The 68,645-nt window shown below is 54.0% G+C and overlaps 3 protein-coding genes across 6 annotated transcripts; 1 reads left to right on the top strand and 2 right to left on the bottom strand.

The window, feature by feature from the left end:
* Positions 1-1,510: 1,510 nt before the first annotated feature.
* COPE (COPI coat complex subunit epsilon) lies at positions 1,511-16,266 on the bottom strand. Its single transcript, XM_032316563.1, has 10 exons — positions 16,071-16,266; positions 11,780-11,842; positions 10,462-10,562; positions 7,804-7,956; positions 6,514-6,567; positions 5,982-6,063; positions 4,875-5,030; positions 2,975-3,043; positions 1,844-1,918; positions 1,511-1,719 (listed from the first exon to the last, which is right to left on the bottom strand). The coding sequence occupies exons 1-10, from the start codon at positions 16,194-16,196 to the stop codon at positions 1,672-1,674; spliced, it is 927 nt and encodes a 308-aa protein (XP_032172454.1). The 5' UTR covers positions 16,197-16,266; the 3' UTR covers positions 1,511-1,671.
* Positions 16,267-16,503: 237 nt separating this feature from the next.
* On the top strand, positions 16,504-24,115 carry DDX49 (DEAD-box helicase 49). 2 transcript variants are annotated; one of them, XM_032316493.1, is made up of 13 exons: positions 16,504-16,682; positions 17,952-18,075; positions 19,043-19,128; positions 19,217-19,338; positions 19,663-19,850; positions 20,012-20,152; positions 21,104-21,179; positions 21,449-21,525; positions 21,704-21,801; positions 22,487-22,561; positions 23,257-23,363; positions 23,444-23,515; positions 23,603-24,115. In XM_032316493.1, the coding sequence occupies exons 1-13, from the start codon at positions 16,568-16,570 to the stop codon at positions 23,789-23,791; spliced, it is 1,470 nt and encodes a 489-aa protein (XP_032172384.1). In that variant the 5' UTR covers positions 16,504-16,567; the 3' UTR covers positions 23,792-24,115. The 2 variants fall into 2 exon arrangements, with proteins under 2 accessions (XP_032172384.1, XP_032172388.1); XM_032316497.1 differs by having other exon boundaries at positions 16,505-16,682; positions 23,275-23,363.
* Positions 24,116-24,722: 607 nt separating this feature from the next.
* Positions 24,723-32,193, bottom strand: HOMER3 (homer scaffold protein 3). Of its 3 annotated transcripts, none has more exons than XM_032316520.1 (10): positions 32,091-32,193; positions 30,260-30,341; positions 30,024-30,180; positions 29,651-29,782; positions 28,402-28,509; positions 27,472-27,593; positions 26,842-26,998; positions 26,410-26,517; positions 26,230-26,316; positions 24,723-25,206 (listed from the first exon to the last, which is right to left on the bottom strand). In XM_032316520.1, the coding sequence occupies exons 2-10, from the start codon at positions 30,271-30,273 to the stop codon at positions 25,015-25,017; spliced, it is 1,077 nt and encodes a 358-aa protein (XP_032172411.1). In that variant the 5' UTR covers positions 30,274-30,341; positions 32,091-32,193; the 3' UTR covers positions 24,723-25,014. The 3 variants fall into 3 exon arrangements, with proteins under 3 accessions (XP_032172411.1, XP_032172419.1, XP_032172428.1); XM_032316528.1 differs by having other exon boundaries at positions 30,260-30,425; positions 32,091-32,179; XM_032316537.1 differs by lacking the exon at positions 32,091-32,193 and adding an exon at positions 31,407-31,566.
* Between the last annotated feature and the right edge of the window lie 36,452 nt (positions 32,194-68,645).

Consider the following 68,645-nt stretch of genomic DNA (forward strand, 5'->3'; position numbering starts at 1 on the left):
TTGCCCAGCAGGCAGAAGGGGCCTCGGGAATCCTCAATTAGCTAACTACCTGCACCCCCAGAGGTCTGACTGGGCCTGTGGTGTAGACCTGGGCCTTCCAGGTTCCCTACCTCCCCCGCCCTCCCACCCAGCACTATCTGTCCCTATCTGGTCACCATGGCAGCCATCAGTAATTCGAGAGGAGCCCCCACCCACCAGCCCAGCCCCAGCGCCTTGAGTTTCATCCTGGGGCGGCCAGCTGGGAGGCCACCAGCCCCTGGGTGCAGAGCAGAAATGGAAGGTGGCTCCCCATGCCGGCAGCTGGGACCTGACAAGGGGCTGCTAAGGTCCCCTTCCCTGTGCCACCTGAGGGCAGGCCTCTTCTCTCCGGAAAGCTCATCTCCAGGCCCCCCATCCCCACCCCTGCCGGATGCCTCTGTCACCTCTCTCCTCTCTCTCCCCTGAGCTCCTCAACAGGCAGGGAGGGCTGGGTGGGTCCTGCCCCTGGGAATCCTGAGCTCTGCATCCTGTCCTGGCCACCAAGCACCAGGTATCAAGCAGACACTGACCTAGGGACAAAGGGCACAAAGCGCTATCCCACTCGCGGAGCCCAGCACAGCCACAGGGGCTTTGCATGGGCTGTTCATGCTGCTTTGAATGAATGCTGGTCACCCCCATCCCTTGAACCTGGCCTCTGCAGATCCTTCTAGTTGTTTGGGTGGTGACCTCATCTAAGAGGCCCAACCAACAGCGCTCCCTTGCTCGCCTCTTGACAAGAGACGCCAGCTGGTGCCCTGGCTTTCTCTTTCTCTTTTTTTAAGATTTTATTTATTTATTTGACAGAGAGAGAGATCCCAAGCAGGCAGAGAAGGGGAAACAGGCTCCCTGCTGAGCAGAAAGTCTGATACGAGGCTCAATCCCGGGACCCTGAGATCATGACCCGAGCTGAAGGCAGAGGCTTAACCCACTGAGCCACACATGCGCCCCAACCCTGGCTTTCTCTTATGGAAGGGTGCTCGCCATGGGTTTCTCCCTCCAGGTAGACAGCACAGCACTGTGGCCCTCCTGCGCCCACAGCCCGACAGCAGCAGGTCTCCATCTGGGCCAAGGACCGCCCACAGGGCAGCAGCGAGGAGCAGGGACCATCTGGAGGGATGGGGGATGGAGAGCATTTGCACCCAGCGCACAGACACTGCGCATGCGACTAAACTGAAGCCTGAGTACTTCTACCTCCCTGGCCCCCTACAGGCCTCCCTGGGATACTGCCTTTGAGCTCTGATGCCCCTGGTGATGGCTGCCACCTCAGTTTCCCTGGGCGCCATGGGGGCTTGGGAGACAGGGCTGTGCTGCCCAGACCACCTTATGGTGGTTGTCTGAGGGGCGGGAGTCTGCACCTCTGCTGCTCAGAGGCCCTGGTCTCCAGGGGACCCCCTCCCAGCAAAAGCCCTGGGAGGACAGTGCCTAGAACCCTCCCTTCTGAGCCTTGGTTCCCACATGTCCCTCCCAAAGTGGCCACAGCAGACACAGATGGGGGGGGAGGTGGCTCCCATGGTGGATACATTTATTGACAAGAGTGGGGCTGGGCTGGGCTTCCAGCCTCTGCTTCTGGCCAGAACAGGTGAGAGAGCTTGAGGAGGGGTGCCCAGCAGGGAGGGCGGCACACCTTGCTGTCCCCTGGCTCGGGAACCGGTCTTATGCACTGGGAGCATACTGCAGCACCAGCCGGTCAAAGTCGTTCTCCTTCAACGTGGTGGGGGAAGGGGGAGACACAGAGAGAACATGAGTCAGGACCCCAGTCACCCTCCTTCCCTGGCCCTGCCCGGGGTGTCTGGGGACCAGGGACAGACAGTCCGCCTGGGCTCACCTTGGCCTGGTACTCCTTGATGAAAGGGTGGAACCGATGTGCATCCTTCAGCTGGGACAGGTAGCGGTTTGTCACCTGCAGGGGACAGGAGGCCAGGTGAGCTGAACAGGGGCGAGGGGAGCCAGGTGCTGCTCACATACAGGGCAAGGGGAGGGGTGGGGGGGTGGGGGAGCTTCCCAGCTTCCCACTGACCCCAAGCAAGAGCTTCCATCTCCCATCACCTCCATTACTCCATCCGGAAATCTGGCTGATGCTGGGTGGGACCCTCAGGGTTGGGGCAGAAAGAGGGGACAGGTGGCACAGAGCCTCTGCTCAGTGCACAGTGGAAGGATGTGCCGAGGGGCTCAGTGAGTGGGTTGGCAAGGACCCAGGCCCAAGGAGAGGGCGGAGGGCAGGTCAGGGGGAACAGGGCTGGGAGGGGAGGGGGGTTTGTTCTGGGCACACTGTGCAGAGAATCCCCAGGGATCCTGGTGCTAGAACCTGGACCTCAGACAGAGCCCTTGCTGCCAGCCTCGCCCCTCCTCCTCAGGCCCACACTGACTATATGGGGCGGGGGCAGCTGTCTCCCCAAGCCCAAGGGTCCAGTGCCATCTCTGGGGTGAGTGGGAGAGTTGCTCTATCTGCTATACTACGCTAGCCCCGAGGCCACCCGGGGGCCCTGCTACAGGGATGGGTACCAGACGGCCAGGAAGCCCTGGGGTGGGTCCCTGGTCAAGTGGGCCAGTCAGCCACCTCAACAGCCGGGCCCCAGAGTTCTCCCTCCCTCCCTGCCCTCACACAACATGGGATCACAGGGATGGCTCCCCTGGGCCCCTCTCCTCTGTTCTTCTGCCCAGTGACCTCCCAGAGGTGGCACAGGTGGGGGACCTGGCTCGGCTGGCCCTGGCTTGGGCATGCTCTGAGACACAGCCCACTAGTTCACACAGCCCACGGGAGCAGCCGACCTACAGCCTCAGCGCCCGCAACACCAACTTCATAGCGACCCTTGTGCTGATGGCAACCGCACCTGCCCCCCTGCCAAAGAAGTGGCTTTCTTTGAGACCCTGAGCTTCGTCCGGGGCTGGGGCCACACCGCAGAGACCTGCCCAAAGCAAGAAGGCCAGAAAACCTCCCTGAGCCAGGGGGCCCTACCTCGGGGGGCTTGCCCAGGTGCTGTGACAGGACGACGAGGTTGATCAGTGTCTCCGGGTGGCCACTGTCCTGGAAACACAGGAGACGCCAGGCGAGCAGGGTCAGCTCCCCCAGGCCCCCAACTTGGCCTGTCCACCCCCATCTCTGGTGGGAAACCGGCTCCCTTTGACCCAGGGTAAAGACAGGACCCACTCAAGGTCACACCCTCAGAGCTGTGGCAGGGGGCAGGGCTGGGGGACCCAAAGCATGTCCACTGGCCACTCCGCAAGGCCATGACCTCAGGGCCCCCCTTCTGCCTGGGAGGCAGCGTGGTGGCAAGGGGGGAGCCCCGGCCCTCACCCGTCTTCCCGCCTCCCCACAGCAGCAGCTTCCCCTCAGCCCAATGTCTCATCTGTGGGCCAGGATGAGACCAAGCCTCCTTGCTGGTGGCAGTCTTTGAGGAGTAATTTATCACACCAATGGCAAAGGAATAGAGCCCAGCCCCAAGTGGCCTGAACACCATCACAGACAAGGGGTCCCCCTCCCTGCAAAAATGAGATCTGAGACCTCAGGGCAGACCCCACCCACCCCTCCGGCTCTCTAGGGGCCTTGGCAAGAAGCTGCTGGGAAACTACCAGAACATCCAAGCGGGTGACCTCACCCTGCCCACCCACATGAGGCATTGAGGCACAGGGAATGCAGGGAACTGGCCCCAGACCCCCTGGAGCAGGAAGGCAAGACCGCTGCAGGGGGCCCTGACCGCGCACTCGAACAGAGACACAGCAACCTGGATGCGAGGTGTCATAGGTTCAAGGGACTGCATAGACCCCAGCCTCCTGCATGGACCCGGCTCTGCTCCACTGCTGCCCCTCTCCAGGGCGACTCAACTGCCCCCCACCTTAGTCTCCTCGCGGAGGTTGTCAAGAGGGACAATGGCACGTGCCCATGGAAGCAAAACGAGGGGAACGCCAGAGGAATGGAAAGGACAGTGGAAAGCAGGGGGTGGCCCAAGGCACCGGGACAAGAGAGGCCGTGGCATGGCAGGGAGAGGAGGGGGTCAGGGCCACTGGCAGCACCCTGCCCCAGGTGGGATCTCAGAGAATGAGGACAGATGGGTGTCATTTCACTGGGGACCCCGCTGCCTTCTCCTTCCGGGGCACAAACATCCCACCAGGCCAGACGTTCCTGACTGCACCCAGCAGTCCAGTTAAGGTCCAAGCCTGTCAGGGAGGCACAGCGGCCAGCACAGACACAGGCGCCCTGGCAGGCCAAAGCAGCTCCACGCGGGCAGCCCAAGGAGCACCCGACGGATGGCCCCTGGCCTGTTCGTGATCTGCAAACAATCTCCTGAGTGTGCACAGGTATGGGGGAGAAAGCTTCCTACTGGTGTCCTTTTCTCGTAACATCAAAAAACGTTTTCCAAAAACGGAAAAAACTTTGACATTTCCTCTGATTATAAAAATAACACACAAGACCTCATGCGTCAGTTGGGAGAAGGCAGCGGGGGTGCCCTGCCAGGGCCTCACTAGAGGTTCCTCTCCTAGACCCGAAAGGCCCAGGCAACACCTCCCATCGGCAGCCCGCTCTCCCCTTGGTAACGAACAGCAGGCATCTCTTCCAAGTACTGGCTCAGGGGAGAAGTCACATCAAGAGGCCGCCAGACCAGGCAGCCAAGACCTTTTTGCTCAGCTCAGCCCTGCTGAAGTCCAAGCCGATAGGAGCCTCCCATTTCTGAGAAAGGCCACAATCAACACTTCTATTTACAGTCCGAATCTTAGCTGATTTGCTATCAAAATAAATTCCCACATCACGTGCCAGGCCCGTGGGGTCTCCCTCTGCCCGGTCGGTATGCCTCTGCAGCAAGCCCTGCGTCCCCTGCCGCCCCCACCGGGAGCCGCCGTGTGGGCTGGGCCTGCCGTACCTTGTCCAGAGCCTCCTGCAGCACGCCTTCAGCAGCCTCCCATCGGCCCTGGGCCATGTGGCAGGCCGCCTGCCCATTGAGCAGCAGCAGGGTGGACGAGCACTTGTCAGCCATCTCCTGAAAGATGTAGTAGGCATCCTGCAGCTTCTCACCACCCTGCGGGCAGAGTTTCAACATCACCGGTTTGTCACCCTGCTCCCCAGCCCTGCCACCGCCTGCTCCCGCACACGGCAGGGTGACGCCAGCTGGCACTCCGCGGAAGTGATGCCAGCGTGGCCAGCGCGTGGCAGGCCGTCCCTGGACCCCTCTCTTCTGTCGCTGAAAGTCCGGGTTCAGAATGAAAGGCTCTGTCTGCGTGCTAGAGATGCAGCATCACTTACAGGGGAGCCTGAGACCAAGATGGGCTTGGGAAAAAACGCAGAGCTGGTGAACAGTGGGCAGGGCTCTCCCCCTAAGTCACAGGGACTAGAAAACAGTTTGGGTGAGGCCTCAGCCCCAAAGGCCAGTGCAGGCGCATGCGGATGGGGCACACATTTTAAGCAGCCATTAAAAAAAAAAAAAAAGAAAAGAAAACAAGAAAAAGAAAAGCTTAGAGAAAACCCAGTGCCAGAAGCCAGAAAAGGGGCCACTGCCGGTGGGCAGGAGGGGCAAGGCATGGAGGAGATGGTGGCTGGGTGCAAGGGAAGGTGCATGGGAGACACTGGCCACTACCCAGTGCCAGGAGCCCAGGCAGTGAGCTGAGTGGGAGCCAAGCCCAGGGTCAGGCCTGGGAGGCTGCCCCACCAGGCAGGCTCACTCGGTCCATCAAGTCTGGTCCCAGAGCCCCCCGGCTCATCTGCTCTGGCTCTGGCCAAGATGCTCGGCTATGAGGAGCCGGGTATGGGGCTGCAGCTGATCAAGGTGCGAAATGTGCCAGGACGCACTGCATTGGGGGTTCCCCTAGGGGACAGGCCCTTGACCCAAATGAAGGAGCAGGTCCAGTGCGTCCACAGAAGCCTGTATCAGCACTCTCCCCCAGGCAGCAGCCAGCGCTGGATCCAGGGGGCACCTCCCACCTCCTGGGTCTCTGATGTTCCCTCATTCCCCCAGCAAGGCCCAGGGGCTCACCACAGCCAGATTGACCCACGCGGTGGCCAGCTGGGTGAGGGTAGCGTCCTCATCCTGGTCCTGCATTTTCTTCAGTTCCTTCCTGGAGACAGAGGAGAAGGGTAGGAGGGAGTCCCCCGCATTCTGCTCATGGGACACATACTGGTGCCGGCTCACGGCCCTGACCCAGCTGCCCCCACTGCACACTTGGGAAGCCCACCCCAACTCTGCAGGGAGACAAGGACAGCACCATCCCTCATCCCAGACAACACCCTGCCCCAGGCAACACCCTGCAGGGAGGGGCAGGCAAACCAACAGTGTGTCACCCCCATGGGCTTGAATGAAGTGAATGGAGAAGCAATTGCACTCCTGATGTTCTGGGCCTTCAGAAAGGGCCCAGGGAGGGCCCCCAAGCTGAGTGCCCCCTAGCGGCCAGAGGCCTGGCTTCTGGGGAGCATGGCGTCCTGCTGCTCTGACAGCCGCTGCTCTGACAGTCCTGACGCCGGGGCCCCAGCCTGGGAGCTGCAGCTGGGGACGCGTGGGAGAGACATACCGGGCGAGGTCCAGGCGGTCCAACTTCAGCAGGATCTGCACGGTCATGGCCATGCTGTGGGACAGACAGGCAGTCAGCCTCACCACTCTGCGGCTCATCGGGGTTCACTCTGTGTGGGCACCACCTCCAGTACATTCCTAGGAGTCCCTCGGCCGCCAGCCCTGCCTGGCCGGGGGCGATGCTGAGCCGCACTGGACTGACCCAGGCTCTACAGGCTGGGCCAAGCCTCCCACAGCTTCCCGGGGCCCTGGCTTCCCCATTTCACCACTGAGCACGCGTGGGGCTGGAGTTTTCATCAAGTCCCAAGTCGTCCCACTCTGACTACCCTGAGACTGGGCACCATATCTGTGCCCCAATCCTGGTGCGAGGGAGACACTGGCCACCACCCAGTGGCAGGAGCCCAGGAAGCGAGCTGAGCAGCCAGACCCAGGGTCAGCCCCCAAGGAATGCTGTGGGTCCAGTCACAGCGCGGCTGTGAGGGGCACGTGCTCATGCCCTCCAGGGCCCACACCTATGGCTTCCCTCTCTGCCTGAGAGCTGTGGCCACTGCTCATGTATGAGTCACTCGCTCCCTCATCTCCCCGCCCAGAGCAACAGTGTAGGAGTCTGAGAAACAGTTATAGAGTCTGCTGCTTTGTAAGCTGCGTGCGAGACCTATTTCTAAGCTGCCACAAATCCCTTTCTGGATGGGGGGGGGGGGCCAGAAACAGATACAAAAATGAACCTGTGGGGACCAACTAACCAAGGGACAACAGGTACCCAGAGAGTTCATAGGGGAGGGCAGTCGCACCCTCCAGGCCAGAGCCTGGACACGGCGCCCTAGATGAAGCACTGGCCCAGAGTCACCTCCTAGGGCGGGGGGTGGCACCCGTGGCACGCTGCCAGCTCTGGAGTGCGCTGAATGGGGGCTGGCATCAGGGGAGGGCCTGGGGGGACACGGGGAGGACACAGAAAGGCCAGGGCCCAGGAACACAAGGCTCCGTAGTGGGGGTGGGGGTACAGAAACCACGGGCAGAACAAAGGTGCTTTCTCCTCTGCCATCGGGAACAGAGGGTTTCCAGCCCTGGGAGCCGTGTCCTTGGGAACAGCAGACCAGCCGTGCAGAAAGGAGTGTCTCCTGGACCAAGAATGGGAGCTGCAGCCTGAATGGGAAGCCTGGGCCCCACCAGTCTCTACCGACAGCCCCCCACTGTTCCCATGACAACGGCCAATGAGGCCTTGAGCAGCCTGGAGACCAGAGGGGCCGCTCAGGCCTCCAGGCCTTCCCGCCAGAACAGGGAGGATACTCACCACTCCAGGCTGTCCCCCTGATGCAGGGCACGCAGGGCCGCATCTGGGTTCTGGTCGTGGAAGTAGATGGAGGCAGCCATCAGCAGGAAGGTGGTGTTGGTCACGTCCACACTCCGACTCATCTCTCGGTCCAGCTCGGCCACAATGGAGTCCCTGCGAGACAAGGCTGCTGAAAGCCTGCAGCCAGAGGTGGGCGGCAGCCTTGCCTCTGTGGGAGCAGACAGGTCCAGAGAGGGTGGGCCAGGCCCCCAGGGGAACACAGCAGCTGCAGGCAGAACGGGCCCCTCGTGGGATGCCTGGGTGGCTCAGTTGGTTAAGTATATGCCTTAGGCTCTGGTCATGATCTCCAGGTCCTGGGATTGAGCCCCGTGTTGTGCTCCCAGCTCAGCAGGAGTCTGCTTCTCCCCCTGCTTGTGTTCTCTCTCTCAAATGAATAAATAAAATCTTAAAAAAAAAAAAAAAAAAAGAACAGGCCCAGCTGTTGCCATTGAGCCCCACTGGGCACCAACTTCACTGCCTTTCCACATGGTACTTCTTGCCCTTACACAGGGAGACTGAGGCTGGGTGCTTTCAGGCCCCATGAAGAGGTGGGGGGCAGGAGGGGACATGTCCACAGAGCAGCACAGACAACTGCTAGGCCTACAGACCTCCTGGCCCTCAGAGACAGGAGGCTGTAGTGTCCACATTACCCTAGATGTGGAGGGACAGACTGACTTGCCAGGGTCGCCTCTCTGGGGACAGGAAGCCACACAGATAACTCTCACTCTGGTGACATCGCCGCCTTCTGCAGTGGGCAGCTGCGATGGCCAGCTGCTCTGGGCAGGCGGGCCGCGTGCGGGCTGGTGACCGGGCTGGAGCCAGGTCTCCACCATCAGCCGGGTCCCCCACAGACCATAGGATACCCAAGCCATGATCTGCTTAACTAGAAAACAGAGCCCAAACCCCTTATTTCAAAAGGCTGCTGAGCAGTTGACAGAAGGGAAGAGGAGCCCGGCCCCAAGACGCCACCGGACCAAAACTGCTGTTCAGGGTCCACAGGATCCCCAGAAATGTGTGCATGTCACGTGGGCTGCTCGGGGGCCACTGGCCAGAATCTGCATCTAAGGCCCTGGAGGATGGAGACACACCTGTCACTGTCCTTGTGACCACCAAGGTGCTGGAAGGACAAATGACTTCAAACCCGAGACTATCTCCCACTCCGCACACCCAGAGCGCGTGCAGGGCGTGACACAGGGTTGGCACAGGAGCCCTTGCGGCCACCCCACGACGTTCCCTGCCTGGTTTGTGGCACCAGGACTAGACACGCCGCCTGCTGTTGTTGATGTGATGGGAGCATCATACGGTGTTACTTTAACATGACACGGGTCACCTGCAGGTTCTGGGACTTTCTCCACAGCCTGCTTGCCGCGCTGGCTGTGGGGATGCCAGGACGGACGCACCCTGAATCCCTCCGCCTTCCTGAGCTCCTGCCCCATGGCAGCCCCTGCTCCTACAAGGTCCCTGGGTCCCCTCCTCTTCCAAAAGGAGAACAGGGCTTGTCTTCTTGGCTCATGAAGAGTGGTGAGGGAGAAAGGACAGCCTCAGGAGCCTGCCTGCCTTGGCGTCCTGGGGCTGCTGTCACAAAGCCCCGCAGACCTGGAAGATGCAAACAACGGGGACAGACTCTCTCACAGAGAATTCTAGAAGGTAGAAGTCCGATATCCAAGTGTGGGCAGGGAAGGTTCCTTCTGAGGCCCCCGAAGATGAATCCATCCCAAGCCTCTCTCCTGGCTTCAACCAGCCGCCCACAGTCCTTGGCGCGCATTGGCTTCTGTGTCATCCCGATGATGCCTCCATCTTCACGCATGCCTCCCCTCTGTACCTTCTCTGTCTTCTCATCTGTCTCTAATCAGGACACCAGTCCCGGATTCAGGGTCCACCCTACATCCAAGATGATCTCAAGATCCTTACCTAATTATATTTGCAAAGACCTTACCTCCAATGACGCTGCGTTTATGGGTTCTGGGGATCAGAACCTGGGGGCCCCCATTCAGCTGTCACTGCTGACAAGTAAATTCCCCCCAGCCTCAAGCTTCGAGGGCCAAGGACCCCAATCAGGAGACAGGGCACAGAATGCTGCCCTTCATTAGGGCAGCGGCCGGGGGTCACAGCAGGCGGTCTCACCCACACCTGGGACCCAACGACAGCCTTGGTGGCCCATGAGAGTAGCATAGTATCAACAAGGTCATGATCAAGTCCTGGTATCTAAGAAGTTCCACTAGGCCTTTCTGTGAGGCTCCTTGCTACTAAGAGGGATGCTCCAGGGTGGTGGTGGGGTCTCAGGGCTGGGCAGGTGGGGGAGGGAAGGTGGGTGGGGGAAGACCTGTTGCCCTACCCCAGGCACCCTGTGGGGAGGATATTTGAATGTAAAACTTCCTAACCCCAGGGGGCCTCAGGACCAGCCATTCCTGGGCTGGGGAGGCAGCACAGAGGACCACCGAGCCTGCTGGGTCATGCTGGTGCTCCAGGCCTGGGCAGAGGCAGAGCCTGTAAGAACCGGGGCAAGTACCAGCCAGCAACACAATGAACGGCTCACACAACTGCCCAGGCAGGGCAGGAATGCCCTGAGGCTCAGGGAGACGAGAAGGTGGGGAGAGATGCAAACCCTCCCATCCTCACCTCTGGCTGTCGTTGGCCAGGTACTCAGCAAACATACGCACGGCCTGGAGCTCAGGGGCGGAGGAGGGCTTGATCTCATCCAGGACCACACCATACTTCCTCTGCAGTCAAGAGAAGCATGCTGTCAGCTGGGCCTGCTCTCCCCTGTGGGGCTCACACCTCAGCCCTCAGGAACACGAGAGCTTTTGGGGGCTCTAGGAGCACTCTGGCAGAGCCCTGACGCCTGGAACCAGTGGCTTCCCCCAGAACCCACTGCCCGCAGGGGCCCCTCGGCCTGCCAGGGCCAGCCCTGCCACAGGCCCTGCTGCGAGCCAGCACGGCGTCACCTGCCACCTGTCAGGCCACAATGCCCACCACTCTAGCAGGAGACCCCAGGGCTGAAGTGAAGGGCGAGGGCCCTGCCAGCTCCGGGTGGAAGGCATCTCCCAGGGGCAGGGGGTCTAGGCATCAGGACACACACCCCCTCCCGCTGATGCTCAGAACCAGTGGTGGTGCTCACTGCTGGGAGGGGAACTGGAGTCAGGGGCCCACTTCCACCACATTCCTTCTCAGGTGGTTTTGATGTTTTTGCTGCCACCTGCAGGTGTCCTTTTGTATGTATACATTCACAGGCATACATGGCAAGGAGACGCCAGGTACACCAGAGCATCCCCTCTGCTGGGGGCCGCATATACTGTTCACGGTAAGGGCAGGGCACGGAGGCCGGGTGAGGAGGATGGGTCAATGGGAGGGCTGGGGTCCCAGCAGGCTTCAGAACACTCCACAGAGGGAAAGATGTGAACAGAATCCAGGAAGCCACCCAGGGCCTGATGTGAGGTGGAGGCAGCCACGGAGCCATGTGCCCAGGACAGATCACGGTCCAAGGCTGAAGCTGGGGAGGAGAGGCAGGTGGGAGGCCAGCTGCCAGTGGGCCTTGGCGGGGGAGGCCAGGGCAGGGCACAGCTCGGTCTACACCATCTGGACTGCCGGCATGGCCAGTGCAAGAAGAAAAGCTGCCTGTGGACTACAGGGGGTTACACAGGATTCTGTTTACTATCTACTTGCTTATTCCAAAAACCTAAAGCTATACTAAGCAAAGAGAACCTACTGATTACATAAATAAAGAAAAAAAGGGGGAAGAAATCCCTATAATGGTCGTTTGGCCTCATGAGTCCACAAACTCAGGAAAACAGCCACCTACTTGTGGAGGCCACACTCGCTGCTCAAGGTCCTGGACTCTGCCCTCCTTTGTCTGTTGTCCCCACCCCAGTCGCCGCCCAGCACTCTGTTCTTTACTCTCCTGTCCCCTGGGCCTTGGAGGTCACAGGCCCACACTCACCTGTGCAAGGTATGCTCTGTAGAGGAAGACGTCCCTTTCTATATCTCTCTCCGGGCTTGAGGGCTGCAGAGAGACAGGGAGACCAGTCAGGATGCCTCGAGCTGTGTGTCAGACCTGTCCTCAGGGGAGGCCAGGTAGCTTCCCCAGTGGCTGCCGGGCCTACATCCCAGCCCTGATCTTGTCCCAGACCATCACCACCCCAGGAAGGGGGTTCGATCCTTACCCGCATCCACCCAAGTGAAGAAAGTGGGGCACCCACTCCAGCTGCATGGCCACGGGCCAAGCTGGAGCCCATGCCACACTGAACATGTGGCCACTAGTACTGACAGGTGCCCCCAGAGTGCGATGGGTCAAAACAGAAGCTGCTTAATGATGTGGGTGGTCCAGGAGGTTGGTCGGGAAATGCCTCAGTGCCTGGGTTTGTAAAAGTAGAGAAAACAGGGGCACCTGGGCGGCTCAATCAGTTAAGTGTCTGCCTTCAGCTCAGGTTGTGATCCCAGGGACCTGGGATTGAGCCCTGCATTGGCAGTCCCTGCTCAGTGGGTAGCCCCAATCTCCCTCTGCCCCTCCCCTTGGCTCATGCTCCCCCCAACCGAAATGAACAAAATCTTAAAAAAAAAAAAAAAAAAAAAGGTAGAAAAAAGAAGCCTGGGAGGATTCCCATCCAGAGGCCAATGGTTGATTCTGAAGAACCGATGGGACCCGGGAGACCTGCAAAAGGGACTTTACTTGTGGTAACAAATACTTCCATGTAACCTGTTATTGTCCTGTTTTTGTTCCAAAACACGTTTTAATCATGGAAAACAGAAGAGACAAAGGTCTGTCTCACTCAGAGGAGAGCTCAGCGGGGCTGCCCGGGAACAATGACATCTGCATCCAGCCTGGGCCACGCCGCTCGGCCCCGGTGCCTTGGAGCCGGGAAGCCCTGCGGAGGGGATTTCACTCGGGGAAAGAACAGAAAATTATCCTCTCACTCGGGGCCTGTGGGAAGAAGCCCCCTGAGCCCTGGCCAGGCCATGAGGCTATGGGGGATACGGACAAGAGCCAGGAAAAGAGGAAGGCTCGTAAAAACTTGGGCAGAAGCTGCGTGGTGAGTGCTGGGCCGATCTCCAGATCCGAGAAAACAGGGATGGCATCTTTCTGAGCAAACGTTTCCCTGCCATGTGTGGCTTGGGGAGGAGAGCTCACCAGAATTACCTGAGAACAAAGCCAGGAGGCCCACACCCACCAAAGCCGGCAGACCCCTGAGTGGCCCCCAACTGACCTCAGACGGCTCCAAGGTGCAGCCAGTCCTGAAGACAGTAAGTACCATGGTGGGGTTGGGTAGTGATGGGATAAGGACCGCCGTCAGGATGGCCCCACTAGACCTGCAGCTCCTTGAGGCTTCCTGCACTGCTTCGTCCCCAATGCCAGGCAGCACCTACGATCTTGTGGGCACTTAAGAAATGTCTGACAAATGACGATATGTCACGATGGTGACACAGCACTACATCCGATCAAGGGCAATGACTCCCCAGGTGTCCCACGTGGGGTCACCTCAGCTTGGGTCTGTCAGAGATTGCTGGGGCCACCGTAATCAACTACCATCAACTGGGTGGTGGGAAAGAACAGAAAATTATCCTCTCACAGTCCCGGAAGCTAGCAGTTCGAATCAAGGTGTCAGCAGGACCACACTCCCACCAAAGGCTCCATGGAGGATCCTTTCCGGCCTCTTCCAGCTTCTGGGGGCTCCAAGTATTCATAGGGTTGTAGTCCCCTCCCCCCAATCTCTACCTCCATCTTCTCTGTCTGCCTCAAACCTCTCTTTGCCTTTCTCTTAGAAAGCATTTTTCTTTTTATTTTATTTTATTTTTTTTTAAAGATTTTATTTATTTATTTGACAGTAGATGGAGAGGCAGGCAGAGAGAGAGAGAGAGGGAAGCAGGCTCCTTGCTGAGCAGAAAGCCCGATGCGGGACTCGATCCCAGGACCCTGAGATCATGACCTGAGCCGAAGGCAGCGGCTTAAACCACTGAGCCACCCAGGCGCCCGGCATTTTTCTTTTTAAAGATTTTATTTATTTATTTGTCAGAAAGAGTGAGAGATCACAACTAGGCAGAGCAGCAGGCAGAGAGGGGGAAGCAGGCTCCCCCCTGAGCAGAGAGCACGATGCAGGGCTCAATCTCAGGACCCTGAGATCATGTGACCTGAACCGAACCCAGAGGCTTAACCCATTGAGCCAGCCAGGCGCCCCACTTAGAAGGCATTTCTCATTGGATTTAGGGCCTATATGAAATCCTGGCTGATTGCATCCAAATAGCCTTTACTGAATTCTATCTGCAATCATCCTCTTGCCAAATAAGTCATGTTCCCAGGTTCCGGGTGAACATATCTTTCAGGGGACACCGTAAAACCCAGTACAGGCTGCCCAAGAGGGTTCAGGTAGCCCGTGGACCAAAATTAAATCACACTGAATGGCTCAGTGGGGACAGTATGCTCATTCTGGATGCATCAGGGTCAATGACATGGTTTTGCAGCAGTGCATGTTTCCTATGTCACCAAAGAGGGAACAGTTCCCCAGCTCAGAGGCTGGGTTGCAGTGTGCCTCCACCCACGGCAACTGCCAGTCTGGTTTCTGTGACTGCTTCCAGTCCCTGAGTACAGCAGGGCACACTGGTTCTCCCTTTCAGCAGTGACGGAAAGTCTGAAAAATACGACAGAAGACTTGCCCGCTTAAGCACTCAAGCTATTACACATTCACTCACTTCTTTTCTCATCTGATATCCCCAGAACACAAGGCTATGTGAAAATTAATAAAAACAAAACTCGTTTGGGGCACCTGGGTGGCTCAGTGGGTTGAGGCCTCTGCCTTTGGCTCAGGTCATGATCCCAGGGTCCTGGGATGGAGCCCTGCATCAGGCTCTCTGCTCAGCAGGGAGCCTACTTCCCTACCTCTCTCTCTGCCTGCTTCTCTGCCTACTTGTGATCTCTCTCTGTCAAATAATTCAATAAAAATCTTAAAAAAAACAAAACAAAACAAAAAAACCAAAACCAAACCAAAACAAAAAACTCCTTGAAAATAGAATCAGGCGGCCAGAAGGGGGAGCTCTCAAGCCATGACACTCCAGGTCCGTGACAGACCCCAACAGAAGAGAGGTACCATGAATTCCCCACAGGAGGATGAGATTTTCTCCTTGCCTGGCAACTGGCTAGCCAAGGAGACTGTCACAACTCAGGCAATGAGAAGCCACCGGACTCTGAGCTCCCAGTTTACTCCAATGGGTTTTTGTCTGTAACAACTCCTCTCGATTTCCTTTCCCCTGTGAAAGAGGAGTCCTCTCTGTTCTCTGGACTTGCCCATGGTTTTGCCATAGGTTACACATCCCAAGATGCAATTATCCGTTAATCCCCAATGAACCCATTTTCCTAATAAAATAACTGACTTTTCTTTTTAAGGTTAACAAGGAGGGTGAGCAAGATCCTGTCAATTTCACAGCTCTAAAGCACGGCCAATAGTTCACTCTCAAAGTGTCAGTAACATCCATGTCCCTCCCTAAAAGTTCCTGCAGAAGGACCTGCTGTCCCCTCTTGTCATCCATTAGCTGGGCCCTGCCTAGCAGGGCTATTTTCTAGCTCTCAAATGACCAACCTCATTCCCATCACTGTCCATCACACCACCCCCCTGACTTCTTGTTTATGTACTTGTTTACTGTCTCCCTGAGGAGCTTAAGGTTTCCAAGAGACCTCAGAGTTTTATCTATTTTATCACTGCTTTGACCCAGCACAAATACACTGCCTGGTCCACAAAGAAGCTCAATGAACGAATGAAGGAAGGAAAGAAAGAAAGAAAAAAAGAAAGAAAGAAACGAATGGGAAAATTCGAGGAGAAACAACCTGGATGGTGGCGCAGGGTAATGTCGAGGAAGCCATTTCTCTCCCAAACAGCAGTGTCAGCATCATAAAATGAGAACAAACAACAGTTCCTACTTCACGGGGATTGAGGGTATGGTGGCATAAGCGGGCTCTCCCCAAGTGACAAATACTACTATTATTACTACAGAGGTATAAACACCTTCCTTACTCAAATACCTTCCACGGGGCAGAACGACCTCTGAGTGAGAAGTATCAAAATATGTCACAGCTTTGAGTTTTGTCAAAGGTCAGGGTAACTAACTCCTCACAGTGCTCTGAAAAGATACACTGGTGGGCAGACGTCGCGAGAAGAAGAAGATTTTAAAAATAAGAGAGCGACCCGTGGCCGCCTGGAAGCGTCTTTCTCCACCACAATCCCCTCGCCCCCGAACGGCCGCACCTTCACCCGCTGCGCCTCGTTAATGCACTGCTGGTAGCTGCCAATGTAGAAGGCATTCTTCACGTCGAACAGCTCGTCCACTTCTCCGGAGCCGCCGGTGGCCGGGCTGGGAGCCGGAGGCGCCATACCGCTGTGGTCCCCGTCGCTCCTCTTCCGGAGGGACACGTCGACCGGAAGCAGAGAGTCACCGCAAGGCACGCTGGGAATTGTAGTTTACTCGTTTCTACCTGATGATGAACCAAAGGGAGTTAAAGGACGGGAGTCGCAAGGACGACTGGCAGGGCATTCGGGAACTGTAGTTTGATTTTATCGCGCGAGCCAACGGAAATCGGGAAAAGATGGTAAGCATGTGGTCGAGGCTGGGAATGGTCAAGTGAGCTAGAGGTGGGTGGGACCACGCAGCTAGCGATCCAGTAAACGGGAGCGGTTCGTGACGTCATCTGTACGCGCCGGAAAGCACGGCTCACACGAGTGCTCGCACGAAGCTGGTGAGGGGGATGGCCGGTTTCGCGGAGCTCGGACTGTCATCGTGGCTTGTGGAACAATGTCGGCAGCTGGGTTTGAAGCAGCCTACGCCTGTACAGCTCGGCTGCATCCCTGCCATCCTAGAGGGTAAGTGTGTCTCGGCCTCTTCCCCAGGAAGCCTACCTCCTCTTATCGGCTCCCTTTCCTTCCGCAGCTTTTGCGCACCCCACTTCTGCGAGGCGAGGGAATATGCGTGGGCGTTATTGGCGAGCCTGGATCCCAGAGGTAGACTGGGCAGTGTTGGCGTTTGTAACGCACAGTTGATTTCCTGTGTGTCCGCACACAAGTGATGTAATCCCAGAAACTGGGGACCTCAGAGCACAGGGATGAATGACTAATGGCCACTACTGAGAAACTTTGGTAGTTTGCACTACCATCTTAATTTTACAAACGGGAACTGAGTTTGTCGAGATTACTAGTAAATGCAGGACTCTGGTCCCGTGAATACTCCCCACTCCCCACTCTGGTAGTGCAATCCCGTTTGCCATTAAAGAGATGCTGTTAGGGGCACCTGGATGGCTTAGTTGATTGAGCGTCCCACTCTTGATTTCCACTCAGGTCATGATTTCAGGGTGGAGATCAAGGCTGGCTCCATGCTGGACGTAGAGCCTGCTTGGGATTCTCTCTCCCCCTCTCTCCCACGCTTCTCTCCCTTCCCCGCGTTTTCTCTTTCTTTCTCTGTAGAAAGAGAGAAAGAAAGCCAGCCTAGGATATAATAAGCTGAGGGTTGAGATATTAAATAGACAAAGATGGAAAAATTGATAGCCAGCCTAGAATATAAGATTGGGAGAAGGTTTTCAGGTTTCCCCGAGCTGGGATGCTCTGTGAGGGAGTCAGATGAGATAGTGAGTCGTAGTGGGGCACCTGGGTAGCTCAGTTGGTTAAGCATCTGCCTTCAGCTTAGGTCATGATTCCAGGGTCCTGGGATCGAGCCCCGTGTCTGGCTCAAGCAGGGAGCCTGCTTCTCCATCCTCTCCCTCTGCCACTCGACCTGCTTGTGCTCTCTCGCACACAAGCTTGCTCTCTCTCTCTCTGTCAAATGAATAAATAAAGTCTTGAAAAAAGAAAAAAAGATAGTAGTGGCATCTTGGGTCAGATGGATGTGGGTTCCAGTCCAGCCTGCTACTCACTGGCTGTGTGTTCTGAGCACGTCTCTGAGACTCTGTTTCCCTTTCTGTTCAATGGAGATAATAATGGTCACACTCTCCTAGAATTTGTCCATATGCCCAGAACACAAATGACATAGGACACATTGGACACATGGTAACCGCTCATTAAACGTTAGCTATTGTGAACTGCCCAGTAGAACCTTGTCTGCACCTGGTGTATGTTGATGCCTCTTTGCCCTCTGCCCAGGTCGGGACTGCTTGGGCTGTGCCAAGACAGGCAGTGGCAAGACAGCAGCATTTGTCCTGCCCATCTTGCAGAAGCTGTCTGAGGATCCCTATGGCATCTTCTGCCTCGTCCTGACACCCACCAGGTGAGCCCCCCATAGGCCTTCTGGGTGAGTTAACCATCTGTGTTTTCTTGGGCAAGCACCTTTACCTCTCCGAGTGCCCTTCCCCTATGTTTAAAACGGGGATGGAAATCATTCCTGCCTCTTAAGGGAAGCACAGAATTTACCGGGATAGTGCGTGAGAAGTGCTGAGCATAGGTCTTGTCTCGTGGTAAGCTGTCAGTTGTCTTGTAGCCCGAGACAGAGACACATTTCTTGTTCTTGGGCAGATATAAATATGGCAGTTGGCGTGGTAAGCCCTCTAACAGCAGTAGGAGAGGTAGGCACTGTATGTTGTAAGAGTGTGGCCTGGGGAGGGGAAGTCGAGGAACACGTCATTCCAGATATTCCTTAAAGGGTGACAAGTATGTCTCAAAGGGACAAGTTTGGAGAAGGATACGCCAGGCAGAGGAAGCTACTAGAGCATTCGAGCAGAGGTGGGAGAAATGCAGGGAACAGATTAGGTACTTGGGGCTGGGCAGGTTAGAGCCAACTGGAGAAAAGCCTAGAATGCCAGGAAGAGAATTAGAACCAATTCTGTGGGCATCTGAGCAGGGGAGGGCAAGACAGAGGACAGTAAGTGGGCACATGAGCCAAGGGCAGGCCTGGGCAGAGCTGGGGCTGAGGGGTAGGGAAGAAGGGACTTGGACACTGACCAGCCTCAGGGGAGAGGGGACTGATGCTTAGGTTTCGGGCTTTGGTGACTGTGGTGTCAAGGCCCCTGCCGAGGAAGAGAGGCCAGGTTGGGTGGAACTGGTGGGAAAGGGGCCATGGGATGTGGTCAGAGGGGCTCCAGCGCTCCATATCAGAGCCTTTATCCAGAGGGAACTGGGAGCTTTGATGCGTGTGTAAGTAGGAGAGGGACAGTCAGGAAGTCTGAGGGTTGGATATGGGAATGGGAGGCAGGCACAGAACCCCTATCTAACCCAGCCTGACCCCTTTACACCCACAGGGAGCTGGCCTACCAGATTGCAGAGCAATTCCGGGTGCTGGGGAAGCCTCTGGGCCTGAAAGACTGCATCATTGTTGGCGGCATGGGTACAAGGGGCCTGGGGAGGCTCTGGGTAGGGAACCCCCTCGGCCTCAGGCCACCTACCCAGACCCACTTCTCGCTCTCCACCTGCAGATATGGTGGCCCAGGCCCTGGAGCTCTCCCGGAAACCACACGTGGTCATCGCCACACCAGGGCGCCTGGCTGACCACCTACGTAGCTCCAACACTTTTAGCATAAAGAAGATCCGTTTCCTGGTGAGTCGGCCCAAGGCCCGGATTCATCCATTTGGGATACGTGTCCCATAGGCCATCCAGTAGAGCCGTAGGAGGGGTGACAAGGACAGCAGAGAAGCAATATGAGGTAGCCCAGACTAGCCAGGGTGGTCGGGGGCAGGGCCTCTCTGAAGTGCTGAGATGGTTGAGGGAGCAGATGTCTGAAACCTTGAGGGAGAACACTCCAGGGCCCATCTCCAGGGCTGGGAAGGAGGCATGGGCGGGGGAGAAGCAGGCTGGGCACGTGAGCGGGCCCTGGACAGCGCTATCACTCCAGATCCCCTACCCCTGGCTACTGGTTCTCAGGTGATGGACGAGGCAGACCGGCTGTTGGAGCAGGGCTGCACCGACTTCACCGTGGACCTGGAGGCCATCCTGGCGGCCGTGCCTGCTCGCCGGCAGACCCTCCTCTTCAGCGCCACACTGACTGACACACTCAGAGAGCTTCAGGGCCTAGCCACCAACCAGCCCTTCTTCTGGGAGGCTCAGGCCCCGTGAGTCCATAGCCAGGTCCCGAGGGGCAGGGCAGGGCAGGCAAGGGGTCGGGTGGGGGGGCCACACCCAACAGAGGTTCTTGCCCATGGACCGTGCAGGACATTGGCTCCCTTCAGCAGTAGGGGAAACTGAGTCCGGTCCCCCACCTCCCCATCCCCAGGGTACGTACAGTGGAACAGCTGGACCAGCGCTACCTGTTGGTGCCTGAGAAGGTCAAAGATGCCTATCTGGTCCATCTGATTCAGAACTTCCAGGATGAGCATGAGGACTGGTCCATCATCATCTTTACCAACACGTGCAAGTGAGCACGGGCTGCCTCTCTTCTCCTCAGACCCCTTCCCGTAGCCTTAATGAGGCCTGAGGTGCGAGGCACATGGCCAGTGTTGGCACTCTGGGCCTCTGCTGAGACCAGAGATTTCAGAGGATTCACTCAGGGAAGCTCAGATCAAGCAGTTTGCTGAGGCCACACCTCCTGAAGAGGGAGCCAGGACTTGGGGTTCCTCAGACTCCCCCTTTTTTTTCTTTTTCTTTCTTTTTTTCTTTTTTAAGATTTTTCTTTATTTGTCAGAGAGAGAGAGCATGCGGCCCATGTGTGTGCATACAAGCCGGGGATAGGGGGGCAGCAGGCAGAGGGAGAAGCAGGCTTCTCACTGAGCAGGGAGCCTGATGTGGGGCTCGATCCCAGGACCCTGCTACCATGACCTGAGCCGAAAACAGACAGACACTTAACCGACTCAACCACCCAGGCTCCCCAAGACCCGCTCTTAACCAGAAGGCATGGGGGCCTCTGGGTGTCCCCTAGAAACGCCCTGCTGCAGCCAGGAAGGCCTCGAAGCAGCAGCTTTTTACTGTGTCTCGGGCTGTCGCTAAGGCCCAGCACATTGGCTCCAACAGCCAGGCCCTCCTCTCTGCAGTCCTGGAGGCCTTCAGAATCCTTTGAAGCTCTTGGGGAGGTCCTTAGGAAGCTGTAGCATGATCCGGAGTGGAAACGCAACCTACGTCACATGGAGGAGACCTCCTGAGTGGCTGCTGCCCCCTAAGAATGTATCAGCTACCAGAAGAGGAAAGTCTGGGTTTAGGGCTGACTCTCATTGGCTTAGGCCAGGGTCGGCAGGCAGGATACCCTGCACCTCTGCTTCTCCTTCACCAGCTGTGCAGAGCCCCCTACTTGCCATCTTGGGGTGTGCCGGGGTGGGAGTGCCTTCCCTGACCGGGGCCCTGGAGAGGCTGCCAGCATGTCCTTTCCCCCCAGGACCTGCCAGATTCTGTGCATGATGCTGCGGAAATTCAACTTCCCCACTGTGGCTCTGCATTCCATGATGAAACAGGTGTGGGGTCAGACTGCCCCAGAGACACACCCCTCCCCATCCCTAGCCTTGGCCTCTCTGCTCCTCCCAGCCTCAGGGCCTTTGCCCACTCCTCTTCCCTCTGCCTGAAACACTTCCTCCATGCGTTAACCTTGGTCTGTCCTCATGGGGGCGCCCGTGAGGGTGGGAAGCCTGGACTCCCATGTTCCCAGGCCTCACACGGTAAATGCTCAAACATTTGCTAACCCTGACCCCCAGTCTTCCCAATTCTCTTCCTGACCTGGCAACAGAAAGAACGCTTTGCTGCCCTGGCCAAATTCAAGTCCAGCATCTACAGGATCCTGATTGCGACAGATGTAGCTTCCCGGTGAGCAGCCCCACCGTACTCCCTCCTGTGGGCTGGCCAGTGGCACCCCCACAGAGGGATCAGAGGGCTCCCCTGGTGAGGGGTGGGGCCGCCCCAACTTCTGGCTGAGTGACCTGGGGTGGGTCCCCGCCTTGGTTTCTGCATGTGGATGGCACCATTGACTGGCCTCTGCCTCCAGGGGCCTGGACATTCCCACAGTGCAGGTGGTCATCAACCACAACACCCCCGGGCTCCCCAAGATCTACATACACCGAGTTGGCCGGACAGCTCGGGCAGGTAAGCAGACAGGGCCGGGTGGCCTTCGGACCTATTTCCTCCACCCTGCCCACCCCTCGAGGAGCCCAAGTCAGGAGCCAGTGGGAGAAGACGGGGTGGAGCCCGCAGGCAAGAAGCAGGGTCAAAAGTTGGGGGAATCATCCTTTCGAAAGCAAAGGCAGGGAATGTTTTGGTTTCTGAGATTCTCAGCCCGGGGTGGGCAGAGACAGGGTTTCTGGGGTGGCCAGCCGAGGCCTGGCGCTTCTCCCCTGTCCTGTGGCCCTGGGGCAGGGCATATCAGCTCTCTAGGTTCGTCTCGTCATCAAAGGACAGGTAGCAGGAATGATGCATGTTTGTGCTGCTCCAAGGGTTGTGAACCTCACCAGCTGTGAGTGCTGAGGGAGATACCGTCACCCTCACAGAAATGGGGGACAGAGAGACTAGTGGGCACAGCTCTGCACTGAGGCATGTCAAGGCTTCTCACTGACAAAACTCCCTGACAGCCGTGCCCTGGAGGGAAATCAGCCACGTCCCCAGCCCCTGTGGACGGCTGGCCCGCCAGGAGAGCCGCCTCTCCCAGGGCCCTGTGTCTCCTCTGGGAGGGACCTGCCCTCACTCCGTTCCCACCAAGAGAGCTGCCTGGTGGTCGCAGCCTGTCTCTGTTGGCCCCTAGCTCACAGCAGGTAACTGTGGCATGTCCTCGCAGGGCGGCAAGGACAGGCCATCACACTGGTGACGCAGTACGACATCCACCTTGTCCATGCCATCGAGGAGCAGATCAGTGAGTGGAGGGACAGGAGAGGGGCCGGGGGGAGACGGGTGCGTCTGGGTGAGACACCTGCCAGGCTGCTCGCGGAGCAGAGCTTGGACTGCACTTCCCGCCCTGTGCAACCCCAAGTGATGGCTTTTAGCCCGCTTATCAAAACCGGCTTCCCACAGTGGCCCTCAGCCGCTGAAAGCTACATCCGGTGGGAAGGGACTTCAGTTTCTCAGCCTGGGATGTATCGGTGGTCCCTGTGGATGAGTCAGAGCCCCAGGGCCAGTGCCTGGGTGTGTTTAACAACCCCCTTGGGTGTTTTAATGTGCAGCCCAGACCAACCAGCATTGGAAAATCTGTAATCACTGCACAGACTGCCCTAAAATTCAGAAATCTCTGGACTGCAAAGGGCAGTGTTTGAGTAATCCTTACACCCAGCGTGAGGCTCAAACTCATGATCCCAAGATCAAGAGTCGCACATTGTTCTGACGGAGCCATCCAGGCACCCCTAAAGGACAGTGTTTAAAAAAAATATTTCCCGTCAAATTCATAGTATTGCTAACAGTGACAAATAAAAGGACAGCCTCTTCAGGTCTGCGATCCCAGATCTTGCTTATCTGACCCTAATCTGCTCTGACGCCAGTCTTGCATGCCCTACTGCATGGGAAGCTCACTCCCAAGCCAGAATCTCTCCCTTGTCTGCTCTCTCCCACACGCTGGGACCCCTGCCCCTGCAGAGAAGAAGCTGGAGGAGTTCTCTGTGGAGGAGGCCAGTGTGCTGCAGATCCTCACGCAGGTCAACGTGGTGCGGAGGGAGTGTGAAATTGTGAGTATTAGAAGCTGTGAGACCCCCGGTGCCCCCTTGGAGATGAGGGCCCCCGTGACGGCCTCTCCTTCCCTCCCCAGAAACTGGAGGCGGCCAACTTTGACGAAAAGAAGGAGATCAATAAGCGGAAGCAGCTGATCCTGGAGGGGAAGGTGAGGGGTGAGGGGCACGTGGATGGTGGGGAGGGCTTACAGGAGGCAGACTGGCAGCTCGGTCACCTGCGGGTCCTCCCATGCCAGGATCCCGACCTGGAGGCCAAGCGCAAGGCTGAGCTGGCCAAGATCAAGCAGAAGAACCGGCGCTTCAAGGACAAGGTGGAGCAGGTGCTCCAGTGGCAGAAGGCCAGGGGGGCTGGCCGCAGGGGGCGTCCACCCAGGGCCCCCCCTGGAGCACGCTCGGCCCCGGCACCCAGCCAGGGCCCGTCCTGAGCACCACTGTGGCCCCTACCGGCCCTGCCTGGGATTCCTTCCTGGAACTAACGGTCAGACGGCTCCTCCCCTCCCCCCAGACCTACTCAGTCCCTGTCAGTGGGACCCAGGGACACCCATGTTGTGCTCCACACAGCTTTCCACCTTGCCGCCCCTGGCTGGCCCCTTCTTGGAGCCCCTGCCTGCAGATGAGAAGGAACACTGGCTACGAGGTTGGGCCCAGCTCCACACACAGTGACCCTGGGGGGTGGATGCTGCAGGGCCCCAGAGCAAAGGTGTGTTGTTTGCAGGAGTCACCTAATAAATGGGTCTCTTGACTTTTTCCCATCGAACTCTGCGGGAGTGGGGGCAGGAGAGGAGGGTTCAGCTGCTGGTGCTTCCCAAGGCCCCCAGAATATCATGTCACCCCCCACCCCACCCCAGTCCTCCATTCCCATCAGGCCAAGTCAAAGGTTTCAACTACAGTGCTGGCCATTCTGGCCAGGTGACCTTGGGTTTGAGAAGCCCCCTGTGGACCTCAGTTTCCTCATCTAGAAAATGGGCACTGCAAGGACACCATTCTCCAAATGTGGCTATCAGGTTCAGTCACATGACGCCTGTGTGTAGTGAACACTACCATGTTCTAGAAGCTTCCCAACCTGCCCACCAGAATCTGGGGTTTGTAGCCAGAGTAAAGGGAGGGGTACTTAACCAGGGGACACCTAAAGGCAAACTGGTCCAGACAAGAGGATTTGAGCCCAAGGGAGTGGGGACAGCTGTGCTGGGCAGAGCTGGACTCCTGGCCCTGTGGCATGATGTGCTTCTTGGACTCTGAAACTTACTCTTCTCACGGGCAAGTGGGTTGCTGAGGTGCCTCCAAGAGGAAGCAGGTAGAGGGTGCAGTGACGGCGGTTAGATGCCCGGGTGTCCACACAACACACACACACGCACCGCCGCTCTTAGAAATGTAATCTGGGCGCCAGCGCACGCCCTGGGGATTCTAGAAATTCTACACAATGAAAAGCCCCCTAAACAGCCCCTGAGCTGTGAGTGGCCAAGGCCAGCTGGGGCACTGTGGCCGGGTCCTCCCCAGGCCGAGTTGGGCCCCCCGGTCCCTGCCAGGGTGAATGGCCCACTGTGCCGCCCGCGGCCCGCCTCGTGCTCCAGGCGGGAATCATGCGTCTGAAACCAGCTCCCGCAGGCCCCCAGCTCCCACGGCTCCCACACAGACCCTGCAGCCAGGCTCAGGGGGTGCCCTCAGCCAGGCGGGCAAGGCCCTCTCGCAGCTCGCTCAGCTCAAACAGCCTGACGTCCAGCAGCTGTGCGGCCCGGCCCACCTCAGCCCGTGCTCGTTCCCGCTCGGCCCGCGCCTCCTCCAGGCTGCGCTCCGTTGCCCGCAGCTGGTGTTCCAGCTCAGCATTGCGGGTCTCCAGGTCCTGCAGGGACACGGTAGACAAGATTTAGGGCCCAACAAGTTTAGGGTCACCAGCCCTGCTTGGGGCATCCAGCATCTGAGTGCTAGCCCATCAGACCCCACTTTGGACCATGCCCCCTCTGTCTCTTACCCTCCCTGCAGCTTCTCCCAAGACACTCCCTGAGCCCTTGGCCAATATAAAGGTCATAGAACTGATCACATTCCTCTTCTGCTCAAGACCCTTCTGTGACTCATCAGGCTAGGAACAAAATCCACATCCCTCCCTCCTTGCTCATTCCAGCTCAGACTTGCTGGCTTCCTTGTGGTTCCTTGAACATGTTGAGTTTCTCCCCACCTCAGGGCCTTTGCACAGGCTGAGTACTCTGCCCAGAAGACAAGAGGAAGCATTTCCCCAACTTGTCTCTTCTGGGTCCCCAGATCCTTTAACATCTTCACCTGCTGGACTTGGGACATTCCCCATGAACATTTCTCAGAAAAAGTCTTCAGTGAAAGCCAGACCAGTCAGACCTGGGTTCAAATGCAGGCTGCTGACCCTGAGGGCTTGATGGGGTCAAGCACGGCAATTCAGCAGGGACTCAAAAATTGCTTGTTGAGGGGTACCTGGGTAGCTCAATTGGTTAAGCATGTGCCTTCCGCTTGGGTCGTGATCTCAGGGTCCTGGGATTAAGCCCCATGTTGGGCTCCCTGCTCAGCAGGGAGCATGCTTCTCCCAACCCCCTCTGCCCTCCTCCCCGCACTGCCATACTCTATGTCAAAAAAATGAATAAACTCTTTAAAAATTTCTTGCCTAGTCAAAGAATGAACCATTGTACTAATAACTATCACAAAACACTGGCTGCAACGTAGGGTCCTCCTAATCCTTTACAACCTTGGGTAAATCTCTTCCTGACCCCACTTACAGGTGAAGAAACTGAGGCTTGGAGAGGCATACAGCAGCCCAGAACCCATCAGGAAGGAAAGACCCCAGATCTGTCCCACAGAGGGGGCGGGCTGGGACACCCTGTCCCGTGATAGCAACACACACCTGCACTTTATGCTGTGTCTCCTCCCGCTCCGTGGCATCCACGGCCTCACGTGGTCCACCGGTCTGGTTCTTCAGCGTCTGGATCTCCTAGAGAAGAGTTCCCAGGGTCTATTCTGGGGGTCCTGGCTCCCCTTTAGGAGGTCAGGGAAGATGAAGCCCAGGGACACTCCCTCTGCTCACCTGGTCCTTTGTCTGCACTAATGCCTCCAGCTGCTCCAGTGCCTGGCTCCCTTCCTTCTCGCTGGCTGAGGGTTGCTCGGCGGCTGCCTGGGCCTCCAGCTCAGCTACCTGTGTGGACAGGAAAGTCAGACCCTGACACCTCAGCCTGCACTCTCCTGACCCGTGGGGAATCTGTCCTTTGCTCAATCACACCCCAGACACTCAGCCCCCTCTGATTGGGGGTACCACCTCCAAGCGGGGAGGACTTTAGGGGGTTTGGCAAAGGTTGGCATTCTCTCAGACCCATAATACAGAACAAGAAACTGAGGCTCAGGGAAAGGACCTGCAGAGATCACACGGCCAGGCAGTGAACCCAGGACGGATAGGACATGCGGAGGCAGGGGCTCCCCAGCTACCTGGGCCACCTGGGGTCTCTCCAAGGGGTCCCCTCACCCGCTGCCGCAGCCTCTCGGCCTCCGCGCGCTGGGCCTCCAGCTGCTGCCTCCACTGGGCGGCCGCGGCGTTGGCTTCTCGCAGGGCGCCCGCCAACTTGTTGTTGCTGTCCTGCAGCGCGAAGAACTCGGCCTCCCACTGCACCTCGCCCACCGAGCTGCAGGGACGCAAGGGTTGGCGGGGGCGAGGCCAGGCCGCACAGGTAGGGGGCAGGGGCGGGCTGGGGGAGGGGGGAACAGGGCGGGGCGGCGCGAGGGATGGGGCCGTGCTGGGGGCGGGGCCACAGGGGGACGTCCCGGGGGAGCGCGGTCTAGTCGGGGGCGGGGTCAGTCCATCCGGGCGTGCTCAGAACCGGGTGCGGGTCGGGGAGGCGTGGCTGAGGCAGGGTTAGTCCCCAGGGGCTGACGAGGTAGGGATAGGGTCAGCCCCGAAAAGGCGTGGTCAAAGGAGGAGCGTGTTCGAGGGGCGCGGTCCGCTCCAGAAGCCGCAGGACCGGAGTCAGCCCCCTCCCCTCCCCGGGCCTTGGGTACACAGTGAGATCCCGCGGCCGGTCGCGCCCCCCGGCTTCAAGGAAGCTCCTCTCCGCGCCTTCCGTCCCGCCACGCACTATGCCCGCCCCACCCGCCTCACCCCTCCGACAGCATCTTCTTGAGCCGCTCGCGCTCCGCGGGGCCGGGGACGTCCGCGCTCTGGCTACGGAACAGTTTCTCATCGCCGGGGCCGTTGGCGCTGACGAGGGGACTTGGGGGCACCTAAGGGTATGGGCAGAAGCGCGGTCACACTGGGGTCCGGCTTCGGTAAAGGACAGGTTGGTTAGGTCATGGCTGGGATCAGGGCTGATGTTACTGGGGTTGTGACGGAAGACAGGAGTCCTTTCTGAAGCTCTGGGATGCAAGTACGCCCTTCCTCTCCTCATCCCCCCTCTATGGCTCCCCATGACCCCTGGGCCAGAGCTCCTCGAGCTGTACCCCCACCTTGCCTGCCTAGGCTCTCATCAAGTCCCAGGAGCACACCTGAGGCAGGCTAGTCTAAATAAACCCACTGAGATATTCAAAATCTGCAAAGGTCGGGGGAGTGAAGTGAAACCTCCGTGCTATCCTCTGATGGCACTACCCTTCCCTGGGGCCAAATTTCAACAGGAGTTGAAGATTCAGACGGGAAGCTCTCTTCCACGCTGAATTCACTGCCTGGACCAGGAGCCTGCTTTTTCATCTCTGTAACTCTCTTTCCCTGGCACACAGTTGGTGGTCGGCAAATTCTGCTGAATAAATCAATGGGGGAAGGCTCCCAGGACAGTTTTTCACTCTGCCACCTTGCTGCTACTTAGCTATTTCAACCTCCAGGTTTCTACTCTGCCATCTGAGCTGGTTTCCAGGCCTTCAGGGATCCAAGCCTAGCCAGACCCCCAGGTCGTTCGTGCTCCTGACACTTTCCCCCCAAGGCTCCTGCTGTAGGTCTAGTTGGACCCGATTTGTGAGCACTGGTCTCGGGTACCTGCACAGCACCCGGGCGCTCAGTAGCAGCTGAGGGACTAGGAGGCATGGGACAGGGAGTACTGACCTGGTGGGCAGCGAGCCCCAGGGCTGGACTGGTGAGCTCCCCCCCATCCTGAGATTTCTCCCTGGCGAGCCTCGCTGCTTCCTTTACTTCCTGGAACTTCTCAGCAAACTGGGGCGGGGTGGGGGGGGGAGTGGTGGTGGAGAAGCAGAACAAACAATCAAAGAAAGCCCAGCCCCCTCTCCCAGGGCCCCACTTGGTCACCCCCACCCAGCGCCAGCCCTGTCACTCTGGAAGGGACTTTAGGAGCCGCGCATATCCTCTCATCTCATGAACTGGAAGAAGGCTTGGAAAATGTCCCAGCGAGCAGACTGAGTATGGTGGCGGGGGTGGGATGTTCACGGAAGTGGAGTACACCGAGCCACCTTGAGAAAGGGCTCCCCTTTTCCTCTCAGTCTGGCTTATTTCAGCAAGGAGAGCCTCAGGTAGGTGCTCTCTTTAGTGCCCGGGACACTTGTGAATATATCGTTTTATAACAAAGAAAAAGCAAGTCTTGGGCTCAGAGCCTCCGAGAGGGCACCTGTGCCCAGGGAGAATGTAAATTGCCCTGTTCTCCTACTGTATTACCTTTACCACGCTACCAGTTTTCCAAGTAGGGTGGGTAGGATACGCTGTTTTTCATTTTAAAATAAATTTCTTTCATTGAATAATAAATTTTTAAAGAAATTTTTTAAAAGAAATTTTAAAGAAAATTTTAAAGAAAAACAGTCACTTGATTGGGGCAAAGGGGCCAGTGCCGTTCACTGGTGGGGCGGGTGCGGGGGAGGGAGGAAGTTATTTCCAAAAACAGTCCAACAGCCACTGAATACTCAGTGGGAAAAAAAAAAATACTCCTGCCTTATATCACCCACAGAAATTAATTCAAGACCTAAATTTGAAAGGAAAATGAAAGCTTCTAGAAGCGAGAGAATCCTCACGATCTCATTAGGAATCAGAATGCACTATCCATCCAGGGAAATGGGATGAGACAATACTGAAGTCTGGAGACAGCACAGGGAGGAGGGAGGCGATGATGAAGGGAGTGAGTGCTGGGGTGTGTGAGGGAACTCTCAGCCCGTCCCAGGCACCCAGAAAAGGTCAGGGTGTGTCCCAAATTGGAGTAGGTGGCCCGCCGAGACATGATCCAGGGAACCAGGAAGGGCTGTCTAACTCGGAGGCCCATCCTGCAACACCTGCCCAGGGGCCCCAGTGAACCTGGGAGAAGACCCAGGCCCAGCCCTGTCCGTCCCACCACGGAACCCTGCAAGCCCACCTGGGTCAGATGCTGCTCAGAAGCAAAGCCAAGGCCATAAACAGTGTTGGCGCGACTGTCTGCCCACTGCCCGAACTTCTGGGAGGTTTTGGTAAAGGTCATGTTGGGGGTGACAGTGCTGTTGATGATGGCCTGGGTGGGAGGGACACACAAAATTCAAGGTTGATGAGACTGATAATGAACATGAAACCCCCCAGGGTATTATTTTATATTAGCTCCTGGGAGATCCTTGGTGTGAGCCATTGCAGGAGGGAGACTGATTCTGGGCTCTTCCCAACCCCAATCCCCCAGGCACACAGCAAGGCAATGACCAGACCCAGGCCTGTGCCTGAAACTCCAGGAGCCTGCCACCCCACCCAAGCCCTGCCAGGACCTTGGCACCCCCAATGCTGATGATTCGGTAGACATTGCGGGTGGCATCGTAGAAGTAGGAGACAGTGAGTGCGTGCTTGCCCGCGGGGATCCAGTTCCGCTTGGTGGCTGGGTCAATCTGGAACACATGCGCCCGTGTGCTGAAGATGGGCTGCTCCCTGTAGGGGGAGAGCATTCTCAGAGGGGCTGGGCAGCACCCAGGGGACTCAGGGCCAAGCTGGGGAGGTGGAGGCTCACCTGGCTGTGGACATTGGTCAGGCTGGGCTGGGTGGGCTCCAAGAAGCAGCCAGAGGGATGGCAGGAGCTGCGGGCTCAGTCTCTGGGGGTGGGGGGGGGAGGGGGCTTGTGAGTGTCTCTCCAGGACAGGCTTAAGGAAACCAAGCGGGTCCAACCTCAGGATCCACTGCCAAGGTACACCATTCATAGAACGTCAGTCAAAAAGGTAAGGGCATCCGCAGATCACTCAGAGCAAAAAGACCCTGTCCCTCTCCATCGAGGAAGCCCCCACATATGCCGAGCAGGAGATGGCTCTCTGAGAGGAGACAGGTGGCCTTCGATATTCCAGCATAAACTTCTCAGCATGCTGTTTACTGAACCCCCAGTGACACCCCCTCAATCTTGGGGTAGGTAGAGAAGGCCAAGGTGAACTCCTGCTTGGTATTTTCTGCCACATTCACTCATCACTCCCCAAACTAGGATCTCCATCCATATGTGGGGCAGGACCAGGCGCCTACTGGGAGACTAGTCCCCCATCCCCAGAATCCACAGGGGGACCCCTCAACTTCCACTGTAGGGCAGAAGCACACCTTGGAGTCAAGAGTCCAAATCCCCAGGGAGCTCCCAGCCTAGTTAAAAAGATAAGATGTAGCCAAACAAGTTTATCTCGGTGCCCAGTTCCTGGTCACCCATACCCACTCAATCCCAATAGGGCTGGGCTGGGTGGCATCAAGGATTAGGAGAAGGGGCCCCCCAGCTCCTCTTGGTGCCTTTAGTCACAACCCCACAGACACCAGGAATGGCTGTCCTAGAGAATTCCTGACCCTCATCTCTGTGCCCCCAAAATCTGCACCCGGGGCATCTGTAGAGGACCAGCAGGGGCCAGGGGGAAGGGAGGTGGCAAAGTGGGGGAAGGGAGGCCCCCCGCGGAGGGGCCTCCTCGGGTCAGAGGAGGGATGCCCCCCCACCCTGTCCTGGGCAGCTGCTGCCCCGGTCACAGGGTCTGAAACCGGAGTCCCTGTGTGGGGGAGGGGCGGCAGCTCTGGCCTGGGTTGGGAGCAGGTCCTGGAGCGAAGCAGGGTTCCAGGGTGCAGGGGTCCCAGAAACACAGGCCCTTCCGGCCCTGAAGGTCCTGCCGCGACTTGCAGCTTTGGGGAAAGTTACTCACCAACTAGTCATGTGCCTCGGACGCCGCCGGCCCGCGGGGCTCCCGGAGGAGGCCCCGACCCCGCCCGGTGCCCAGGATCCCCAATTGCGTGTGGGGGCGAAGCCCCACCCCATGCGCCCCAGTCCGGGGGGCCTGATATTCAGTAAGGAAGGAGTTCCCATCCGCGTCAGAAGCGGGGCGCCCAATACGCGCCCCGACTTCGGGAAGTGCCACCCTCGACCCGGGAACTTCCGAGATCCGCGCGACGCCCCCCAACTCCGGGCCCAGAACTTCGGGGACACATTCTCCGCCTCCTCCAACCCCAGGTCCAGAACTTCGGGGATCCCTCGCGCCACCTCCGACTCCTAAATTTCGGGGACTCCCTGCCACCTCTCCAACCCCGGGTCCGGAATTTCGGGATCTCCTCGCGCCGCCTCCCTACCCCAGGCCGGGAACGTCGGGGACACCGCAGCCTCTTCCAACGACCGGTCCGGAACTTTGGGAACCCCTCGCCCTATGCCCTCTCCGACCCCGACTCCGGAACTTCGAGGCCCCCGCGCCCTCTCAAGCCCCGGAATTTCGGGGCTCCCCGAGCCGCCCCCAGCGTCCCCGTGCGGAACTTCGGGGACCCGCCGCGCCCTCCCCCTGGTCCTGGAACCTCGGGCCCCCCGCGTCCCCGGCGCAGGCTCGGACAGCCGGGCTCACCCTGCGGGCTCGGCGCCCCGCGAGTGTCCGGGCGCGAGTCGGGTGCTGCCCCGCGCCGCCGACTCCCCGCAGCCGGGCGCCCCGCTCGCTTGCTGGCTCCGGGGCCCGCGCCCTCCGCGCCGCCCTCCGCACCGCCCTCCGCACCGCCCGCGCCTTTGTCTGCGCCTCCGCCGCCGCCCGCGCCGCCTCCGGTCCCATCGCGGCCGGTCCCGACGCGGCCGCCGCCCGCCCCGCCTCCCCGGGCTGCCGAGGCCGCCCCGCAGCGCCCCCTGCCGGCCCTCCGCAGTGGGGGGGAGGGGGAGAGGGAGGGGCGGAAGCCGGGAGGAAGGCGGGACAGGACCGGCCTTGGGAAGGAGTCCCAGGGAAGAGGGACTGGGGGTGAGGATGGGGACAGAGACCCAGACCCAGAAGCAGAGATATCAGAGAGAGACACTGGAGACAGACGGGTGGAGAACGTGACTTCATCGTGCTATCAGGGGTGGCCCTGACCCTCCAGGTCACTGCTGCCCATTCTCTAGCTGCCTGAGGTCATCACCTTCTGCTTTTCATGGGAATCCCTCTCCACGGGACAGGGATTTGGGGCAGGGCAGCTCTACAGCACAGAGGGCGGTGTCTGCACACAGTAGGTGCTCTGTGGGTGTTACCAGGAAATAAAAGAGACAGGCTGGGAGAGAGGTAGAGAGGCAAACAGTAGGCACTTCATGAGGCTTGATCAGGGATGTCCCATCAGAGTCCTTCCTGCCTGACTTCTACCTAGCTCTGATCCCCGGTTGGGGAGGGGCTTCTGCCCACCGTGTCTCCCAGGAGAGGAAGGAATGGATACCAACCATGGTGGAATTATCAGTATTGCTCTGTTGCAGGGCCCCAAGAACTTAGGGCAGATGGAATGTTGAGACCCCGTTCCCACTAAATGAGTGAATCCCCTGGAGGTCCTCAGGTCTGGGTTTGCCATCTCTGATCAGAGGGAGCCTTTTGTACAGTTGCCAAGAGAGGGTCCTTCTCAAGATGAGCCGCCAGGATCATCTTCCCCAGACCTGAGTCTACCTGTGGGACCCACTTGTCTATCCTGCGGCTGCCCTTTCTCTGGGCTCTTCCAAAGTCATGCAGGGCCATCGGAATCATGGATAGAGGGGCTGCAGTTCCCCCAAACCAAGGCCCACAGACCCCCAAACCTCATGTTTGAACTTTCTGATGACCTCGGAGATTTTGCTTTTCGTCTTCTCTGTCCTGTCTCCTTTCCCTGTTCTTTTCTTTCCGCTTCCCCCGCTGACAAGAATCGTACATCTGGGCTGGTAGCTATCTTCAAGTTACCTTTAGGCGAATTCTAGGTCACGTGGTTTCTGGAGCCTTATCCCTGGGCCAAGATGGAGTTATCTTTGCCCAAGCTCTTCCCTCCACCTGGAAAGCCTTTCCTGCAGGTGTATATTCTGCCTTGTCCTTCCAGGCTCAGCTCCACTGGCCCCTCTCCTCTTGGAAGCTTTTCTGACTCTCTGGGGCTTGGAAGGGATCCTGCCATGTTTTGCACTGGGCCCCCATCACTTTCTCTAGGATCCCTGATCTGTATTATCTGTGATCACTTCCGTTGCAGCCAAGTCTGGGCACTCTTTGGAGGGCTAGCCCATCCTGGAGCCCCAGCCTCACCCAGTATGAGAAGAACTGCTCACCCCTGCTAGGGAAACTGAGGCTCAGGCTCAGTTTCCCCAACTGCTTTCAACTGCGCCAGGCATCTGCACAAGGAAAGGTTTTGGCTTGGCTTTCAGGCCTGAAGCCACAAAACGCTTTGAACATTGTGGGGAACAAAGAAAATACCGTCTGTTCTGTGCAAAGAGTGACTTTTCCTTATTACCAAAAAAATGATTAAAAAAAAAATTAACTGGGAAAGGTGCCAACAGGGCTTAGGCTTCTGGAAGCCACTCAGGGTGTGCTGAGTGCTGGCCGGTGGCAGACCCAGGGCCAGGTGGCCATTCCGTGGGGGCAGCCAAGAAAGGGGCCCAGGCAGACTTTACTCCTTGTTCAGGCAGAAGGCAACAACATGAGAGAGAGTGGGGAGTTGAATTCTTTCCCTGGGCCCCACTCAAAGGCCTCCGGGAGGAGTTAGGATGGGGCTTGCCTTGAGCAGCCCTGACCTGAAGTTGTGTTACTCAAGTACAAATTGAGGGAGTGGCTTTGTCAGTGTGAACCTCACTTTTTTCACCTGGAGAATGGGCTGATGCTTACAGGGCTGGGGGTACAGGGAGGAGGCAGGAGAATCCAGGTAACACAAGCAGCTCCTCACCTTCCTCTGGGTAGACAGGTAGGGAGGGGGCTGCCCTAAGCTACCACCTCCACCCCAGGCTGAGCCCTCTTCTGCCTGGGGATGTCCTTACAGACTGGGCCACCACCCCAGGGTGGCTGATAAGAAGTGATAGCTTTCCTTTGGGCCTGAGAGAAGATATAAGAAAATGAACTTCCTGTCACAGGAGGGACCAAGCAGAGACTTGAACAGTTTATCTGGCTCTAGGGATGCTGCATTTGCAGAGTGGCTCTTGTGGGTTAGACTCTGGCCTCCGCCTAGTTAAAGCTGACCCACCTGTGGACTGAGCTAAATTGTCTCTCTTACCTAGAGGGTTCCTATCACACCAGATCAAAGGGAGTTTATCACCTTTTCTCAAAGCCACATGGCCAGGTGTGGATGACAGTGGCCACTTAGATCTGTTAATGACACGATTTGGTTACTGTCCACCTCTTCCATGGGTCTGCACCTAGAACAAGCCTGACTTGCAGCGGGAACTCTTTAAATGCTTCAAGAAGGAGAGGATCTCTAATCCCTGGTCTTGGTCCTTGGTGGTCTCCAGAATCACATGCCCAGGGACTGACTTCCGGGACTGACTTCCAGCCCTGCCTCTTACTAGCAGTGTGACCTTAAAGAAGCCATTTTCCCTTTCTGTGCCTTAGTTACCCCATCTATAAAATGGACATAAAAATGGTGCCCATTTCTGAAGTTTCCTTTAAGGATCCAACAAGTCCTTGTGTGAAAAGGGCATGACCCTGAGAGCTTAATAAATGCTGGTTGTCGTAGCATTACACTTACTCTTGGCTCTCTGGACATACGGTTTTGATCCTGAGCCAAATTCTTCAGATTTTCTTTTATGGGTTGAAGGATCCCAACTTTCAAGGGCAGAAATAGGTCCAACTTGGCATGATAACCTCTAAATCTTTAGCTAGGGGGACCTTATGTGCTCTTCTAGCCACATCCCTCTTCTTTCTCCACGTTCCCCTGAACATGGGCAATAGGGCCAGTCACCAGACCTTAGCATCCTGAGAAGCTCCTATTCATCCCTCAAAGTCCCACCTCCAATGCCCTCTTCTTTGAGAAGCCCTCCTATGTCTCCCTCTAGACCTTCCCCAACATCCTCCCTCCTTCCAACCCAACCCTGATCTTAGGTACTAGGGGCATCTTTGTCTAGCTGTCACTTCCTGAGCCTGAAGGCCTCTCAGGGCTGAGCTGAGGCCACTCTTGGGCTTGATATCTCCCAGCATGGAGTGGTTGAATGGGGGTCCTAGCACAGGTGAATTTGATGACTTGATATTGATGATTCTTCATCACTAGAAAGAGACCCCCCTTAAATTCAAATCCAATTCAACTTCTGCACAAGGCCAAGGTTAATTCATTAAATAACTAGCCCCCAGGAAGACATGAATGGGCTTGCGTGGGGGAGGATATCTGACACTGGGTTATGGACTTAAGCTCCCAGGAGCAGGATTGGGTGAGGGGTGGGGGTAAGTAGCACTTGAGCCCCCTCCGAACTCCGAACCTGGATCTGTGGCTTGATTCCCACAGACCTAATTACCCTCATTTGCCACATGCACTAATTACCTCTGCGGTGCCAGGTGGCTGGGCGGGGCTGCCCCACTTTTGGGAGGTAGGTCGGGGCCCGATTATTTTTGGCTGTATCGTCCTTGAAGGCTCCGCCATCCTTCTGCATGAAGGGCAGAAAGTGGGGCGGGATAATTGCGGCCACATCAGGAGGGACAGTGGGAAATTTAGGGGTCAGGTTGGCCCAGAAGTTCCCTGAGCGGTGGGGGGGGGGGTGGTTTGGGCCCCAGGCCTCAGGGTCTTTGGCACTCAGCTGGAGGTTGCAAGATCTGGAGGGAATGAGAATCATCCAGCTCTAAGGTACGTGGCTCTGGAGGCCTGTTTTAAATGTGACACCACTGTGGGAAGAAGGCTGGGGTAGCTGGTTGGATGGGCCTGGGTGCAAGTCCCGACTCCCACCGGTTTGATGAATGTTACTGAACATGTGAGCTCCTCTCTTTGCACCTTTCCTGAGGGATCATATGGGGATAACAATTCACAAAGAGTACTCTGGGCAGAGGGCACTGCATATGCAAAGGCCCTGAGGTGGGATGGACTAAGTGTGTTGGAGGAACAGTGGGGGCCCAGGATAGCCAGAGAGGAGTGAATGTGAAGAGAGTAGTGATCACTGAGGGCTAAGAAGGTCACAGGTGAGATCTCTGTGAGATAAGTGGTGGTGTAATGTATGAGTTTTGTCCCAAGGGTACTGGGGAGCCATGGGAGAGTTTGGAGACAGAGAGGGACATCATCAGATTTACATAGCAAGTTCCGGGGCAGCTCTTGAGAGAGAATCAGGTATCTGTACATGTGCAGAATGGGGGCAGACCCTCCCTCTATTCGAGCCTCCATTTTCCCATCTGAGACAGATCCTGAGGCCCAGACAGCCCCAGGACACACTGGACCCTGAGCCAGGGAAGCTCCCTTCCCCCCACGCTCCCAAATTCCTACATGGCCTCCTCTCTGCCTGCCCTCTCCTCCTACTCTCCTTCTGTGGCCTTGAGGAACAGCTGTGGGAACAGAGAGCGGGAAGCCGTGGGGAAAGCAACACGGAGGGGCTCCGGGGGCCGTGTTCCCGCTTGGTGACAGCCCACATGGGGCCGCTGGGTGCCGAATGTTCTTACAGGAACCGGGTGACTCAGATGCTGCAGCCTCCTCCCTCGGTCTGCCAGGGGAGGCCAATCCCGGTCCCGAGGCACAGGCGAGAATCAGCATGTGCCCCTCTGCGTGGCCCCCAAACCAGCTCTGTGGATCCCCGTAACTGGATGCATTGCTCACTTTCCTGCTCTGGTAGCTTCCATGGCTCTGCTGGAGACTTCAGAGGGAGAGAATCTGGCTCCTTGTTGCTATTGTTCTAGCAACTGAAGCCCAGCTCTGAATGCTTGCCCTTAGCCCCACCACTGAGCCTTTGTACTCAGCCCCACCAATGGCCTGAAATGCCAGCTCTGACACTGGTCTCCTCCAGGAAGCCTTCTCAGACTCCCTCCACCGCCGCAACCCCTGCAGATGGGGTATAAGGGGGTAGGAGGGCGCTCCTTGGAGTCCCAGCTCAGGGAAAGGCCTCTCAGGGGTCCTATTGTTGCCCAGCATGGGTAGGAGCAAAGGGACCCTAGAGGAGGAGGAATCTCCTTGGCCCTATCTTTAATTCCTTTCTTCTTAAGAGAGAGAGAATGGGGGAGGGGCAGAGGGCTAGCCGAGAGGGAGAATCTTAATAGGGCTCCACGCCCAGCGCAGCGCCTGAGGCAGGACTCAATCTTAGGACCCTGAGATTGACCTGAGCCAAAATTAGAGACAGACACTTAACCGGTTGAGCCACCCAGGCGCCCCCAACTCCATTTTTATAGAAAAGGAAACTGAGGCTCCAGAGGCTCAAGCCAATTTCCCAATTTAAAAGCTGGCTAAGTGGAAAAGCTTGGCCTTAAACCCAGGTCTGAGAGACCAGACCCTGTTCTTTGCAGCTTTTGGAGGCTTATTTACCCATAGGAGGGAGAAGGGAGCATTCACTTTCCTGTGGGCGGATTAGGTACAATCCAGGCTCAGCTTCCAGGGGTCTGACAGCCTGTCTCCATGGATGCAGTGGGGGCCTTTCAGGAGGCTTCCTTCTCTGTAAGGTGGGGGTTAATCCGTTAATACATGTTTATTGAGCACCTACTATGTGTCAGCACGGCAGAAGGCTCTGACCTCAGGGCGCTTCAGCTACCTGGTGAGCAAGACAAGTGGACCACGAGGTAGAATGATTCTGACAGCAATTTACCAAGGAAAGAAAACCAGGCAAAGCAATAAGCAAAGATGGGTGTTCAGTGAAGGCTGCTCTGATGAGGTTGTGATTCAGTGGACAGTATGTGCAAAGGTCCTGGGGTGGGAATGTGCTCAGCTCCTTGGAGCAGCAACATCAAGGAGGTGGGTGTGGCCAGAACAGGGGCAGTTGTGGGGAAGGACTAGGGGTGGGCAGACCCATAGGCTGGGTCACAAGGGGCCCCATAGTCCCCAGGAAAGAGTATGGGCTTTATACTCTGAGCACTGGAGAACCATGGGAGGCTTTTGACAGATGGCCTGATTTTAATACTTTCCTCCTCCATTGTCACGATGCAGAAGGTATCCTGGGGCTGTGCTTGACAAACAAATGACATTGTTGTGAGCACTATCATTATTTCTTTGGGGATGTCCACAGGCTCTGAGTTTATACCCCTCCCAGGGCCTCAGGGAGGAAGTCCATCTTAACAACCCTCTTTCTGCCTTGTCCAGCCTTCCTTTCTCTCCCACACATTAGCCCTGATCTTGGCCCTGGACTTATCGCGGAGATCCCAGGCCTCCGACTGGACGGAAGCACCTGCTTCCCTGAGCGGCCCCAAAGGAGGTCACAGAGGAGCCTGCTGTCCCCTGGGCTGGGGGAGGGAGGCCACTGTGGGGAAGAGAAAAGATCACACACTGGGCACCAACTACATACACGGGGGAGACCCTATGTCTAGGCTGCAATTGGCGGCCTTCCCAGGCACCCCTTCCTCAAGGTCCTGGGGTGACTGGGCGCACATGACACCTCCCACCACCACTGCTGTGAGGATCCAGGTGAGGAGGGTGAGAGACAGGAAGGCAAATGTGCACTACAGACCTGGGAGAGTGGCCACTCCCAGGGATTTCCCCAGCAGGCTGACCCGTCTCCTAGGGGTGCCTCTGAGCCCAGCTAGAAACTGCATCATGGGGCCTGCATCCAAGACAGGGTGGCCAATGGACCTGCAGGGGACACCAGCCAGCACTCTCCACCAGCCGGCAGTCACAGTGCCCAGCCTGGGTCTCCGTGGTATTGAACAACATCAGACAGGTTCAAGGTCAGGTGTCCAGGAGTCAGATGAGTAAAGGAGCTGGCCCTTCAAGAACCCCCTGTCAGGGGCAGGTGGGAGAAGGGGCCACAAGGCAGGCGGTGCTGTGGGGTGCCACCACTGTGACATTCTACATTGGGGTTGCTGGGAGGTGGGTGGGGGCGGTGCTTACAGAGTGTAGAGGCCCAAGGCCAAGTGCCTCCTCTCCACTCCCGTACCTCTTTGTCCACCCACCCACCCACCCATTCACCCATTCACCACCCACCCATTCACCCAGCAACACCCCCCTATCTGCCCACCGTCCCACAGATGCAGGCATCATTCATGATTCCCTATCCGTGCATCTGTGCAGCTCTTCTCAGTCTAACACTCTCCTTCTTCAAGCCCCAGTTCTGTGTCCCCTCCTCCATGCAGCCCTCCAGGCTCTTCAGACAGAGCACCTGGCTCAAACCTGACCCAAGGGAGCTGAGAATGAAGGTGTCTGACTTGGCCTCCCCAGACTGGGGGCTCTTTGAGGTCCTGGGGCTGAGGCTCCTCGGGGGCCCAGCAACCCCAGTAGGAGGTGAGTACTGAGGAGAAGCCCAGTGATCTCTGCCCAAAGTTCATGGAAGAATCAGCCAGGCTTCCATGGAGGAGGGTGCCATCTTCCCCCTCAGCAATAAAACCACTGTCATAGAAGCCCAATAAAAAGGCCACAGGGAAGAAAGGAAACTGGGCTTGACCTGTGTCCAATTTAAGGAACAGTAAGGAGTTCTGGGAGGAGACAGCTTCCCCTGACAATTCTACACTGTGTGACATTGGAGAGCTTACTTTACCTCTCTGAGCCTCCTTCCTCCACCTGGAAATCTCTCTGTCTCATCTTAATTGCTCCTTAATTGTTCCAGGAGCCCAGACCTGCCCCAAGCCCCTACTCTTGATGAGAAGCCAGGAGGAGCCAGGCTAGAGAAAAAGAGGGGTGGCTGCGACAGCAGAGGGCTGTTGGGGGGCGGGCAGAGAGGGCACGGGACTCGTACATTTTCTAACACGTCCCGCTTGTAACACACGTACATCTTCTAACAGAAGCATCTTTACATGTTTTCTTTTCTGATTGCCAAAGTAATATGGACTCAGTGTAAAAACAGCTTCAGAAAACACAAATGTAATGTAAATAACCAAAATAGCTCCCTTGTCATAGCATTTAATTTCCTGAATGAATCTTTATGATACACTTGATGACGTGCTTGGGGCTCACTGGTAAGTTTGCAAACCACTGGCAAAAGAAACTCAACCCAGACGTGGTCTCTGACCTGGGCACGGGCTGGCACGCACCACGTGCTCCCAAAATATCCGTTTAGTACGTGAAATTTTTACAATAAAATCAACACCCAGAAGTCCTTGTTATGAACAGGATGGCTAATTTCATTCTAGATTTTTTGCTTTTTTACATTTTCCAGCCACAACTGTCTCCTGCTATACATGATTTATTTATCTATTTAATTTTAAAGATTTGATTGATTGATTTGTCAGAGAGAAAGAGAAAGAGCACAAGCAGAGGGCAGGGTGGAGGGGGAGGAAGAAGCAGACCCCCCACTGATGCAGGCAGCTCCATGCGGGACCCTGGGATCATGACCTGAGCCTAAGGTAGACGCTTAATGGACTGAGCCACCCAGGCGTCCCGTGTACACATGATTTACCAGTCAAGGACCACGTTCCGCATGGAGGGACACCCATCTACCCTCTTGTGTTGATGGACTTTACTGCGCTCCATCTGGGGCTCTTTGTGATTTCTTAAATGGATCCCCTATGGTTGGGCATCTAGGTCGTTTCCTGCAGGGATGCCTTTTGAGGACAGCCTTAAAAGTGGAATCGGTGGGGGGGGGGGCGGGGGGCGCCTGGGTGGCTCAGTGGGTTAAAGCCTCTGCCTTCAGCTCAGGTCATGATTCCTGGGTCCTGGGATTGAGCCCCGCGTCGGGCTCTCTGCTCAGCAGGGAGCCTGCTTCCTCCCCCCTCTCTCTCTCTGCCTGCTTCTCTGCCTACTTGTGATTTCTCTCTGTCAAATAAATAAAATCTTTAAAAAAAAAAAAAAAAGTGGAATCGGGGCACCTAGGTGGCACCGTCAGGGAAGCACCCAACTCTTGGTTTCAGCTCAGGTTATGATGGATCTTGGGGTCATGAGATTGAGCCCCCAAGTAGGGCTCCGCTCTGAGAGGGAGCATCTGCATTGGAATCTCTCCCTCTTCCTCCCCCTCTTCCTCTCTTCCCACTCACTGGTGTGTGCACACACACACTCCCCCTCAAATAAATAAATAAAATCCTTTTAAAAAAGGGGGGTGCGCCTGGGTGGCTCAATGGGTTAAAACCTCTGCCTTCGGCTCAGGTCATGATCCCAGGTCCTGGGATCGAGCCCTGCATTGGGCTCTCTACTTAGTGGGGAGAGCTGCTTCCCTCTCTCTCTGCCTGCTTCTCTGCCTACTTGTGATCTCTCTCTGTCAAATAAATAAATAAAATCTTAAAAAAAAAAAAAGTGGAGGGGCACCTGGGTGGCTCAGTTGATTGAACTTCTGCTTTCTGCTCAGGTCATAGTCTCAGGGTCCTGGGATCAAGTCCTGCATTGGACTCTCTGCTCAGCAAGGAAACTGCTTCTCCCTGCCTCTCTGCCTACTTGTGATTTCTCTCTCTGTTGAATAAATGAATAAAATCTTAAAAAAAATTTTTTAAAGTGGAATTATATTTTCAAGGCTTTTGGTGGGTACCTAGGGCCATGCTACCTTCCATATTGGTACCCCATGTCTCAATTTGTTGCCAACAGCTGAGTGTGTCCATTTCCTTGGACATCTGACATTTGCAAATAAATATTAGAGACAGTTGATTTGCAAGATGTGATGTGGATTAAAATCAGAGACCCCCAACCTGACATCTCTGGTTTCCAGAAAGTCCCGAAAACTCTGCTCAAATGCCACCTCTTCCAGAAGCTTCCCCTTGCCACACCCAACCACCTCCCCCCATACATCTTCTAGCACTTTTCATGGGTCCTCTAAGTGTCTTCATAACTCCCATCTCTCCCTGACTTTGTTTCATTCACGTATTGGTTCACTCATCCACTAACCTGGGCGCACAGTAGGTCCTCAGTAAAAATTTGTTGAATACATGAATGTTCCTGAAACAACCATCAGAATCCAGGGATCGCTGTCATGTCCCGCAAAAGGGCTGGGCACGATATACCACGAGAGTGGGATCAGGGCCCAGCGAGAAAAAGCAAAATCTACCCCCTGGAAAAGGCATTCTGGCAAGGTGAGGTGGGGGGCAGAGACAGTCACACAGTTCCTGGCCTCTCTTGGCTTGTGAGCATTTCCCTCGATGTCTAGTTTTATGAACAGCCGGAGGGCAAATGAATGGTGTGCCTTTAACCACACAGAGCGTGGGAGGTGAACAGAAACTTTTCCAAAGAGTGACTCCCCAAGGTAAGGGTAAGAAGGTGTCCCAGGAGGTGACAGGCTAGGGGCTCTGGCCCTAGGGAGGGGCCTCCGGGCCTTGAGTGGCTGTGGAGTTGGACTTAGGGGGTTGGGGATGGCGGAGAGAAGGGTTGCCCTCTCCCGGCTTGAGCTGACACCTATAATTGTCTCCAAACATAAAACACGAGCCCTGGGGCCCCATTGGCTGCAGTTCCTGGTTCCTGGTCAGCATGAACACTCTCTGGACAGAGGAAAAAAAAAAAAAAAAGAAAACAAAACAGCCCAACCTAAGTGCCTGGGGGAACCTGTATAGAGGTAACAGAGGGGCCTCCCAGTTCTGTGTCTACTAAACATCTGGGGAACAGTCGACATGCTTCCCTGTTGGACGCTCTGAATTAATTGCCCCCAAACAGGGAGGAAACCACCTGAAGGCCTAGTTCTGTCTCCATCCTACCCTCGTGAGCACGGTCTTCCAATGGCAGTGTGAGGAGTCATCATAAATAAACAGGACTTAGTGCCGGACAGCTTGCATACAGTAGGTGCTCAATAAATGCTGGAACCTTATAGGCATCCAAGCCCCCTGTGACCCAGCTCAGCCTTCTCTCCCACTGTTCCCCACAGTGTAGTGACACCAGGTCAAGCGCAGACCTCCAATTCCCCTCCAACCCCTTCGGCCACCACACCTTTGTCCAAGCAGTGCCCTCCACTTGGAATGCCCTTTCTCCTTCCCCTCTTGCAAAACTGCTCAGTCTTTAAGGCAACTCGGTACCTGCTCCTGAAAGAGACAGGAGGTCCCCTGCTTTAAGGCTACTTGACACATCAATTATCATTACCATCGTGGGTTTCTTTTTTTTCTTTTTTAGAGATTTTATTTATTTATTTGACAGAGATCATAAGTAGGCAGAGAGGCAGGCAGAGAGAGAGGAGGAAGCAGGCCCCCTGCTGAGCAGAGAGCCCGATGCGGGACTCGATTCCAGGACCCTGGGATCATGACCTGAGCTGAAGGCAGAGGCTTTAACCCACTGAGCCACCCAGATGCCCCCCATCGTGGGTTTCTAAGAGAGTGGTTCCCTTCTGTGAAATGGCAGTGAGAGATGGCCTCGGTCTGGGCCTCTGTGGGCTGGCAACTGCTTCAGTGGGGCTGTGTGTCCCCCAGGGGCCAGGCCAGGGGGCTGGGCTTGTGGGAGGTCACAGGTGAGAGGCGGGACTCAGGAACAGTAGGGCGGGGTCTCAGGCCAGTGCTTGGTCAAAGCAGAGCTGGGGGTGGCCTCAGGCCATTAGCAGAAGCTGCACTCTTCTGGGAGGCTACAAGTAAGAGGCGTTGTGGGCCCTGCCGGGCTGAGGCACTCGCTAATGAGTGGCAGGCTGCCTCTGACCTTCAAAAACAGGCTCTCCGTATGGCCCAGCAGCCTTTGGATGGAGTGGGCAAGGGCTAAGTACCGGGATCTGAAGCCTCTTCTCCGGCTTCTTCCCAGGCTTCCTGGCCTCCAGTGGGCCCTGCACACCAGGGCAGGGCCTCCAGGCCAGCAGGGCAGCAATGGGGCCCTCCCTCTAGCACCTCAGAGTGCTGGGGAGCCATGAAGGTGTATGAACAAGGGAGGTGGGCCAGGCATGACTCTCTGGGGTGAGCCATACGTGGGGTCTAGGGAGGAGTCCAGGTGGGGTCTGGGTGGGAACCTGAGAGCCAAGAGGATAGCAAACGGTCAGCCGAACAGCTGAGGACCAGGGACCCGAGTGCATGTGGGTTTGGGCATGAGAGGCATCAGGGGCTCCCCTGGTTTTAGACTCAGGGGCCTGGAGTAAGGGAGGAGGATGGAGGAGACCAGGGATAATTTGGGGACATGTGGCACTGAAAGAGGGACATAGGGGGGACTTCAGAGCTGAGATGCTGGGTCCTTTTCCCGCCTGCCATCCTGAGGGATCACATGGGGGCACACAGTCAATAACTGTTTGCTGGAGGAAAGAAGAGCAAAGGGAAGTCCTAGCTTGGGAGGATGAGGTGATGGAAGAGGTTTATTGGGCACTCATTGAGTCCTACTGTGTGCAGGTCCTGGGACGCTACTGGGAACAAGTAGAGATCTGGGCCTGTCCCCATTGAGCAATGATCCGGTGTAGAAGTTATAGTCAGAGAAATGAATGTCTAAGTATGAACAGAGCTATTTGGAAGGAAAAGAATTTGTTCAATGAGAGAGATTATATCAAGGAGCCAGACCTGGACTGGGGGAGTAGCTAGGGAGGGGGGTAGCTAGACCTAAGGGACAGAGGAACTCAGTGAAAGGGGCAGATACAGGAGAAGGAGTTCCTGTAGAGGGCATTGCACGTGCAAACGCCCAGCAGTAAGAATGATGTACGTGACAGGGTGAACAGAGGGAGACAAAATGTAGCCTGAGCTCACTTGCAGGTGGAGGTAGTGGGAGGGTCCAGATGGGGCAAGGCCTTGGTGAGGAGTTTGAGTTCTATTCCCACCAGGCTGGAAGATCATAGAAGGATTTGGAGAAGCCCTCTTTGGCAGAATTAGGGAGGCATGAGAGAGTAGGAAGCAGGGCTGAGGGCTTCTGGGAGGAGACTGGGCCAGCACCAGGTAAAAGTACGTAGACTCAGGATGTCTTCGGGGCTGAAGGGATAAGCTGTATAGAGGGACAGACTCTTCATGGGTCAGGCTGATGACCAAGGAGGTGGTGGTCATCCCTTCTGGAAAGTCAGCTCCATGAAACCCACGGCCTGGGAATCCTGGGGCCTCTTCCCTGCTGACCATCACGGCAGTCACCATGGGTCTTGGACAGGTACCTGTCTGGGGGTAGGACTAGAGCTCCAGGCTTTGCCTGTCCCACACAGACCCCGGGGGCATCTTGGGTCTGCCCTGTCCTGGTTGTGTGACCGGGGCATGTGCACACCCTCTCTGGGCCTCAGTTACTTTAGCTACTCAAGAGGGCACTGAGGCCAGGCTCGAGGGGCGGGGGAGGATTCACTGGGATGATGAGCAAAGAGCGAGCGCCGGAGCGGTTTCTTCTGTCCCCCTAGGACCTGCCCGGCCGTTGCTCTGGTGTCAGCCCACTTTGCCCACCTGTGGGGCTGGCCGGAAGTGCCAAGTCATCCCTGTGACCCTTCTGCCACATCCCCCTGGTCCTCAGTGGGACTGTGCCCCTGTTGCCCAGTGTCACCTGCAAGGCTCCCCATCTCCCCATCACCTGCAACCCTCCCTCCCTCCCCATCTTATGTCCCCACCCTGGACCACAGCTTCGGGGGGTCAGCTTCTGCAGGTCCCAACCAAAGCAACGGTGACCAAATTGAATGTCGTATGCTCTGGGTTTGCTCGTTTTCTCTACAACCCTTTAAAGAGGACCCCTCCCCAGTCCCTGCACACACACACACACACACACACACACTCCTGGCCAGACCCTTCCCCGCCCCCATCTCCAGGGCATTTCAACCTCCCAGGCTCACATGTTCATCCCCATGTCACAGATGCAGAAACTGAGCCCAAGGACTGTGATGGCCACAGCCATGGCCACAGGCCCTGGGGCCCATGGGGGAGGAGGAGCGGGGACAGCACCGGGGGTGGACACAGGCCTGACTCTGGACTCTCTGTTCTCCCAACTCCTCCCAAAGCCCCAGGTTGTGTGGGGCTTGGAATGTGAGTTGGGGGTTGAGGTGTCTTTGCAGGGGCAGACGTGAGCAGACCCAGGCGGACTTCAGGCCAGGACTCAGTACTGGAGTTGGCTTCTCAGCCCCTCCCTCTGCCACAGGCCCCACAGAACCGCAGGCCAGTCACACTCCCCCGCCCTCTCAGCTCGAGCCCCGGGCGGGTAGGGATCCTCCTTGGTCTCAGATGCCCAGTGCCTGCCTCTCTTTGCTCCTCCCCACTCCAGCCAGACTCAGAAATCTTGTCCTTAAAAGTGCCAAGCACATGCCAGCCTCCAGGCCCTTGGAGCACCTGAGGTCTGCTTGAGGCAGGGGCCGAGGAGAAATATTTCTAGAATAAGGGTGGACCCCCTGGGGATGGCTGTTCCTGACACGACCAGAGGGCAACCCCTCATGTCTAAATCACCTGTTCTGTGCTGTCACCAAGCTCCCGCGGGGGAATTCCCTTTGACCTCACCACAACCTCACAGGCCCATTTTGCAGATAAAGAAACTGAGGTTCAGTGCTGCCCTGGGACCTTGGTCTGCGGGCTTCTCCCTCAGCCAGCCCCCTCCAACCAAGTCTGTTTCTGCATCTCCTCTCCTGGACCAACTGGAGAACAACCTTAAATGTTTATTGAGTACATGTTTTACACGGAGCGACCAACCTGCAGGCCCAAAGTTCGCCCTCCCAGCAGCCCCATTGAATGTGAGTAAACAGGCAAAACGCAGTTAAGTGCTTGCCAAAGCGAACACGGCTGGGGAACAAGGGGCAGGGTTTTCAAGAGGGAGTGCGACCCACACCCATTGTACAGAATGGTAAGCTGAGGTTCGGAGAGGTGAAGTGACACCCCTGAGGTCACAAGCAAGAACACTTAGAGGCAGATATTGATATTGGCGGCAAGGTTAGTCCCGTGTTCACTGCACAGAGGGGAGGGGAGGCACAGAGATCAGCAGGGTGCCGAAGCCACACAGCTGTGGGCAGCGAGGAGTGGACTTGAACCCAGACGCGCCTGGCGGGTTCTGGTGGGGATGGACGCGGCACCTCTATGCTGAGGCCGTGTGCAGCTTGGAGTCTGGATTTCCAGGGGACGAGTGGCAAGGTTGCACCTGGGGGTGCAGGGCTACTCGACTAGGGTGGGCGGAGCCACAGGGCTGGGGGCGGGGTTACCCCCTTGGAGCGGACTATGTGGAGTAGTACCTGGTGGGCGGGGCCTGGGCGGGGCTGAGAAAGTTTACCTGGTTGAGAAGATACAGTCCGCCAGATGAGGCAAGCGGGGTTTTTGGAGATTGCGGTGTCCCCTCTGGCAACTCCAGGGAGCGGGTGTAAACGAGGCTGCCGGCCGTCCACGCACTAGGCGAGGGGAGGAGGCCGCTGGCCTAAGGTCCTCTTCAGGGAAATGAAGTCGCGTCCTCACCCCCTGTCTGCGCTCGGTTCCACCGGGCGGTTTCCTATGTCTGTTTCCACATCTGACAAATGGCATGCCAGGCCTTACGTGAGCCAGACAGGACCTTTTGTACACCAGAGCTGGAAACTTCTCTGCACTCCGGAGGCTTCAGAATAAAGTCAGACTGCTCTCCTCTCCACCTTCTCTTCCCTCCACTCTCCCTCATCTGCTCACTCCAGCCACAAGCATTCCTCTTGGTCCTCGCTCAGGGCAACAACATTCCCACCTCAGGACCTTTGCACATGCTGGTCCCTCTGCCTACAGCTCCTTCCCTCAGCTCTTCCTCCTGATTGGCTGTTCCTTCAGGTCACTCAGCTCAAGTGCTGCCACCTGGCCAAAGTAGCTCCCTCCCCTCAGTTTCAAATTTATGAGAGGGAAAAATGTTGTTGGGACAATTGGAGAGTAATACAAAAACATATAGAATTGGGTCTATACCTCACCAGGTATAGTAGGATAATCCCTAATGGATCAGAGATGTATTTGTAAACAGACACCTACAAACCCTAAAAGACAATGTGTGCACACTCCTTTACTGTTTGGGAAGGAAGAGAGCTTTCCTAATGGTAATTCAGAGCCCAGAAGAAGGGAAAGGATGTAAGTCTGTGAATATGTAAAACAGAACAGAAGTTTTGTATGTCACCACACATCATTATCAATGTAATATGGTAGATGATGAAGTAGGAAAAAGTTATATTGCAAGTTATTTTGAGAAGAGTTAACCTAATATATAGTTTCCCAAAACAAATAAGAAAATCAACTATCCTATGTCCAAAAAGGGGGGGGGGCAAGAAATGACAGTAAATAAATGTGATTGCCTTGAAAACATGTTCTAATGAGAAATGCAAATTAAAATTCCATGGAGGGCATCTCTTTGGACCGTCTCTATCCCATTCCTCCTTCCTACTACCTGGGATGCAAATGACGGCTGGAGCTGAAGCAGCCACCTTGAGCCAAGAGGCAATGGGCATGGAGGTCAATATGGAAGGATCCTGAATCTCAGAGGACTCTGTGGAGGAGTCACCAGGCCTGCCCTGGACCATCTACCTCTGAACTCTTACAAGAAAAAAATTAAATTTCCATTTTGTTTGGGGAAAAAAAATACATGGAGATAGAAGTGTGATCCTACTTCCTTGGTGAGGCTGCAGAGAAACAGGTATTCATTGCTCGTAGGAATGTAAAATAGTATAATGGCATGAAAGAGGGGAAAGGAGAACATATGTAACAAATCTACATGTTCATTTACCCTTTGAACTAGCCACTTTACTTCTAGGGATCTTTCCCAAAGAGATGTGAGTGAACTTCTGTAAGCAGCCTAAAGGGGATGGTGGAGGTAATGACCCATACATCCACCCAGTGATGCACACGACTGTAAGAAGCAACCAGAGTAATCTTTCTGTATGTTACAAAGAGCAAAGCAGGGAAAAGAACACAGAGTATGCTATCATTTATTGCTTATATTTGAAATGGAAAAATAATCCTTGGGGCGCCTGGGTGGCTCAGTGGGTTAAAGCCTCTGCCTTGGGCTCAGGTCATGATCCCAGGGTCCTGGGATCGAGCCCCGCATTGGGCTCTCTGCTCAGCAGGGAGCCTGCTTCCTCCTCTCTCTCTCTGCCTGCCTCTCTGCCTACTTGTGATCTCTGTCTGTCAAATAAATAAATAAACAAAATCTTTAAAAAATATATGGAAAAATAATCCTCAAAATTTAAGAGTAAGAAACAGGATGAAAGGGACCATCTAACAGATGGTTTCTTAGGGTGCCTGGGTGGCTCAGTGGGTTAAAGCCTCTGCCTTCAGTTCAGTTCAGGTCATGACCCCAGAGTCCTGGGATCGAGCCCCACATCCAGCTCTCTGCTCAGCAGGGAGCTGCTTCCTCCCCTTCTCTGCCTGCTTCTCTGCCTACTTGTGATCTCTATCTGTCAAATAAATACATAAAATCTTAAAGAAAAATAAATAAAAGCTGGTTTCTTGTTTTCTAAATGCAATTTTGGGATCATGTCAATGTTTTGTATGGTTATAAAATAAAATTAAGGGCGCCTGGATGACTCAGTCAGTTCAGCGTTTGCCTTCGGTTCTGGTCATGATCCCAGGGTCCTGGGATTGAGCCCTGCATCCGGCTCCCTGCTCAGTGGGGATTCTGCTTCTCCCTCTGCCTGCTTGGGCACTCATTCCCTCTCTCTGTGTCTGTGTCAAATAAATAAAATCTTTGAAAAAAAATTATATGAGAGAAAGACCAAAAAAAAAAAAAAAGCCCAACAAAATAAAACCTTGAAATCAAAATGAGACAAATGAAACTAACTGTTTTTGAGCTGGTGGTTTAATGCTACAGACAGAAATTACTTCAGATGACTTTAAGACGCAGTCATCTGAACACAGTACGTTCCCTGGTGGGCTTTACCCCGAGGACAAACAGAACCACTAAGACATCTTAAACTGTTTTTGACAGTCATAGTGTTAGTAATAATATTGATATTGCTATTCTGAAACTATTATATTTTTTGATAAAGTCAATTAGTGATTTTGTGAATGTTAGCAACCAAGGTTTTCAATGTTAAAGGAAAGATGGACCAGTATAAAAGCATGACAGTTAAAATTTTGCAATCCTAAATAACTGAATGGGAAAACCAGTCCGAACATAGAATGTATTATCTTCTAAAAAGAAAAAGCGTGCTTTGGCTCAGTCCACTGAAAAGGCCTAGAAACAGTAACCAGACCTGTAGCTAGGAGCCCCCTCATGACCCCTCTGGTCTCACTTCCCACAAAAGAAGCCAGGGCTCCTTCCTAGAGGAAGCACTGTTTCCATATCTGGGCAGGAGACAGGCCAGAAGAGCCAGGAGTCTATCGTGAGACCAGAAAGCAAGGAAGCTTCTACAGATCTTGAGGTCCTGTGAAAGGAGCAAACACCGAGGGGCGCCTGCAGGTAACTATGGGATGAGTAAGCAAGAATTAGAGTAAGGACCCGAGGGGTTGAAGCATGAGTGTTAAAAATCCATGAGTTCGTGTGGATGCTCAAGGGAAAGAGGGAGGGAGGGAGGGAACCAGACAGGGAGGGAAGGAGGGGTTTCCTGGGTGTCGGATGGGAGGTGCTCGGAATCATCTCACACTTCTACAGCCTGGCTCTGCGCATGCCTGGCACTCACGGGCGTTTGGAAGCAGGCGTGTTTGGTTGCTTTTGCTGTCATCCTGCATCATGGACAGCCAGCCTGGTTGCTTGAGAAGGGCTGGACAGGTAGGGAAGCATCTCCGAGCCTCAGTTTCCCCATCTGGGCTGCCATGAAACTCAGGGTACTGGGGATGTTCCCTCATTGGGGTGACATGGGGATGGGGACCCCCAAGGCCCCAGGTCCCATCTTCTTCCAAATCCAGGGGTTCAGGGAGATCCAGAGAGATGAAGCATTCCCGCCCTGGGAGAAGAGAGGCAGAGTACTAAGAGCTCCCCACATTAAGACCCAAAAGGAGGGGGCGCCTGGGTGGCTCAGTAGGTTAAGGCCTCTGCCTTCGGCTCAGGTCATGATCCCAGGGTACTGGGATCGAGCCCCGCATCGAGCCCCGCATCGGGCTCTCTGCTCGGCAGGGAATCTGCCTCCTCCTCTCTCTCTGCTTGCCTCTCTGCCTACTTGTGATCTCTGTCTGTCAAATAAATAAATAAAATCTTAAAAAAAAAAAAAAGACCCAAAAGGAGGCATGGAGTGTAACTATGACTCCCTTAGGCATTGATTAAGCACCAGCCGTGGCTCCCAGGCCTCCTGGCGCCCCCACCTTCCCAGCAGATGTTGTGTCTGGACCCCGAGCCCGCTCAAACCAGGTTGAGGGAGGTGGGCTGGAGAGGTCACAATGATTACTCTGCCTGTTTTTCCAAGAAGGAAACAGGCTCAGAGTGCTGGCTTTGCCCCAGGGCTAAATCCAGTGGCTGGGGGGAAAGGGGGAGTCTGGGCTGCACCCTCACCTCCACCCCTACTGGCTGCTTCCAGAGGTGCCCATCTCCAAATTGGGAAAGGTACAAGCAGTCCACCCTGTAGCTGGGCCTCAGAAGGGGGTTCTTGTCATTTCCAGCCCCTTAACTGGATCTATCCCACCATTCTCTTATCCATTCTGCAAATATATATCAAGGCGTCTTTACATCACAGGTTCTGGGCTGGATGTGGAGGATATGATCAACAGAAAAGGCAAATATATAAACATGGAGAGGTCACATGGCAATATGCACTGAGAAGGGAACCAAACAGGAAATGGGGGATGGCCTGGAGAGCATGGTGGGGGTGGGGGCGGCTGTTCTGAGGAAGTGACCTTTGAGCTGAGATTTGAAAGAGGGAAAGAGTCAGGCACTTTGAGATGGGGGAGGAAGGGCATCCCAGCTGGAGGGCACAGCACATGCAAAGGTCCTGAGGTGGGAAAGGAGTTGGGCATATTTGAGGAAAGGAGCTGGGCCTTCTGGCAGGGCTGCACAGAGGAGGGAGGTTCCCTTCTAGGATGATGGGAGCCACAGGCAATTTTTAAAGGGTAACTTGGTGTATTTTTCAAATTCTGAAAAAGCCCCCTGTGGCTGATGTAGGGAGAAGGAATCATAAGTGTAACTATTACTAAGTTCAGCATTAATTAGGCACCAACCTAACGGGGCTCCCTGATCATCCCCAGACCAAAGATGAGCTGGAGCAGTCTCTTGGGGAGAGACAGCCTGCCCGAGGGGGTATCGGGGAGCCATCCTGAGAAGTTGGCCAGGGTAGGGAATGTTTGATGAGGACTCTCCTTGATCTAGGGAGACTTGGGGGGCACTGGGCAGGTTTGAGGGTGGCCTGGGAGCTTCACATCCACAAATCCCAAGGGACGAAGGGAGGTGCTGGACACGGGCATGATCCCCTTGCTGAAGACGTGCTGCATCTCCTGGAATGGACCTCCAGCCAAGACATCCACATTTCCCCTTGAAAGAAGGCAGGAAAAGGGAAAAAATAAAAATAGGTGGGGTCAGACCAGGCAGGAGGCAGCGTGAGATGTTTCATCATCCCTGCAGGAAGGAAGCGAGTTAGAGCTGGCCTGTGCCTCCCCACCCTGCGTCCCTTGGCAATGCCGGAGAAAGTCATTGCATTTTGCTGACAGGGCAAAGCTTGCTTAGCTGGCTGGCCTTCGGACAGGCCCCCAGGGAACATGGAGACTGTTCCCGAGTTGAGCGTGGAGTCAGACGGATCCGGCTTGGAATCCCTGTTCCTTCCCTGGTTACCTGTGTGAAGCTTAGACACGATGGCTTTTTCAAATAATTGTTCTGGGGCAACCAGATATCCATGTGGGGTAAATCGGACCCCGATCCTTACCTCATGCCATATACAAAATCTCAACTCTAGGCAAAGCCCTTTCTCATTTTGAGTATCCTCTGGGAGATGGTCCCCACCTTGCAGAGTTGTTGTGCTATTGGATCCAGCAGGCCTGTTGTGTGATTGGAACTGAAACAACCGCTGCCATTATTATTATTATTGTTTTACTTTATTTTAAATTCTATAAGACACCCATGAGTGCATGTAAAACTAGAGAAATCTGAATACGATCTCTTGGTTGTCTGAAAATCAACTTCTTGGTTGTGATAATGTATAAATCATGCAGGAGGTCAGCATCAGGGGAAGTGATGCGAAAGGTAACCCAGAGCTCTCTGTATTCTTTCTTCCTTTTTAAAAAAAAAAAAACAAAAAACAAAACCAACAGCTTCATTGAGATATGACTCACATACCATAAAATTCACTCGTTTAAAGGGTTCAATTCAGTGGTTTTTAGTATATTCACGAAGTTATACAACCATCATCACTTTCTAATTCCAGAATATTCTCATCACCCACAGAAACTCCATGCCCATTAGCTGTCACTTCTCATTTTCCTCTTCCCCCACCTCGTGCTAGCCACTAATCTACTTCCTTCTGTCTCTGTAGACTTGTCTATTTTGGACCTTTCATAGAAATAGACTCATATAATATGCGGTCTTTTATGTCTGGCTCCTTTCACTCAGCATCATGTTTTTGTTTTTGTTTTTAAAGATTTTATTTATTTATTTGACAGACAGAGATCACAAGTAGGCAGAGACAGGCAGAGAGAGAGGAGGAAGCAGGCTCCCCGCTGAGCAGAGAGCCCGATGTGGGGCTCGATCCCAGGACCCTGGGATCATGACCCCGGCCGAAGGCAGAGGCTTAACCCACTGAGCCACCCAGGCATCCGGGGCATCATGTTTTTAAGATTAGCCCGTTTCAGTATTTCATTCCTTTTGGTGGCTGAGTAATATCCCACTGCGTAGCTAGTTCACATTTTATGTGTCCATTCATCGGTCAGTGGACATTTGGATGGTTTCTACTTTTTTTTTTTTAAGATTTTATTATTTATTTGACATAGAGAGACACTGAAAGAGAGGGAACAGAAGCAGGGAGAGTGGGAGAGGGAGAAGCAGGCTTCACGCCGAGCAAGGAGCCCGATGCCAGGCTCCATCCCAGTATCCTGGGATCATGACCTGAGTGGAAGGCAAATGCTTAAATACTGAGCCACCCAGGCACCCCTGGTTTCTGCTTTTGACTACTCTAAATTACACTGCTGTGAATATTCAGCTATAAGCTTTGTATGAATACATGCTTTTGGTTCTCCGTCTTACTTTTGACAACTGCACATGAATCTAGAATTATTTCCAAATAAAAAGTTTAATGAAGCTGGGGAGGGAGATTTGCAGGGGTGCCTGGCTGACTTAGTCCGTGGAACATGAGACTCCTTTTTTTTTTTTTTTTTAAGTTTTAAAAATTTATTTGACAAAGGGTCAGGCAGAGGGGGAGGGGGAAGCAGGCTCCCTACTGAGCAGACCCTGATGACTGAACCACCCAGACGTCCTTTTTATTGAGATACAATTGACATGTAACATTACAGTAGTTTCAGATGTATACGATTTAATATTTGTGTATATTACTAAACGATCACTCTTTAACAGTTAACATCCATGACCACACAGTTACAAAGTATTTTTTCTTGTGATGAGAAGATCTACTCTCTCAGCAACTTTCAAGTATACAATATGGTATTATTAACCCTAGCCACCACGCTGGACATTCCATCTAGGATTTATTTATAATCTCAGGATGTTTATACTTTTTGACTACCTTCACCCACATTGTCCCCCCCCTTTTGTATTTAAAATAAAATAACAAAAGGAAGTCTCGCTTAAAGAATTACCTTTAGGGGCGCCTGCGTGGGTTAAGCACCTACCTTCAGCTCAGGTCATGATCCTGGGGTCCTGGGATCAAGTCCTGCACTGGGCTCCCTGCTCAGTGAGGGGGACTGCCAGCCTTGCCCTTCCTACATCGGATATTGTGGGTGAAGTATGTATGTCTTATTTTTGTAAGTAGAGGAAAGAAGTATAAAAATTAAGCTTTTAAAAATGTCTTAGGTAGGGCGCCTGGGTGGCTCAGTGGGTTAAGCCGCTGCCTTCAGCTCAGGTCATGATCCCAGGGTCCTGGGATCGAGTCCCGCATCGGGCTCTCTGCTCAGCAGGGAGCCTGCTTCCTCCTCTCTCTCTGCCTGCCTCTCTGCCTACTTGTGATCTCTCTCTGTCAAATAAATAAATAAATAAAATCTGTAAAAGAAAAAAAAAAAAGTCTTAGGTAATGCAACTGCATGATCTCCATTTTCACTGCATCCTTGGAGGATGTCAGAATGATGATCATCCTTCCCAGTGTACAGACAAGGAAACTGGGGCTCAGAGAGGTGAAGCTTCTTCTCCAAAGACACACAGCCAGTAGGAGGAGCTGGGATCTGAACCTGAGCTCTCTGCGTCCATGTCCAGAGCCTTTGCTCATACCCACTTGCTATCCTTCATCTGATGAGCATTCGTAGTGTGGAAAAGCACAGAGAAAACCAGGCATGTCTCTGGGTGGAGGAATGAAAAAGCAACCACTCTGCTTTTGCTCTTCTGAATTTTCCAAATTGTCTGCAGTAGACGTGAAGGGTTGCGTGCAAAGAAAAATAAATACTTTAAAGTATTAACAGTTCTTGTCTGGAAAATGATAGGTAACTTCTGTTTATTATTTCTTTCTGCTTATCTCTTTGGTTGCTTTTTCTCCAGTAGAGTCACATTACTCGGATAACAACGACAACAAAATAATGAGACCATTTTTTAGATGCTGGAAGGCAGTGCCTGAAAATACCAACAGAGATTATCTCCATGCTGGGCGATTATGGGAGAGGTTATGACTTTTTTCGTTTGTTTTCTTTTCTGCTTCTTTGATTCTTCATCAGGAAATTGCCCAACGTTTTTTATAATCAGGGGAAAATGGTCACTGGGGTGGGTTAGTTACCCTAGGTGCAACACCTCCTTGCAGGGACCGGTCTTGAGGGTGGGTCTCGGCCCCTTGCCCGGTTTGAGCTTCTAAGAGCTTATGGGTGCAGGCAGGGGTCACAGGCTCTACAATTCCTTGGAATTTGCACTGTGGATCCTGGAGAAGGAAAGCTCTCTTGGAGGCTCAGTACGTGGGTCTCAGACTCTCTCTGTTGCCACACCCTCCCTGTGTTGGGGTGACGATGGAATGAAGCGATGCAGGATCCAGGAGGGGGCTATCTCCACCTGGTCACGCCTCCCTGCAGACTGGGGTTCAAATCCAACCCTGAGTGGTTGTTTTAGCCTCTGACAACAAGAAGCTGACATGAGGCCAGCATGCAGTGGGTGTCATATTATTGCTCTCGAAAGGCTCAGAACTGGGCGTCTGGGTGGCCCAGTGGTTAAGCCTCTGCCTTCGGCTCAGGTCATGATCTCGAGGTCCTGGGATGGAGTCCCCATAGGGCTCTCTGCTTGGCGGGGAGCCTGCTTCCTCCTCTCTCTCTGCCTACCTCTCTGCCTACTTGTGATCTCTCTCTGTCAAATAAATAAATAAAATCTTTTTAAAAATCTTTAAAAAGATCACATTTGTTTAAAAAAAAAAAAAAAAAAGAGGCACAGAACTGATGTCCATTTACCATGGCAGCATAATGATCCTGTAAGAGCAAGTTTCTCTCTTGCAGGACATTGAAGTGGGAGCTGGTCTCAGGATAGAGCAGAGGAGGCAGACCTTGAGGAAGACATGGCCGCTGTTTCTGCAGGAGACACTTCCCCCCGAGGTTGCTCTGCAAACAGGGATCCCTGAGCAGTGTCCCTGACCTTGGTGTGCGCACCTGTTCACGGTTCCCCATGTTTGCTCAATGTTCCTGTCTTCATGTTCTTGCAGATTCCCTCTGTCAGGTTTACCACCACTACCTTGCCACCTGCCGAACTCCTATTCATCTCTCAATACCCAGTATCTTTTTCCAAGGCAATCTTGTCCAACCCCCCCCCCCCCCCGCAAGGCCCATCCCCCTACTCTGGGGGTCACCCAACCTCAGTTCTTCCCTCTAGCCTAGCCCTGACCCTGTGGGCCTGGGAGTATCTGGGTTTGGGTCTGCTCTTCTGGCAGGGGGGCTCTTCAGGACTGAGGTATGTCATGGGTCCAGAATCACTGGGCCCTGGCGCCCTGCACAGAGCGGAGCCATCCATAAAATTTGTAAACAAATGATATGAACATGAGCATAGTGGCACCAGTTTCTGGAACTACCTTTCATTTTATTTTTATTTATTTTAATTTTAATTTTAATTTTTTTTAAAGATTTTATTTATTTATTTGACAGACAGAGATCACAAGTAGGCAGAAACAGGCGGGGGGGGGGGCGGGCGGAGCAAGCAGGAAAGGCCAGATTGGGCGGGGGGGGGGGGGGGGGGGGGGGAGGGGCATCAAATATCCCAGACGCTGTCCTTCTGTGAGAGGCAGCTGAGGGGCTCTGGCTCAGCGTGGCCCAGCTCGGAAAATTTCTAGGACTGAGGGCAATTGGGAGCAGCCCCCAGCCCCAGTCTAAAGGGCCTGGTTAAGTGAATGTCTATGACAGTGATGCAGCCAGGAGAGAGTGGAAATCAAAACAGTCCTCACGCATAGAAGACCACGCCCACACCGGCAACCCCACTGCTGAGAAGTGCCCCCCAGAAATGCAACACCAGTGTGCCCCAAGTACCACTGCTAGTCACCCCAAATGGAAAACCCCCCAAAATAGCCCTCCATGGGAAGGTGGAGACCCTGTGCTTGAGGCGTCTGCAAGATCCTATAGACTACGAAAAGAGTTGGCAGCCAGCCCACAGTCACGTGGAAGAACCTCACAGTCATTACGCTGCAAAGCTGCTCCCACTTATGTGAGATTCTAACAATTCTTACCAAACAGATCCATGTACAACAGTCAGTCATATAGCACCTGAACAGAAGGAAAGATAAACATGGCATGGTCATCCCAACTGATGCAGAAAAAGTGCCCAACAAAATCCAGCGCCCATTCAGGTTAAAAAAAACCCCACTCAACCAGTAAGAGAAGGGGACTTCCTCAGTATGATAACACTACAAAGCAAAACTCACAGGTCACATCATACACCGTGATTTAACACAGAAAGCTTGTCATCTGAGATCGGGAACAGGATAAGTGTCTTAGTCTGTTCAGGCTGCTGTGGCAAAGTAGCTGAGACTAGGTGGCTTATAAAAACCAGGAATTTAGGGCGCCTGGGTGGCTCAGTGGGTTAAAGCCTCTGCCTTTGGCTCAGGTCATGATCCTAGGGTCTTGGGATCAAGCCCCGCATTGGGCTCTCTACTCAGCAGGGAGCCTGCTTCCTCCTCTCCCTCTGCCTACTTCTCTGCCTACTTGTGATCTCTGTCTGATAAATAAATAAAATATTTTTAAAAATAATAATAAAAAAACAGGAATTTATTTCTCACGGTTCTGGAGGTTGGAATTCTGAGATCAGGGTGCTAGCATGGTCAGGTGCTGGTGACAACCTTCTTCTGGACTGTCTTTATATACTCATATGGCAGAAAGAGGGCAAGAGAGTCCTCTGGGGGCTCTTTTATAAGCCCACTTTGGGGCCCCTCCTCATGAAGCCCTCACCTTCTCATACCATCCCATTGGGGGTTAGGATTTCAACATATGAATTTGGGGGGGGACCCACTCAATTTAGAACAAGATTGCCCACTTTCCACAATTCTATTCAACTTAGTTCTAGAAGTTCTCTCCAGAGCAATTAGACTGGAACAAGAGATAAAAGGCGTCCAAGTTGGAAAAGAAGTAAAATTATCTCTGCAGAGGAGGTGCTCTTAATGTAGAAAACCCCCCAAAGATTTCACCATTAAAAAAAACCTGCCAGAGCGGGATGCCTGGGTGGCTCAGTTGGTTAAGCAGCTGCCTTCGGCTCAGGTCATGATCCCAGCGTCCTGGGATCGAGTCCCACATCGGGCTCCTTGCTCAGCAGGGAGCCTGCTTCTCCCTCTGCCTCTGCTTGCCATTCTGTCTGCCTGTGCTCGCGCTCTCCCCCTCTCTCTCTGATAAATAAATAAAATCTTAAAAAAAAAAAAAAACCTGCCAGAGCAAAATAAAAGGATATAAGCTCAACATGTAACAATCAGTTGCATTTCTATATACTAACAATGACAATCCAGAAAGGAAATTAAGAAACTAACTTTATTTACAATGGCCTCCAAAGAATCAAATACTTAGGAATGAACCACGAAGGGGAACGACTACACTGGAAACTACAAAATGTTGCAGAAAGAAATTAAAGAAGACGTAAATAGATGGAAAGTCCTCCCAAGTTCATAGGTTGGAAAATTTAATACCATTAAGATGATAATATTACCCAAAGGGATCTACAGATTCAATGCCACCCCCATAAAAATCATAGTGACATTTTTTTTTTTTTGCAGAAATAGAAAAACCCATTCTAAAACTTATATAGAATATATTTCAAGGGGCCTTGCATAACCAAAACACTGAAAAAGAAGAACAAAGTTGGAGGACTCAAACTTCCCCATTTCAAAACTTACTGCAGGGGCGCCTGGATGGCTTAGCGGGTTAAACGTCTGCCTTCAGGGTCATGATCCCTGGGTCCTGGGATTGAGTCCCCGAACTGGGCTCTCTGCTCAACCGGGAGCCTGCTTCTCCCTCTCCCTCTGTCTGCTGCTATCCCCCGCCCTACTCATGCTCTCTCTCTCTCTGTGTCAAATAAATAAATAAAATCTTAAAAAAAAACTTACTACAAAGCTTTAATAAAATCAAAACAGTAAGGTACTGACATAAGAACAGATATGTATACCAGTAGAATAGAATAAAGAGCCCAGAAACAAACCCTCAAATATATACTCAAATGACTTTTTAAAAAAAGATTTTATTTATTTATTTGACAGAGGTCACAAATAGGCAGAGAGGCAGGCAGGGGGTGGGGGGGAAGCGGGCTCCTGGCTGAGCAGAGAGCCCGATGCGGGACTTGATTCTAGGACCCCAGGATCATGACCTGAGCGGAAGGCAGAGGCTTTAATCCACTGAGCCACCCAGGCGCCCCCTCAAATGATTTTTCATTGAGATACCAAGACCATACAGTTCGGGGGGGAAAAAAAGTCTTTTTAAAAAATGGTGCTGGGTAAACTGGATCTCCACATGCAAAAAAAAAAAAAATTTTTTTTTGAACCCTTACCTCACACCATGTTCAAAAATTAATTCGAGAAAGAAAAAAAGGGGCATATGGGTGGCTCAGTGGGTTAAAGCCTCTGCCTTCAGCTCAGGTCATGATCTCAGGGTCCTGGGATTGAGCCCCACATCGGGCTCTCTGCTCAGCAGGGAGCCTGCTTCCCCCTCTCTCTCTGCCTGCCTCTCTGCCTACTTGTGATTTCTCTCTCTCTGTCAAATAAATAAATAAAATCTTTTTAAAAAGTTATCTATTTAAAGAAAAAAAAAAAAGAACTCAAAATGGATCAGAGACCTGAACATAAGAGCTAAAAATCAGAAAACATAGGGCAAAAACTTCACAACTTTGGATTTGGCAGTGGTTCATTAGATATAAACACCAAAAGCACAGACAATAAAAGAAATATACGCATCTGCCTTTGGCTCAGGTCATGATTGCGGGGTCCTGGGATGGAGCCCTGCATCAGGCTCCCTAATCAGCGGGGAGCCTGCTTCTCCCTCTCCCACTCCCCCTGCTTCTCTGTTCCCTTTCTTGCTGTGTCTCTCTCTGTCAAAAAAATAAATAAAATCTTAAAAAAAATACATATATATGTATTTGTGTGTGTGTGTGTGTGTATATATATATATAAAATTAGAATTTATCAAAACTAAGACTTTAGTTTTGTTTTTTAAAGATTGTATTTATTCATTTGACAGAGAGAGAGAGGGCAGGGGGAGCAGCAGAGGGAGAAAGAGACTCCTGCCCAGCAAGGAGCCCAATACGGGACTGAATCCCAGGATCCTGGGATCACGACCCCAGCCAAAGACAGACATGCAACCCACTGAGCCACCCAGGTGCCCCTAAACTAAGATCTTCCTTGCATCAAAAGAAACAATCGGGCGTAAAAAGACAACCCACAGAACAAGAGAAAAAGATTTGCCAATTATATATCTGATAAGGGATTAATATCCAGAATATATAAGAACTCTTACAATTCAACAGCAAAAAAAGACGAACAGCCCAATTTTTACAACAGGCAAAGAATTTGAACAGACGCTCTTATGAAAGCAGATACACAAATGGCCAATAAGCTCACGAAAAGACGCTCCGCATCACTAGTCACCGGGGAGACGCAAATCAAACCCACAGTGAGGTATCGCTTTATGCTTATTAGGGTGGTGATCATGAAACCAAAGGGAAAACAAGCATGAGTGAGGATGTGGAGAAATGGGAACCCTCTGCGCTGCTGGCTGGAACATGAGGGGTACAGTGTTGCAGCTGCTGTGGAGAACTGTCTATATATATATTTATTTAACAGACAGAGATCACAAGTGAGCAGAGAGGCAGGCAGAGAGAGAGGAGGAAGCAGGCTCCCCGATGAGCAGAGAGCCCGATGGGGGGCTCGATCCCAGAACCCTGAGATCATGACCTGAGCAGAAGGCAGAGGCTTTAATCCACTGAGCCACCCAGGCGCCCCCTGTCTGGTTTTTTTACTGGAAAAATTAAACTTAGAATTGCTGCATGATCCAGCAACTCCATTTCTGGGTGTGTCCCCGGGAGAACTGACAACGGGGACTTAGAGAGACGTTTGTACACTGAGTTCGTGGCAGCATTATTTACAACAGACAAAAGGTGAAGGCCACCCAAGTGTCCATTTATGGATGAATGGATAAACAAAATGTGGCGTGTATATATGGTAGGATACTAACCTTGAAAAGGAATAAAGTTTTTGATTTGGGTGAATCCATATGGATTATGAGGACATTGAGGACATTAGGCTGAGTGAAATAAACCAACCACAAGGGGAAAAATCCTAATCGATTCCACTGTTAGGAGTTCCTGGACTGGTCAGATTCATAGAGAGAGAAAGTGGAATGGTGGGTGCCAGAGCCTGGGCTCAGTCAATTAAGCATCTGCCTTCGGCTCAGGTCACAATCCCCGGGTCCTGAGATCAAGCTTCGCATTGGGCTCCTTGCTCAGTGGGGCGTCTGATTCTCCCTCTGGCTCTCACTTGTTCTCTCCCTCTCTCTCAAATGAATAAAATCTTATAAAAAAGTTCTGGGCATGGATGGATGGCGGTAATGATTTGTACAACAATGTAAACATACTTAATACCACCGAAAAGTACACTTACTTAAGCATGGTTAAGGTGGTGAATTTGGTGTTATATGTATGTTTTACCACCAAACAAAAAACTGCAAAAAGTAACAATAAAGAAAATGAAAAATTAAAATTTAAAAGGTAATAACAACAATAATAGCAAGCTGTGTGCCCCCTGACGTGGATCTCCAGGGCGTCTTGTCACCAAGTTGGAGCATGGTCCCCTTTACTCAGATGACCAACGTGGGGCTCCGTGATGTCCTGTGTCCTACTGTGGGTCTGGGCTGTCCGGGCTAGGATGCCTCCCATGGGGCCATCATGAGGCAGCTGAGCTGTCTCCTGGTCTCCCAGAGTCTCCAACTTCTCATCTCTAAGACTGGTACCCAGCAAGGCTGCTTGGAGGCGCCTTAGGCAAGATCCTTCCATTCAGTTAGTACAACCTCTTGCAACAAGATATGGTCTTTTCCTGTTCTTGTCAGTCTTACAGAGCAACTAAATATCAAGAAGACAGAATATTCCAGAGAGGGACTGAACTCTCTAAGACATAGCCCAATGTTCCTCCTTTACCCATATGGGATTTCTAAGCTTTTTGCTATTCCTTAGGGGATAGCTGACAAATTGCAAAAAAAAAAAAAAAAAAAAAAAGGAGAAGAATCACAACTCCTAGAAGAATCTGGAAACACCTTGAATCTAGCCCCGACTGTGAAAGGGCGGGATTGTGCTTGAGAGCAGCAGATAAAAGATTTGCATGCTCTTGTCCAAGTAGAAATGTAAGAAAGCCTTATAGAAAATGATCGCGCAGCACCGCAGGGTAGCGTCCAAGGGGCCTCTGCTGCAGACATTCAGGGTTGGGTCCTTGACCTTGGGCAGCCCAAAGAGGTATTTCTGGCACTGCACCCACAGCTCATGGCTCAGAATGATGGTTTAGCAACTTGTATTCTTACATCCCAGGCTGACTCAGTCTCCCCCCCCCAGAACCTCTTGAATCTGCACCCCCCAATCCCCACAGCCCTTGGCCCAGGCCTTGACATTCCCTGCCTGGACTTGGGCCCTGACCCCTGCTCCTCGACCATTCCCCACTCAGGATGCTAATAGACCCATAATGGCCAGTGTTATATAAGTCTTGTAATAGTTGGTATATCTAACTAGACCCCTGTTTGCTCCAGTGCCTATTAGGGATCCCCATCACCTGGGCTCCTTAGCTGATCTCGGAGCTCTTGCCTCTGCTGAAATACCCACCACTCCTCCAAAGGCACCCCTCCTGCCTGCCCTGCCCGCTCTCCTTCCGGCCCCCTCTGCCCAGATGCAGCCAGTCACACACCTCCGTGTTCTCTCCTTTGTGGTGGGGCACATCACAGAAGACTTCTCAGAGGAGATGGCATTCTAGGAGTAGTGTGTAGGGGTAGGGGAACAGGGGAACAGCATACTGACAGTTAAAATTTATGTGTGAACTTGGTCGGCCAATGGTGCCAAGATATTTGGTCAAACACTCGTCAAGATGTTACTGTGAGGGCGCCTGGGTGGCTCAGTGGGTTAAGCCGCTGCCTTCGGCTCAGGTCATGATCTCAGGGTCCTGGGATCGAGTCCCTCATCGGGCTCTCTGCTCAGCAGGGAGCCTGCTTCCTCCTCTCTCTCTCTGCCTGCCTCTCTGCCTACTTGTAATCTCTCTCTGTCAAATAAATAAATAAAATCTTAAAAAAAAAAAGATGTCACTGTGAAAACATCTTCTAGATGTAGTTAACACATCTGATCAATTGACCTTAAGGAAAGGAAATTATCTGAGACACCCCGGGTGGGCCTTATCTAATCAGTTGAAGGAGATAAGGGCAAAAGCTGAGGTAAGGAAAAAGGCATTCTCTTCAAAACTGCAACATAGACATTCCCCCCTGAGTTTCCAGGGAGGAAATAAAATAACATTGGAAATAGATTTCAGATTTATTAGCTCCCACAATCGCATGAGCCCATTCCTTAAAACGAACCTCTTTGTATGTATAATATACACATATCATGTTGGTTCCATCTCTCCGGAGAGCCCTGACTGATGCAGACACTCAGGTGCCTGGCACTGGGGGTTAGTAGGGCTTGCTTTTCAGAGACAACATTCTCCTGACAAACTGAGAGCGCCCAGAGGCAGATCTCAGCCACTTACCTTGGCCTTTCCCTGGCTGGACGCAGACCAGGCTTTCAGCCTCGGACGCTACCCAAGACACCTGCAGGCCAAGGACACCCATTAGAGGCCTCAGGTTTCACAGTCCCGGGCAGAGGCTGCCCCCAAGGTGCTGACCCAGCCCGCCACCCTTGACCAAAATAAACCCCGGGGAAGGTGCTTAGATCAGCTACCCCCAAAACCCCATGGCCTGATCTGGGGTCACAGAGAGTTGCAGACCCAACGGTTGCTGAGACATGGACCAACTGATTTAGAAAATTTTCATTCTGAAGAGATCTAGGCAAGAGGAAGTGATTACAGCGGCTGACAATTTTCTGCCTGGGTTGGGGGCAGTCCTGGGGTCCCTCCAAGGCAATTGGTATAATCTCAGGCCTCTGTGGCTCCCTTCACAGATAAGTCAGGACGGGCAGCCCATATTCCTGATTTCTAAGCCTGCATGACTGGATCGCTCCTCTACCCAACCCAGGTGACAACTGACTAAAGTGTAACAGGGGTCAAAATAACGAGTCAGGACTTACCGATCTCTGTCTACAGCTGGGATGAGTGAAATTAGACGTCCACACAAACACCTGGACATACCTGGTCATAGCAGCACTAGTCCCAATAGCCAGAAGGTGGAAATTAACCCAAGCGTCCACCAACAGATGAATAGATGAACACAATGTGGCCCATCCACGCTGTGAAATACTAGTCGTAAAAAGGAACAAAGCTTGGGGTGCCTGGGTGGCTCAGTGGGTTAAAGCCTCTGCCTTTGGCTCGGGTCATGGTCCCAGGGTCCTGGGATCGAGCCCCACATCAGCCTCTCTGCTCTGCAGAGAGCCTGCTTCCTCCTCTCTCTGCCTGCCTCTCTGCCTACTTGTGATCTCTGTCTGTCAAATAAATAAATAAACTCTTAAAAAAAAAAAAAGGAACAAAACTTGGACGTATTTTACCTTATGGATGAACCTTGAAAACCTTGTGCCGAGTGAGAGAAGCCAGACGCAAGAGGCCACCTGTTGGGGAATCCCTTTTCTGTGACATGTCCAGAACAGGCAAATCCATGGAGACAGAAAGTGAATGAGTGACTGCCAGGGGTCAGGGGAGAGGGATGGGGAGTAACCACTAATGGGGGCAAGGTTTGTGTGTGGGATAATTTAGTTTTCTAAAATTGAATGTGGTGATGGTTGATCAAAGCTGTGATTTGCCTAAAAACCATTGTCTACTTTAATGGATAAATTGAAATGGTATGTGAATTATATTTCAATGAAGTTGTTTTTAAAAATGTCCCCCCAAATCCCCGCATTTACTGAATATCCACTGTATACCAGGCACTGAATTGGGTGCTAGAACAGAGCTCAGATGGGGAGAGTCATAAACAGATGGTGGTAGCATAGAGAAGGGAAAGATGGAGCATTTGCGTGGACATGTGAAGGATGGAGGAGGGCATATGCATGTTGGGTTTTGAAGGATGAATAGGAGTTTGCCAAGTTGAAACTGGGGGTTAATCACAAACTCAGCTTTATCAAACCTAATAAAGAGAATAAAATAATATAACTGAAATAATGAAAACGAAAATGAGTGCCTCCTCATTCATCTACACAAACTGAAGGAGTAATATACTGAGACATTTCCACACTCATCCTAAACCACACCTCACTCACCCAGGCCAATTCCTGATGATGTTGTCCGTGTCCACCACAAAGACAGTGCTGTAAACAGCATGTCAATCTCTTCCTTCATTAAGAGTGTGACAAAATGAGAAATTCGGGGCCACACACACCCCTAGTTGCTGTCTATGAGGATAAACAGAAGGTCAAGGGCGGGCCTGACCTAGAACCTTCCCCAAGACCCTGCGTCCTCTCAGCCAAGCTAGATTCTTTCTGTCCTTTTTTCTCCTGGTGTGGCCAGTGCATGGCTCTGGCAGGTGGCCACAGACAGTGAGGAGGACGGACGTTCTGGTCCGAAAATAAATCGTGGCCCTGAATGGGTAAACAAGAAAGTAGGGCGGAGGAGGGGGCCGGGAGGGGCAGAGGGGAAAGAGAGAATTGTGCCTTTCCCGGGAAGATGAATGCAGCCTTCAGAGGCTGGCCTCCCAGGGCTGGGCCGGCAGCCACGTGCTCCGCCTCTGCTCCCAAGCGCCTGGTACCCACTGTACCTTTCCTGCTGAGTCCCGACCCCTGGAGCTGATGCCTTTCCCAGCGTGGGTCCCGTTGTCACTCCAAGAAGCCCTTTCCCTGCCCTCTCAATGTGGGTTTTGTTTTCTGCAACCCCAGTGTGGCCTTTGACCATTCACTGAGTGCAAGACGCTTCCTCCCTGTGACCCATTTTACAGATGAAATTGAGGAGGGGGAGAGTAGGCATTGGGGTTCGTGGTGGGGGACTCCCGGGGTCCTCTCCAGGACTGATGAGGGCAATTTTGAAGCTGGAGGCGTGTGCAAGTGTGAATGTGCTAGGACAACTGCTTCTGAGCTGAGTCTATCTGGGGGGGTGGAGTCCTGGGTTTGGATCCTGGCTCTACCCACTCGCAGGGTATGTGCTGTTCCCTCTGGGAACGACATCTCAGCATGTATAGGCTTCTCCCTTCTCAGCTAGGTCACTCAGGCCCTGCCAGTTGGTCTACTACGGACCTTGGGTCACTGTGATTTGTTCAGAGACAGTCGTATGCCCCAGGTTGGGTCAAAAGATGCAGTGCTGCTGCTTCCACTAAAGCTATTAGATAACAGAGTTTTTGCAATGTTGCTTGAGTGGATAAGGGTCAATCCAGAGTTGTTGGTTGCCATCTCATCTGGGAACAGAGCTGACACAAGGGCAGCAAAGCCAAGGAATGGAGAAAGATCCTGCCCAGTGAGGTTGGTTAAGTCCCTTGATCCAGCTGAGCCTGAAGCCATCATTTTCAATTCCATTAACCAATGAGTTCCCTTTTGGTTTTACGCAGCCAAAAAGTTCCCATGGATAGAACCCTCATTAGTGGTGTGATAAAGATTTTTTTGGAAAGATATTATTTATTTATTTGATAGAGAGATATCACAAGTAGGCAGAGAGAGAGAGAGGAGGAAGCAGGCTCCCTGCCAAGCAGAGAGCTCAATGTGGGACTTGATCCCAGGATCCTGAGATCATGACCTGGGCCAAAGGCAGAGGCTTAACCCACTGAGCCACCCAGGCACCCTGTGATAAAGATGTTAAACAACCTCTTGGGGCCTCAGTTTTCTCATCTGTAAAACAGGTTGCGATCATCTAAGAGGAAAGGAACATGTGTGGTGAGCACCCTGGGCTGTGGCTGATGTTATAAAACTTCTGATGTCATTAACAACACTCTCAGCTCCACGAGCCTCCTGTTTACTCAGATCTGGAAAGTTTTCTGAGGGACACGGTTGGGCCCAGCCGTCCTCGCCCACTTCAATAAGCCACCCAGAACACTGAAGACCAGAAGGATGGAGCGAGTGGGCATCTCAGATCTGGGCTCTGGGGCAATGGTCACACGATGGCTATTCTGACATGGCTTCATTGAGATGGGGGCATCCATGCACTGACGGAACTGCTTGGAAAATCCTTCCTGATGAACACATGGGGTCATTTGGCCAAGCAGCTGTCTGGCGCACAGGGTCGGCCACTCTGTTTCCCTTGGCCCACTCTGGGGCAGGAGTGGCTTGTACATGGGGACTGGAGGACATGACACCCTCCACCCTGGCCTCCAGCACCTGTGGCCTGCCCTAGGAGCAGAGCCCAGAGAGAGGATTTGCGGGTGAGTGATTTTGAAAGAAAGCTCCCAGGCAGACAGGGGCGGGGAGCTTGTGAAGTCAGTGCAGGAGGGGGAGACTAAGTAAGGGGGTGCCTTGTCTCTGTCCTGCTGGGTGGTCTGGAAATGCTTCCTGCTTGAGGGGAAGGCAGCAGGGGTATCTATACCCCCACACAAACTGGTCAGGGCTGCCCTGGGGATATCAATTCCAGCCCAGGGCAACCCCCCCACCAAATCACACAGAGCCAGAGAGAGAGGATTTGCGGGTGAGTGATTTTGCAAGAAAGCTCCTAGGCAGACAGTGGGGCGGGGAGTTTGTGAGGTAAGTGGAGGGAGTAGAGACTAAGTAACTGGGGGGGGGTGCATTCAGCTGAGTTCCTGGGGCTGTTGCTAAGTGGGGCAGGGATCCAGGGGTGGGGATGGCAGAGCGCAGTGCCT

This window comes from Mustela erminea, chromosome 1, assembly GCF_009829155.1.
Source record: "Mustela erminea isolate mMusErm1 chromosome 1, mMusErm1.Pri, whole genome shotgun sequence".
In the NCBI taxonomy this organism is placed as follows: domain Eukaryota; kingdom Metazoa; phylum Chordata; class Mammalia; order Carnivora; family Mustelidae; genus Mustela; species Mustela erminea.

What these genes read in the sequence shown, in the direction of transcription:
- COPE (XM_032316563.1), bottom strand. Translation starts at nt 16,196, where the DNA reads ATGGCGCCTCCGGCTCCCAGCCCGGCCACCGGCGGCTCCGGAGAAGTG. An exon ending in ACAGAGCATACCTTGCACAG is followed by an intron (nt 10,563 to 11,779) that starts GTGAGTGTGGGC and finishes TCTTGACTGCAG; the next exon opens with AGGAAGTATGGTGTGGTCCT. An exon ending in TGCAGGAGGCTCTGGACAAG is followed by an intron (nt 3,044 to 4,874) that starts GTACGGCAGGCC and finishes CTGTGTTTCCAG; the next exon opens with GACAGTGGCCACCCGGAGAC.
- DDX49 (XM_032316493.1), top strand. Translation starts at nt 16,568, where the DNA reads ATGGCCGGTTTCGCGGAGCTCGGACTGTCATCGTGGCTTGTGGAACAA. An exon ending in TTCTGGGAGGCTCAGGCCCC is followed by an intron (nt 19,851 to 20,011) that starts GTGAGTCCATAG and finishes CCCCATCCCCAG; the next exon opens with GGTACGTACAGTGGAACAGC. An exon ending in TGCGGAGGGAGTGTGAAATT is followed by an intron (nt 23,364 to 23,443) that starts GTGAGTATTAGA and finishes TTCCCTCCCCAG; the next exon opens with AAACTGGAGGCGGCCAACTT.
- HOMER3 (XM_032316520.1), bottom strand. An exon ending in TCAGCATTGGGGGTGCCAAG is followed by an intron (nt 29,783 to 30,023) that starts GTCCTGGCAGGG and finishes CCTCCCACCCAG; the next exon opens with GCCATCATCAACAGCACTGT. An exon ending in AAGAAGATGCTGTCGGAGGG is followed by an intron (nt 26,999 to 27,471) that starts GTGAGGCGGGTG and finishes GCGTCCCTGCAG; the next exon opens with CTCGGTGGGCGAGGTGCAGT.